Source organism: Panicum virgatum, chromosome 9K (assembly GCF_016808335.1).
Source record: "Panicum virgatum strain AP13 chromosome 9K, P.virgatum_v5, whole genome shotgun sequence".
Classification (NCBI taxonomy): domain Eukaryota; kingdom Viridiplantae; phylum Streptophyta; class Magnoliopsida; order Poales; family Poaceae; genus Panicum; species Panicum virgatum.
The window spans coordinates 53,090,761-53,159,893 of record NC_053144.1 but is presented as its reverse complement, the minus strand read 5'-3'; the positions used below and the strand labels follow the sequence as shown (position 1 = coordinate 53,159,893).

Genomic DNA, 69,133 nt, shown 5'->3' with positions numbered 1-69,133 from the left:
GAAGACGCTGCTTTGGTTGGAATCGGTCCAGATGTTTGAGAGGTCTGTTGTCACTTCTCTAGCGGTGCTTCCAGGGCAGTAGCATATCGATCAAATGACAATTGCACAGAGATGTTGTTTTGACATGATCAAGTATGTGCTTGTATAAAGAATTTGCATTAGCAAAATAACAATGTACAGAGAATTTCATGGGATCACAGTGTACAATGGATCAAGTAAGACATTGTAATATTCAGTTTTCAGTTTGGGCACAGCAGTGTATTCAGTTGTGTTTTGTAGGCCTTCTTGAGTTAGCACTCCTATTGTCATGAATAGGTATTTGCTAATATAGTTTGAGAGAATAGATCAGTGAGAAGAGCACTAGCTGTATGGATGAAACATTTGATCATTGTATCATTGTAAACCACTAAAACATTGCTCGGTCAATTTTATCCGTGCCAGTACATAGGTGTATCATGTATCATAGTCTGTGCAGGGCTCAGCATTGGGGAGCACGGCAGCATGACTGGGTAGATGGAAGCTGGCGCACGGTACGGCAGTGAGGGTTAATGCCAGCAATTATCAGGTTGAGATCGTCGCGGCAAGGCGGCACATGCCGGCTCTGGGTGTTAGGTTTGATGACTTGATGCTAGCGGAGGATGGATCCCTGCGTCATCTCATCTGGAGTCTGGACCTTCAGCAGCCTCATTTTGATCTCCATAAGAACGGAGGGAGGTTGATTTTCGTTTTCCTTGAGAGGTAAGGGATGTCTCGACTTGAGTCGGGGAGCAGCACAAAAAGAAGGCAGAATCATTTTCCTCGATGGATGAAGCAGCGCTGATCCTTGCTGAGTGACGGCGGCGGTGGTAGGGAAACGCGGAGCCGCGTCAGCTGGCTCAACGGAGCCGTGATTTCTAGGCGGTGGAGCCGAGGGGAAGGAGGCGCTCTAGGCCGCCGTCCGATCTTCTAGACGGACAGATGGCTGCCATCGGAGACAGGGCTGCACAGGCCACGCTTTACAGCCCTGCTGCACCGAATTTTTTTTCCCCACCATCGTCGACACGTTGATCGCTGCCAACAAATTAAATGGGTAAACTACTGGAATGCTAGACTGTCTTGGTTGCAGGACGCGTGCCACACGTACGTACAGCAGCACGGGCGTTTGCAATAATGTCGCAGCGCGCAGCATGGCAGCATGTGACGGGGACGAGCATCGATCCGCGGCAGTTCTCTCTCACGTGCGCTCGGATGGACGGCGTCCGGCCGAATCCCCCGATGGCCAATGCTATAGAAGCAGCAGCGAATGCAAAGAAGACAGCCGCGCGCGCGCGGGCTGCAAATCCATCCAGATTCCAGACAGGTCATCGCGCACACGCGCGTTGATTTCCTGCCGGCCGGGAATCTCCGCGCACTGATTGGCGCAGGCAGCCTATCGAGATCGACGACCCATCCCTTGGCTTTGGCTACCTCCAGCCCAGGTCTATGCCGACCAGGGCCCGCCCGGTAACTAACATGCATGCGCGCGCCGCTCGCCCGGCAGATCTCCATCGCCGGCGGCCGCCCGGTAGCTTTCCATCGGATCGATCCGCAGCAGAGAGACGATCGAGCTGCATTATTTCAGCCCGAGATGCATATGCGTCCTGTACTCACGGGTGCGGTGTGGTGGGTCCGATCGAGTCGACCCCGCACCGATTCTACGCGCTCTATATACGGGCGACTGACTCGATCGTCGTCGATCCACGCACGGAATCTTTGTGTTCTCACCGGTGGTTTTATATACGTACACTCCTAGTTCGAGCTGACGTGCAGTTGGAACATACAGTGCGTACATACGTTTGAATCCAAGTGGTGGTAAATTTTAGCGCTAGCTCATCGGAATAGGAGTGCTAATCCTCGCAAAAGAAAACGAAACAAATAGTAGTGCTAATGGGACGGGCAAAACTTTAGAGATATGAGGCTAATAGACTCAGTGTTAGCCCATCCAAATATATGCCGTTAAGCTTGCACGTAGTAGCCGCACCACCGCTCCCTTCTACGCTATGCTAGCTAGCACAACCCCACCTTCCATTTTATTAAGGTCACGAGGTGTCAAGGTCAAAACCACAAGACGCCGAAAATAAAACTTGCGTGAGCTAGTATGACCATATATACCAAATCCTCTGCTCGTCGTCAGTGCACTAGTACGCCACCATTCGGCCAAAAAAAAAAACTACTTGCGCTAGATGAAGTCGTTGTCTCATTGAGTAGCTAGTGATGAAAGCAAGACGGCTTCAACTTTCAACCGCACCATGTACATCGATGCTATTTTTATACTATATATACTAGCACCACTCTAATATATGAAAGCAAAGACCGCCGATGGCAAACCCCCAACCACTCCGCGGTTTTGTCCACACCAACTCGGAGAAATTTACTGCTGCTGCCGCTAGCACGCAGGAGTAGCTCATTGGAGATAGCAGGTCTGATCTCTCTGATCGATAGCTTGATCAATTGACTAAACAATGGAGTAGGCCACTAACCGCCGGCTTAGTTTAGTCGGGCCCCGGGGGGATGGCCACGCCCAGGCCAGATGCTGGTCCTAGCTACACGGTAATTAATTAATTATTAATGCGGTCGGTTAATTAGTCAGAGAGGGCGATGGGTTCGTTGTCGACGATGGATCGTGGCGTGGAGTGGAGCTGGTCTCCCTGTGGGCCCGCCCACCACGACTACTCCTATGTGCACAGCGGCCGATGCGTGCCTGCTGTGTGTTGCTACGTGCACGCAGGCGCCTGCGCCTGGATGTGCATGCCCTGCTGGCGTACTGCCGTGGCACGCTGGCCTGCCTGCGTGTCAAGATCTTTGGGTGTGCTGTCGCCGGTCGCCTCGCCTCACAGCCACAGACATCTGCACCTGTGCATTGACTTTGGGGCTCGGGTTTCACCGTTTCAGACTTCGGACCATGGAGGTCCCCGGCCGTGTTCAGATATTGGGGTTCACTTCTACCGGTAACCATCATCGTGATTGCGAAGGTAAGCATCATATTTTGGTACGTGTGTTCCCCCTTGCTTGAACAATAATTTCTGATATCGTTATGAAAAAATAATTTCTGACATCTATTTGAAAAAAGAATCTGATATACTATAGTTCAACAAAGATTGAAACCAAACTTTGCTGATTTTTTTTAACTTCGTTTAGTCATTTCTTTAGCAAGCTTTCCCTTTTGGAAGCACACAAAAAAATCTACACATTAGAGACCATAATAGCGTGGCTTATTAGATATATATTAAGTGAACGTTTGCAAATTCCTTCTCTTTCTTTTCTCCCCCTTTTCCCTAGCTCCTTTTCTTTCAATTTTGCAGGGATACTAACACCAATTTTTTTTCTATCTTTCCTTATTCAGCCATATATGCAAACACACGGTGTGGATTCCACATGGATGTGTTGGCGACAAGCAGATTCTGCGTTTTGACTCGAGCATGTTCAAAGCTTTTGGTGCTTCATCATTGTCTCATGCGCGTGTTGGGAATTTGTCTTTTGCCTCTCGACGTGTGCTAGGCTGCTAGCTTTCTTTATTGAGCTTGTTCGCATTTTCCATGTAGAAATTACTAGTTTACTACTACCGCATCACCGCCGGATTGTATGATTTCTATGTGAACGCCAAATCAGATTAATTAGTTTAAACAAGTTGCCTAGTGACTCAGTTGACTTGGGGACAAAAAACTAAATTGATCGATCAAAAGTGATGTTGGCAGCAACGATAAGTGGTTTCCAATGCTTAATTTTGTACAAAAAGACGTGTGGACTATGCCCTATGTTTTTTGCTTATTTTCGTGATCTGGGCACATTTAGACAAAAATAAATCTAGCAGACCTAGGTTTGTCTTCGGTTTATGTCCCATAGCCAGTCCAACCGAAATATTATTGGCAGCCCAAAATTTGCAAACGTTATCATGCTTGGTTTGTAGCCATTGCCAATCAGTTCATACTTTCCCTCAAAAAAATCAGTTCAAACACCGGGAAGAGATCGTGTGTGGACTGCAGCTACGATTAAGTTTTGCAAAACTAATGGAATCAAACGAACATACCGCATCAATTTAATCTTTTTTAGGGCAATACACAAGCTGGTCTCAGAAAGGCATTCCCTGAGCTATTCTCTTTTGCTAAACTCAAAAACATTTCCCTTCGGAAATCGGCTGATACTACCTCCTTGAATACTTTGTTTCATTTGCCTCTCTCAGAAAGGGCTTTCCAACAGTTGGTACAACTAGCTTAAGATCTTCAAGATGCTATCTTTAGTGATGAGCATAATGTCTGGTCTTATTTGTGGGGATCATTCCAGTTTTCATTCTCAGAAATCTATCATCATTTGACTGGTAATCGTAATATGAATGTGATCTTTAAAAGAATTAGGAAAACCAACTGTCAGCATAAACATACTGTCTTCTTCTGGTTATTGCTAAAGGACAGACTAAGCACACGAAGCCTGTTGAGAAGGAAAGGAATGGATCTGCCTTCATATAATTGTGTGTTGTGCTCTTCTCAGGTTGAAGAATCTCGGTTTCATCTGTTCTTGGACTGTCTTTTTGCTCAGAGATGCTGGGAGATTTTAGGCTTATAGATTAATGATAATGATCCTCTTAGGATAATTGAAGACTTCAATAATCAACTAAATATTCCCTTTGCTTTGGAGGTTATCATCATCATTACTTGGAGCATTTGGATGTCTAGAAATGATCTGATCTTTAAAAACATTGCAGCATCTCTTATTTCGGTCAGATCTAGATTCAAAGTTGAATTTGCTCTGTTTGTGCTTAGAGCAAAGCACTCTTCTCAACTTGCTATGTCTTGAAGCCTTGCTGTAATTTTTATTATCTTTTTCGTTTCGTTTTTTGTTTCTTGAACCTCCTGTGGCAGGCTCTATCTCTTTTTGTATTTTGTTTCTTTATTAGTAATTAATATATAATCAGTAGGGGCATTGCCCCTCCCGTTCCTTCAAAAAAAACACAAGCTGGTCATAAAAATTGAATATGCGGTTTTGCAACCTGTGAATGTTGATATATATCCGAAAACGTTACAATGAGTGAGAAGCCAATACATCATTGGTGAACGTGGCAGAGTCACGCCAAGGTGCAGACAGCAGATTCAGCGCCTGCAATTTCACCCTCTCTTTAGTAGCGTTGCCAAATTTCTCACTCGCAAAATATTAGCATCATGCATTTAAATGTCAGCCAAATATTTCATGGAACTACTAATTTTGGTTTGGTGCGCTACGTCAGGAATCTGAATTTGTGGCAAATTCTACGGAACTACTAAAATTTAGCTTGGCACGTTAGGGCTGTAGGACAGCTATGCAAACCTGCCCTAAACCACCTTTAGAACAGTGGACACAAACATTTTTCAACGTAATGATACTATCAAGAAATAAATGTTGACCTTCCTAAAAAAAGACAAATGAGGCTTTATTACAATCAAGAATATCCATACGCACACTTGCACAAGTAGGAAGCCAATGCGGTTAGATTCATAGAATGTTAGAAGTTTTTGTATCAAAAGTTTGACTTGTAGACACGATTTTGCAAGTAGCACGCCTATTTAGGAATGTTCACGGAATGAAGCAAAACCTCGGAAGTCCACCCTTCTCCATCTGTCCATCCATATTTGTGGCGATGATCATGATGAAGGCCAGGGCCCAGGGGTCCCCGTTTGGTCATCCGGCTTGCAGCCTGCTCTTTTTCTTTGGTTTGACTCTCACAGCACCACCAAATCCAACGATGCAAGAAAACAATAGGATGGAGACACCAACTTGTCATGCCCCCCCCCCCCCCCCCCCAAAAAAAAAAACACCAACTTGTCGTAGAAAACAAAAGCTGGCAGAGTAGCAAAAATAATAAAATGGAATGAAGAGCCATAGGAGGAAAAAACAAAGGGGAAGAGAGAGAGAGACCTGCCCTCAGTTTGCAAGCAAGCAAAAGTTGGCTCCAAAAGCTTCTCTGACCCCAAAAAGAATCATAAACAAAAAAAGGCTATATGAAATGGACTGGCATTTGAAAGGTTTGTGCACAAATCTAAGTCATTAACCATGAAAATATCGCAAAATATCGATGGCTGTACAGGATCTTGTAGATTTCTAACGAGACTTAAAAGGGAAATTAGCATAAAGAATAAACGAAAAATATGCCTACCCACAAGCATTTTAAATAGTATAAATGAAAAATAGGACTAGGACAAACTGAGCATCAAACGTTGGAAACCACCTAAGCTACTCACATTCAAAGCCCTTTTTTCCTTCATTATCTATTCACACTGAAGAAAACCAAAAACCCAATTCGAGGTGGTGGGAAAACTTGCAAATGAAGAAAGGAAAAACATGGACGCAAAACTCCAATTATGGAAACAAGGAGCGGAAGCAAGCGCCAAGACAGTAGAGGAGGCGGCCGGGGGGGGGGGGGGGGGGGACCAGCAGCGTGCCAAGCCAAGCCGAGCGAGCAAGCAACACGCGCTGCAGCAACCAGCAACCCCCCTCCTTCCCTAGCTTGGCCTGAGGCTAGTGCCGGAGCAGGAGCAAGCACCTGGACCTGCGCGAGGGAAAGCACCAGCATCCCGGCCTCCCCCGTCCGTCTCCACTCCACTCCGCCTCCGGACACAACCACAGCACAGCAAAGGTGGCTCACGCTCACTCCACTTCTGACTTCTCCCTCCCCCCCTTCCCTCACGCAGCGGCAGCGTCCAACAATTCCATTCCCAACTCCGCCCTTTTTCCCCCAGTTCGTTCGCTCGTTCCTCCCACCACCACCAGTCCACCACCCTCCCACCCCATTTGAAATCGCACCAAAACCCCACGACCTGGCTCCGCGGCTGCCCCCACGGCATCCTAGCTTGCGCGCGTAGATCCCCCATTCCTCGATCCGGCCTCGCGGGGGCGGCTCCGGTTCCCCGGTCGCCGGCGGCCAGATTCGGGATCCGCCGGGGGTGCGGAGGCGAGAGGCGCTGCCGGTCTCTGACTCCAATCTCGATTCCTGATCAGTTGTGGGTTGGGAGTTGGGGGTGGTGAGGAGCAGGAAGCGGCGGCGGGTCGTGGCATGCCGCGGCGGGGCATTTCGTCGAGCAGGCGGGGGGCGGCGGCCTAAGATGCGAGGGCGGCTGGCCCGGGGACTGGGGCACCGGGTGGGGGACCGCGTCACGCCGTGCGGCGGCGTCCGCCTGCGCGTGCTGCCGGGCGCCCGGGGCCCTCGGCGACGGGCATTGGGGCGCGCTCTCCCGGCGGGGTGCTGAGGCGCGGGCGACCGTGAGCCGCCGGCCATGGGCAACAGCACGTCCCGGGTCGTCGGCTGCTTCGCGCCGGCCGACAAGGCCGGCGTCGACCTCGACTTCCTCGAGCCGCTCGACGAAGGGCTCGGCCACTCCTTCTGCTACGTCCGCCCGGGCGCGGCAGCCGACTCGCCCGCGATCACGCCCTCCAACTCCGAGCGCTACACGCTCGACTCCAGCGTCATGGACTCAGAGACCCGCAGCGGCTCCTTCCACCACGACGCCGCCGAGGACCTGGCCGCCGCCGCCGCCGCGGCTGCCGGGCTGCAGCGGCCCAGCAGGAGCTTCGGTGAGACCACCTTCCGGACCATATCGGGGGCCTCGGTAAGCGCTAATGCGTCCTCCGCCAGGACGGGCAACCTCAGTGTCTCCCTTGCCGGCGAGGTGCAGGAGCCCGCTGCAGCGTTCGAGAGCACCGCCTCCTTCGCCGCCGTGCCCTTGCAGCCGGTGCCGCGAGGGTCAGGGCCGCTCAACACCTTCTTGTCGGGGCCGCTGGAGAGAGGATTCGCGTCCGGGCCGCTGGACAAAGGTGCCGGGTTCATGTCGGGGCCATTGGACAAGGGAGCCTTCATGTCAGGCCCTATTGATGGTGGCAACAGAAGCAACTTCTCAGCACCTCTTTCGTATGGTCGGAGAAAAGCTGGTCTAGGACATCTTGTACATAGGATTAGCAGACCCATGAAAACCGCATTGTCAAGGACATTTAGCAGGAACTCACAAAATCCAGGCTGGGTTCATAAGTTTCTGTTGCATCCCATGGCTCAGCTGCCCTGGGCAAGGGATGCAAAGTCCAGATCAGAAGGCTCACAGAACGGGTTGGAAGTTGGGCTGCCGGAACCTGAGTATAATGTGACAAGGAACCTGCAGTGGGCTCATGGTAAGGCAGGGGAAGATAGGGTTCATGTTGTTCTATCCGAAGAGCAAGGTTGGCTTTTCATTGGAATTTATGATGGTTTTAGTGGCCCTGATGCACCTGATTTTTTGATGAGCAACCTATACAAGGCAATTGATAAAGAACTGGAGGGACTGCTCTGGGTTTATGAAGAAAACTCTGAAAGGAGTGATCACATATCTACTCATGAAGAGGGTGAACCAGTTGCTGCTTCTGTGGATCCTCCTCATGGTGATGGAAGTCAGTTTCAGTTTGACAATGAGAAACAAGAGCAACTTGGTAATTTTGAAAAACATAATGTATCAGCTGAAAAGGATTGTGATGAAAGTGCCTTGAAAGTTCATCCAAACTGTACCAGCAGTGAGCAGAATGATTTGGCTACACAGGTTTCGAGTAGTCTGGAGTTGGGCGCTGATGAGATAGTAGAGGAAACAGCTGAAGCTGATCTGGCAAATGATATCCAAAGTAGAGAATCTCATAACTTGAACAGAGGCCTATCAAGTGCAGATTTAAACATTAGCTGTAGCTGTACAGCAGAGAATAGTGCCTATTGTGATAAACATGCCAAATTCTTGAAAGAAAACAGAAAGAGCAAGCGTCTTTTTGAGCTACTTGAGATGGAATTGTTAGAAGATCATAACAGAAGAGTATCTAAGGCGTCACCAGAGGGAAGGAAAATGCAGAACTTGCATATTACGCCGGCAGGGACTACAGAAGGAAGCTCCAGAAATGCAGCAGATATCTCCAGGCGTTCATTGGCAGCAACAAGAGAATGTTTTGATGATTCTGAAGATCTTGGAAGTTCAAGACATGCTGATAGTGTACTTGGCGTTGATCCCAAAGAGTGTAGTGGGTGTTCAGTTTCTACATCATCATCATTTCACAAACAAACTACAAGAAGATTTTTATTTGGATCAAAGTTGAGGAAGATGTACAAAAAGCAAAAAATGTTGCAGAAGAAGTTTTTCCCATGGAACTATGATTGGCACAGGGATCAACCTCATGTTGATGAAAGTGTTATCCAACCTTCTGATGTCATTAGAAGATGCAAGTCAGGGCCAGTAGAGCATGATGCTGTATTGAGGGCAATGTCACGGGCACTTGAAACAACGGAGGAAGCATACATGGAAATAGTGGAAAAGGAGCTCGATAGACATCCGGAGCTTGCATTGATGGGTTCATGCGTCCTTGTAATGTTGATGAAGGACCAGGATGTGTATGTCATGAATCTCGGGGATAGCCGAGTTATCTTGGCACAGGACAATGATCAGTACAACAGCTCAAGTTTCTTAAAAGGAGATTTACGACATCGAAACAGGTCAAGGGAGTCACTGGTCCGTGTCGAACTTGATAGGATATCAGAAGAGTCCCCGATGCATAATCCTAACAGTCAGCTAAGCAGCAATACAAAAGCGAAGGAACTCTCAATATGTAGGTTAAAAATGAGAGCAGTGCAATTGTCAAGTGATCATAGCACAAGTATTGAGGAGGTAATGATTCTGTTAAATAAATATGTTGTTGTTTTCACTCTTCATTGGCATCTGCTGTCCTATGCATATTTGATCTTTGAGTTCTTCATCTATCCAGATTTTAGCAGTTCTTTTTATCATCTTTATGTATTTCCTTAAGGATGTGGCAAGATAATATACTAGAAATTTCTAGTTGCGCAGTGTTCCTTAGTTTATACATTCCTGTATAACAGTGATGCCACAATATATAGTCTCCTGATGAGATGACTTTGTGGCAGGGCATTTGATAGCCTACACCTCTTCACAAATCCAAAGATTTAACTTGATACTGCGAAATCATGCTATTTTTTTGTTTTAAATGGTATTGCGAAGTAGTTCTGTTCAGTTAAAAATTAGCAGTCGTGAAAGTTATTTGGAAAATAAACATGATGATGCTCTTATATATGCTTCTGTGGTTTCTAGATACTATTCTTTCAGTTTGTTAACAAGACCCAAACTCACTTTCTACCTTGATCTGTTTCCCTAACTGGTTTGGCCTATCATCGTCATATGTTAAAATGTATTGACTCTAGCTGGCTTCTTGCTCAAAACTTGTGTGTGTAAATAAATGCAAATCACTGTGTACATCAGTACATGTGCCCTGGACTGCATCCAGATAGAGTCTGACTTTCTGAGTTATGCATAGTTGTTGAGTCCTTCGAGCTAGCATAAGCTGATTGATCAAGCTTACTCACTAATTTAGCTATGCTGATGTTGCCAAATAGGTTCCTTGAACAAAAATGTAATGTGACTGAAAATATTTCCAGTCCAATATACCAAATTCAATCAGATAGATCTAAAATAAATAATGGAACATTAGTATACCTAAGTTACGGTTGTTCGCTGCATCCTTCACAAGAGGTCTACAGACCACAAACTAGTTTATTTCCATGGAAGCTTGTAGACCACAAGAGGGCTAGTGTTAACTATTATTCAGTGCCTTCTCTATATTAAATTCAGGGCAAATGATTTGTAAATTTGCACTTGCACTTATCCAAAAAGTAATATTTTGCATACCTTTCACAATTCATTTTTTGAACTGGATGTTGCAGCAGGGAAATGAGCCTTAAGTGTTAGTGTTTTTTTCCCTTTAGCTGCCAGGGACCACATTATTATTGTTTTAGCATCTAGAGAACTTGTTGACTAGTTTGATGTGCGACCTGATATTGTCTGATCGCAAGATTTATAAGTGCATTTTGATGTACTTGAATCCTGTATTTACATCTGCAGTACTTAGTTGGAAGGGTGCCCTATTGGTGCTGTTGATTACAACCTGACGTAAATGACATCAAGCATCTTTCATGTGCTAGAAATGCCTTTAAATGAAGTCAGCTTTGTTTTTTTAGTTAGGTAGTGGAAGAAGATATAAGACTATTTTTTTCAATATTCTCTTCATTCTTTCTATGAACAAATCTTTCAGTGGTTCATCCAGTCTCATTTAACATTTCTTGCTAAATCATTACCTTTAGTTTCAAATTGCATTGTTAATCTGGCTAACATTCAACCTTGAACTTTATTCCACTAGTTACTACTGATTAGAATTTATTTCATCAGTCTCATTTTGTTTCGTGATGATGCTTTTCAGGAAGTCTTGCGGATTAAAGCAGAACATCCTGATGATCCTCAAGCTGTCTTTAATGATAGGGTGAAGGGACAGTTGAAGGTTACTAGAGCATTTGGTGCCGGCTTTCTAAAGAAGGTAACTTCATAGAACCTTGTGTGCCTATGGTTGATAGTTTATACAACCTCACAATGTCAAACAATCATGTCAGTAGCCTTTCACCTTTTCTTATAAGGCGTGATGTGCCTCATGGCAGAACCACATCCATGAATTGTTTCTGTGCTTGTTGTGATAAATGATGGGAAATGAGTATGTATTTGTTTGTGGTTTGATATAATGTAAACAGTAGATGGCTCAACTTCCTTGGTTACTGTACTAGAACCAAAAGGAAAAGAGTGAGCTAAGGTGCAATAGTCATCAATGCATATGATATCCAATAATTGGCAGAATGCAATATCCTGTATTTTGTATTTAGTTATTATGCATTGAAACTGCTACATGCTGGTTCATATGATGTTAGCACATGTGCTCCTGTAGTGCCTAGGTTTCAAGGTGGTGGTTGGGCATTTAGCCTTCCCTTATTGCCTTGATAACCAACCATGTAAAGGGCAGAAAAGGCCAGGTCAGCCGGTCAAATAACTAAAGATGAACACATTTTATATATAATGGTGGTGGTGCTTCTTTCTTTGTTTTAATAATCTCCAGATGGAAATCTTATTGATATAGCATAATCTCAATACTTTCTGGTGGCAAACTATGTTTCGTCTGTTGCAACAGAATGTTCTATTGTTTTAATTTTTTCTTCGTATTGCAGCCAGAATTTAACGAGGCACTACTTCAAATGTTCCGCATCGACTATGTTGGAACTTCACCATATATCAGCTGCGACCCTGCTGTACTTCACCATCGTCTCTGCACAAATGATCGGTTTCTTGTACTGTCCTCAGATGGATTATATCAATATTTCAGCAATGATGAGGTAGTGTCGCATGTTTCCTGGTTTATGGAAAATGTACCAGAAGGAGACCCTGCGCAATACCTTGTAGCTGAACTTCTATGTCGGGCAGCCAAAAAGAATGGTCAGTTCTTCCTTCATACATTTTAACCTGTACCAATTTGATTCAGCTGACATTATTAGGGTTCTATGGTTCAAGTATAATGAACTGTGCTGATTAATAATATACTATATTTCTATCTAGTTGTCAGATATTATATATTTTAACAGCTTACTTTCATCTTGATGTTAGAATGAGTAAAGTTTTCCTGCAGCATTGCTCATAGCATAACTATTCATCATGTGGGCTGCAAATGCTTTGTGAATATCTCGTTGATATTTCTGGATATAATTCATGGGAAACTGTTTGGCACTGAGAAAGTATCCTGATTTTTCTCACATAGTAGAGTCTATAAATAGTAAATATCATATGTTGCACCAGGAGAGTCTATAAATAGTAAATATCATATGTTGCACCAGGAGCCTGTGTCAATGTTAATGGCATTAGAGGTTTTACAGAATCTTTCTGAGTGGTGAATTTTGGATGCAGCCACCTGATCTAGTCATATTCCAAAATTTCTTCTTTTTTCCTATAATGTAGCTGACAACTAAAACTCTAAAAAAATGTAGCTGACAACTGAGTTTTAAAAAACCTTCTGGCTCTTCTGATCTAAATAAATGCTACCTTAGTTATTTCCAAGTTCGGTTGCTTTTTTTCCTTTGAATGCAGGATATATATGTGTCTAGGACTTGACATTTGTAAAATTATGGAAGTACTTTCGAAACTTGAACTGTTGATTGCAAAAAGAAAAAAAAATGTGTTTATTGGAGAACTTCCTCTGGCAACTAAGCCTTTCTTTTTTGGGGTGTTGAATAACACATGCAGGGATGGATTTTCACGAGTTATTGGATATCCCCCAGGGTGATCGCCGGAAATACCATGATGATGTTTCTGTTATGGTAATCTCACTCGAAGGACGTATATGGCGATCTTCAGGATGAGTGCTGAAACATGACCTGGTCTGTTCCTCGCAGCCTCACTTAGCGTAGTAAATTATCAATCAGGGAAGGCACCAATGTGTTGCTGTCTTTATTTTTCAACTATGTTCAAATTTTCGTCTGGCAATCCATGTGCCTTTTCTGTCTTCAACATTTCGGATTTGCGGTGCATGCTTGGCCAGTCCGAATTGATGTATACAGGTTTTCTCTTTTGTTATTAGGAAAAAAGGTTCTTTTGGGGGCAGATTACATCTCCAGTGTCCTTCGAAAGTTTGTTTTTGTGTTGTGGGGTTTACTGCCTTTTGTTTGCCTTTTTTTTATCCTTTGCTAAGAAGTGCCGTTCTTTTCTAAGATGGGGAGTGTCCAAGGGGTTGCAAATTGATGTGAAGCATATATGCACGACATCTGAAACTGTAGGCTTTACAAAACAGTTGGTTTTGTGGCGTGTAGGAGCTGGAGGTTGTATCAAAGAGCAGAGTGCCGGTCCCTTGTGTGGCATCTGTTGTCTTACTTTGCCTATTTGATCTCTAACCATGCTTGTTTGTGCTTGCCAACGTTAGATCCTTTTCGGTGCTGAGTGAAGCATAGAAAATGGGCACTATGAGCAGTTGACGGACTTGTTGGCAGTTTGTCGCCTCAGCACTCAAGGTTGTTCAGCTGATCATACCCTGATCACCTTGCCTTTTATGTTAGATTCTTATCCTCGCTTTTGAGGAGCTGTTGGTGGGTGGCACCGTAGTGGTTATTACTATCAGAAGTTTGACACAGGAACGAAAGGTATCTGAGGAATCTGGTGGTGATTACCCATTTCATGGGGACGGGAGGGGCATCAGGTATCAACATCAACTGTGAGATAGTGATGGTATTGTCCCGAATATGGAATATATGGTGCGGCCGAACTTTCTCCGGCCATTTTTCTCAGGAGCATTTCGCTGCCGGATTCTACATGGAAATATGCTTCAGATATGCTGCAGGTTCACATTCCAGTCATGAGCACATAGAATCACTCACTGGAGTGGCGCTAGTTGGGCAGTTTGTTCATCATGTCCTATATTCAGCAGCACAAAAAAAGGGCGAAACCATGAGAAACAGTAAGTCCTGCAGAATTCTGTTGTGATTTGTGACATGCGGTGTTCATACTTCCAGTTTTATACGACGCCTCGTGCAAGGGTGATCGATTCCGAAACCAGATAGAAATAGGGTAGCAGCTGGCGGTACCTGGACTGAATGAAATCAGCATTGGCTGAGTTCAGAGTTGGCAGCCTGATGTCCAGATTGGTCGCTTGTCTTGGTGCTTTTTGTTAATGGACTCCGAGATTCGTTGGTGACAATTGGCGGCCGATTAATCTATTCGCCACGTTATTGGTTGGGCAACTTGTTTACGGAACTAAACTCGTCTGTCGATCATCATCATTTCTGCAACAAATCCAATCCCAAGTTGAATACTAGTAGATGAACTCAGCGTGGACCGCTTAATGAATCCTTTTGATTTCTTTCGAATGCGACAAGACAAAAAAAAAAAAGTTCAACAAACGAGTTATTATCAGGTAAGTAAAGCTTAATCCGTTTTTTTTTGCGAGGATAATCCGTATGTTTGTATCCTGGCATTATACAATCATACACAGATTCACATTGCCTTTTGATCTTTGAGGATGAACGGAACTATCAAAATTGAAAATGCACGAGTGGCATTGCAACCTCTAGTCCGGTAGCCTGAGATCATCGTCAGAGGATGGCGCAGTCGTTGCCCGGGGGGCGCTCCTCGTAGCACACGACGGCGCCGGGGAAAGGAGCCACCGGGCCCGGAGCTGGTGGCGGGCAGCAGGCGCTGCATCCCGGGCAGCACGGCGGCGGCTTCTTGGGCTCGTCGTCGGCCGGCTTCTTGGCGGCGGCCTCGTCGGGCTTCTTCTCCTCCGCCTTCTCCGGGCCGACGCTGAGGACGCGCGCCTCGAAGCCGGCCTTGCGGAGCGCCTTGGCCACGCGCACCACGTCCACCGCGCCCACCACCGTCAGCGTCCCCTTCTCGCCGTCCACCGCCATCGACTTCACCCCTGCAGCCGCCGCCCACACAATCAGATTTATTACACGCGAGTACACGACGCAACCAACCAACGGAGCGCTGGTCGCGCATTGTGCGTAGACGATACGTTTAGCATGAGCATGGCACGAACATACCGCAGAACTTGGCGACGATGCTCATGGCGCGGGTGGCCCTGCACTCGTCGCCGGCGATGTCCACCTTGAGCACGATCTTCTGCGATCAGAAGAGCCGCATGGATCATTCTTGTTTCATCTGAAGCAATAATGGTGAGTAGCTGATCAATACAAACCTTGGAGTCGTCGGGCATGGCAATCGAGCAGGGAGCGAGGAGTCGATCGGCCACGCCCCCGGGGCGCCAACGACGGGGCGAGGAAGAAGAGAAAGACGGAGACTTTGTTAGTTCGGCAATGGCGCGTGATGACAGCTGGGTTATAGAACAGTTAATTAGGAGCTAGTCGATCAGACATGGCGGATGATATTTTTTGCAGAATGATTTCCCTCCGATATGATCCTCTCGTCTGGTTGCAATGCCACCTGCAGCATGATTGCGCAAATGTCAACGACGAATTAACTCCGCAGGATCCAGGAGGTGCATTTGGCAGATTGATTGGATGACTAGGAGAAATCAAATGAACCTTCGTTATTTAAATTCGTATTGCACGTTTACAAATCACAGATGAATAATGCTGCCGCCCGTATCAAAAAGAATAATGCTGCCGTTGGGACATTCTGATGGCTCCTTCGCAGCTCGTTTGAACATGTGAGTTTTAGGGTCAGCAGCAATTCTGTTCTCATATAGCAGTAGATAAATATTCCTGAGCTAACTAATGTTTGGAGCAATAATATGCTACTGTTCATTGAAAATTTCCTAAAAGAAAAAAAAACTAATGCAAGTATAACCATACAGAGGAAAAAAGATTAGGACATATATGAATAATTATCATGTACCTGACAGCCGCGAAAAAAAATTACCATGTACCCTCTCATTGAAGAACTCCTACGCCCATTTCTTACTAATAATTTGTTTCTCCCTCCGTCCACAAAAGAATGCAACTCTCACATATCGAGAAGTCAAATAATTTCAAGTTTAACCAAATTTATACAACAAATTATGAACATTTATATTTTTAAATAGTTTCAGTATAAAAATATATTCCATGGTTAATCTATTAATACTTATTTTGTACCATAAATGTTAGTATTATTTTATATAAATCTAGTCAAACTTGAAATTGTTTGACTCGCAAGAGTTGCATTCTTTTGTGGACAGAGGGAGTATTTCCTAGTAATATCTGTTTCAACAATATGGTTTGTAAGACCAAGAGTACGATATGAGCATATTGTTTTCTCCTTTTTACCATCAAGAATAATAGACTTTCAACTTTCACATTTCAAACCATCAAGGTAAAGATGCTTTGTCTCTGTTATTTTTGGGATAACATTTTATGCTTTGCTGGCATTTTGCTTAAAAAGAAAGTTTAGTCAGAGGCGTGCTTACAAAACGAAATTGCTGGTAATAACTGTAGGACAGATTGCAGGTGAATCCTAGCCGTCCGTGTCAATCTAGACAGTCCAGATTCACTAAAATATTCTCTCGTTTATAAACCCGCAGCAAAATCTCTTGTCCCCCTCCATAGTCCACAGTCCACACCGCTCTCCAAATCCCAAAACCCTAACCCACCCTCCGCCGCCGCCACCGCCGCCGACGCCATGGGAGGAGGAGGAGGCGGCGGGCGCAAGCCCCGCAACTTCGCTACGTTCCGCCTCTTCCCGCGCGCCGGCGCCGCCGACCCCAACGACCGCGTCTTCGTCCGCGTCGACAACAACGACTACACCGTCCCCGGCTTCACCGACGAGGAGCCCTTCGACCACTCCCTGTCCGATCCCACCGCCGATGCCAACCACCTCCACTCCTCCGCCTCCGGCTCTCTCCTGGAGCACGTCCGCCGCGAGATCCTCGAGCTCGGCCTCCCCGACGACGGCTACAACTACCTCTCCCACCTTCGCGAGCTCCACCCCTCCGCCGCCGCGGCAGCCTCATCCTTTGTCCCCAGCTCCACCTCACGGCCTGAGCCCCTCCCACTCGATGTCAAGGTCGCTCTCTTCCCTCTGAAGCCTCCACGCCCTTTCTGCTAGGGAAGTGCCTAATCTTTGTTTCCTTGTGCAGGCGTACGATGCAAGCAGGGTGCGGGTTGGTCCCAGCGAGGGTGAATTGGACGAGGGGAGGACGATGTGCAAGGTGGCAGCCAAGACGGCGCCGGTGAGGCGGATTGAGAAGGCCGTCGACCCTGATGTTGCGAGATTGCTCGATGAGAGCGATGTGTCACATGCTGGGTCAGAGGATGAGGGGCTGGAGGAGGATTTTGTGATCATGGCTAATCGTGCTGAGGGAGAGGAGTTGGAGGAGGAAGAAGATGAGGAAGATGGGAATGGTGTGTTCAGTGATGTGGAAGAGGAGTTCGATTTTGAAGAGGATGTTCCAAAGCCAAGAGTGAGACGATTGCTGGATGAACAATTCGATCTGGTGAAATTACTTAACTTGATCATCTTTTAACATTTGGTCTGTTATACATGGAAAAGCATATTTGAGAGGCTGTGGGAGAGCATGCACATAATAATTAAGTTATCAGATTCCTATCTTTATACAGAACAAAATTAAAGTCCACACACCACACAGCTTTATTATGTTAATGCAGAGTTAGGAATTCTTTATTGTTTCAAGTGCACCCCTGCTTTTATGGTAGAAATGTTGTGCATTTCATAATGAATTACCATGCCAAATTGTTAATTAGATATATCCACATCTACCCCCTTTCTAGTATTGTATTGGGAGCATGGTTGGAAATAGCTCGCTATAGCCCGCTAATAGATTTTTAGGAGATCTACCGCTACGCTACACAACATTTGTCCGCTATATCCGCTAAAGGAGGTTTTATGAGATTTAGCCATGCTAAATGTCCGCTAAATAGATTTTTATGAGACTTAGCAGCGCTAAATGTCAATTGGGTACTATTGGGTAGTTAAGAGACGTGTTAGACACAAATTTTAGGTGTTAGACCAACGATACTTATAATTTATTAATTTGTATGAGATTATTTATTATTTTATCATTCAGCTAAATGATTTAGCTTTCGCTATAGCCCGCTATAGTTTCGCTATAGGTATTCTATAGCTTTTAGAGAAGGTTACCGCTAAACTTCATAGCCTGCTATTTCCAACCTTGATTGGGAGATATCTGGGTACTGTTCATGGGCTTGCCGTCTTATTCGAGCATTCGGTAAATGCGAGTCTTTAGATAGAAGATTAGGCAGGGTAGAGTTAAGCACCTATCAGTGGTAGAACAGGACCGAGCAAGTCAAAATATAAGTTAACATACATGATGCTGCATGAGCCATTGCTGTTTATTGACATTTATTGTATAATCCATTGTGCAAGGCTTGACTTCTATGTTTCAAATGTTTTGCTAAAAAATTACTTCTCGTGAATAAACTTTCAGCTTGCTTTGGAAGAATACGGAGACAGTGATGATGACGACAAAGGTGTTAAAGATGGGGAATATGAACTGCCAAGTGAGGTTATAGATGAACTCAAATTGTTCCACAATCAGAATGTATGTGTTGATGAAGAATACAGAACTCCAGCAGATTTTGTTCGTAGAAAACTGGACTCAAGCACAGCAGATGAGGTGGATGAATCTGCACATGTGATTAAAAAATGTGCTGAGTATGCCGAAAAATATTTAAATGAAACCGCAGAAGAAGAGGAAGTTGTACTTGTTTCAGAAAGCAGTGATGAATCAGAAGTTTGGGACTGTGAGACCATTGTTTCCACGTTCTCTAACCTTGATAACCATCCTGGAAAGATTGAAACTCCAGGAATCCCTAAAAAGTGGCTCCCTAGAGTTTTCCCTGGAGAAACTGCTACAACAAATGATATCATCAAGCTTCATGGGAAAGAGAAACTGCCAGTAGATTATCTACCACAGAGGAAAAGAGGTGGTGAAAAGGAGAAGAAAGTAAAGCCTGCAGAAGTTGCTGATAAATTTAAAAAAGGAGCCGAGAAGGAAACAAAGGAGGAGAAGAAGGCAAGAAAGGTAAAAACTAAAAAGAAGTAGTTTTGTTTTAGTTTTTTATGAAGTGTTATGACTATATATATTATGTTGATTAACTCATGAAAAATGAAAAGAAGCATGTTAAAATTGTTCAGTTTCTTCTTCGCCAGGCTTTAGTTGTCCAATCATATATGCCTGCTTTAGTTTTATTTTGTAGTCTGCTTCACAGATGAGCATCATGAAGTATTAGTTCATGATTTGTATGTATTGACCTCTGATAAATATGTTTTAGTAGTGTCAACTAAGCAGAAATAATTACATATCAGTTATTATTCCCTTATGTCACAAGGAAGTTTGTTTTGGACATTTTGACATGGTCTTGACTACTTTCCTCTATTACATATTTTCGAGCATGAAAATTATTAATATCATGCATCTACTTGAGCCAATTCTACTCTGCACATGTCTAATATATCAGTAGTCTGGGAAATGTAGATTGTTGATGTTTAAGAAGTTTAACTGCACACGTACCAAAATGACAATTTGGCTATTCGTATTACATTTTGATCTACAAGATGGCTTTGTCAAGTGATTTGTAAAACCTACATGACAGTAGAGATCAATTATCTTTTTTCAAAAAAAAAGAAAAAGAAAAAAGCTGCTGAGATTTATTTTGTTTGTAATTCTTACATTCTTGGCCTCTGGCCTTCTCTACCTATAGGCAGCAGTGAAAGAAGAGAAAAGAGAAGTGCGGAAAGCAAAGAAAGAGCTCAAAGGCTTGTATAAATATGAAACACAGAAGGCACAGAAAGTTGCTGCTGTCACAGGACCATCTTCCATACGGCTAATGTAAGTTGTGATTTTTATTTTTCATTTTGCATCATGTAAACTAAATACCAATTTTGATGGTCATGTTATATCTTGATAATGAATTCACAATCATCCTGTGTCCAGATTGATGTGCATTTAGATATTTTTGATGCAACTAAGTTTTGGGGTATCTCTAGAGCTTTAATTAGCTAGGTGAAATTGTGGAATCACCTGGGACTGATTCAGACCGATATGCAAAATTAACTTGATATACCTATTTATATTTATGGATTCTTTAAATGGCTAACAGGTGATGGTCGATCTGTGGTCTGAAATCCTAAAGATTGCCAGGAGAAAAATAGCAAGCTACAAAGGTTCATTACACCAGGTCATCTTGTGCCACGATTGTGGTTTTTGCTGACGAGATACCCAGTGCATGCCTTTGATTATAAGTATGTTGCATTATAGAGCTTTGCATCTTCTGGAACACGGTGCTTGTTAATTGTTATGCAAAAGAGAAGCATTGTAACACTACTATGAACTTAATTGAATGAGAAGAATAGTTTTGTGAACTTATGGAGGTTTTGCAAGAAATTTATAAAAGAGGCATTGTAGTAATAATATGAAGTTAATTGAATGAGAATAGAATGCCTTTGGCGGAAACAAGAAAGGTTTGGTGCTAATGCACGTTAGGCACCTACTGTGCAACTGTCGCATGCTACTTGTATCGGGTAGCACCCCAAATGTGCATGAAAAGTTCATTTAATAATCGATGGGTAGCAGCACCCAAATTAGCATTTCACATCTAAGTTCATGCAAAGTTTGAGGTTGAACAAATATTTGTGCAAAAAGAAAAAAAATAGTATAGTTGATGGTTGCAGATTCATTTATGAACGTTGTATAACTAACTATCTAATTTTGTACAGTTTTTTATTTAACCTAAATTTTGCGTAATTCGTCCATATCTTTCATCTCTTGCTTTGCTTGTCGTCCGGGCGGCAGGCGGGCGAGGATGTCGGCGACCACGTCGTCCGGCAGCAGGGAGAGCCCGTGCGCCGCCCTGATGGGAATAGAGAATTCAACAGGCGGCGGCGCCCGGGACTTGCTTTGCTTGCGATCGACTTCGATATATTGATTGATCGAATTCATCAGGAGGGCACACGTTCTTGTTCCTTCTACTATATATGGCTTATTATTACGTACGTTTTCGTCTATAAGTAAACGATCTCGAGCTTCTCGTGGTGAGAAATTAGGAAGATGATGCGAGTCCTTGCAGTTCCCGGCCGGGAGGTGATTCCATTTGTTTTTTTTTTCGCAGTTCAAGTTTCTTTCTCTACCCTGCTGTCACAGGACCATCTTCCAAAAGGCTAATGTAGTCATCATTTTGATTCTCATTTGCATCATGTGTAGTGAATAGATATCAAGGGGGTACGGCTGGTACCCTAGAATTGACCTAGATATCATTTCGATGCAAAACAGAGGCATAAGTCAAGAAATTTATACACAATTGTTGGAAACAGTTCAGATCCTCAAAAGAAGTCCCCAATGAAAATCCCATCCTGCATAATCGCCTAAATAACCCTAACCTCGCCGGATCCGAGGACCAAAGCTTGACAAGTAGAGCTTGAAGTGGGCGTCAAATTTCAATCGACGACTTGGTTTTGCTGTTGTGTTTAATCAGCTGTTTCTATGACTTGCATTATGACTTTAGTGCTTTGGCGAATGATCATCGATTTCGTTTCCGAGAGAAGATGCAACTCAGCCGCAATAGAAGAAGAAAGGCAGGCATCGGTAAAGAAACAACTAAGCAGGAGCTCACAGAGAATGAAATATTTAAGTACTACATAGCAAACTCTATGTATCTAGAAAAACTAAGATAATGTATAATTTATAACGGAGGGAGTACTTAGCTAGAGAGTTATATCAGACCACTGCAGTGGGATGTTAGTAGGAGTATAACGACCTTTTCGGCGATTCCAAGAAGTGCGGCATACTGAAGCTCTACCGAGGCGATACCCGCGCAAAGCCTCCCGTCCAAAGCTCATCTCAGGCTGCACGACGCTCTCCCTGTGCATGAGCAGGGCAGCGTAGCGCGGGCCGATGGCCGCCTTGCGCCACGCCTCGCCCCGGACGCCGTACGCGTCGATCCCATGTCCGGATTGGATGAACACCTCCTCGCCCTCCACGACCTCCACGGCGGCGGCCGCGGCGAACCTCGGCGACAGGTCGACGCCGTCGTCCGGCCGGACCATCCCGATCCTCTCCCTGAGCCGCCAGCTCCGGGAGTCGGAATATTCGTCCAGCACCCACACCTCCAGGGCCTTGGGCGGCTGCTGGGTGAGGGCCAGGACGCAGAGCTCGCCGCCGGGCGCCACGCGCAGCCGCGCCGTCGCCGGGTCCAGCCCCCCCGGCCGCTCCTGCGCCGCCATGAACCGGAACTTCTCCCGCGCCGTGCCGAACACGAGCAGCGCCGCCGCCTTCCCGGAGCCCGGCTGCACAAGCCAGTGCAGGTTGCCGTGCGCGCTGACCGAACGATCCCCCTCGCCCCTCATGGAAATCGTCTTGGACTTGGGGAGGGGAACCTCGCGCCAACCAGTGCCGCCGTCACCGACCCCTAGGACCCGGAAGGTGATCGGGGACACCAGGCCGCGGCCGCCGGAGCCGGCCGCGGCCGCCGGAGCCGGGCACGGCCACGTCGGAGGAGTGGAGCAGGTGGAAGCGCCCGGTCGCCGGATGGGCGTAGCCGCCGATGAGCCGGCCTTGAGCGGCGGGGCCCGAGACGACGGCGCAGGCCTTGGTGAGCGGGTTCCAGAGCACGTAGTAGGTGACGGCGTCGGGCTCCGGGTTCAGCGGGAAGACTCGCGTACAGAGGACCCCGTCCCAGGAGCGGAAGTCCTCGGCGGAGATGGTCATGCCGTCGAGGGAGAAGGCCCGGAGGGATGAATCTGTGCTGTGGACGTCGGGGTGCCAGCGGCCGCGGAAGCGGTCGACCCGGACGTCGTCGACGGGCTCGTGCGGGTCCTCGTCATCCTCGATCCATCTGGTGGCGTACTTCATGACCGCGGTGACGGCGGCCGGGCGCTCCGCGAGGACGCGCTCGACGCTCGGGTGGGAGGCGATGGCGTTCCAGGCCCTGCACACGGCGCGGGACCGGGCGATGCAGCGGGGCGGCAGGCGGGCGAGGATCTCGGCGATCTCGTGGTCCGTCAGGGAGTGCCCGTGCGCGGCGGCCATGATGACGGGAGCCGGCGGCAGGGGCAGCTATGCGTCGTTAGGGCTTGTCCGGTTTGGAGGGGATCTGAAAGGTCTTGCTCCAATCCCAATCCTCTTGTCAAGGGATTAACCGTACAAGCCCTTAATTTTTTTTCATTTTTTAATAAAAACGTATTAGGTGCAAACCAATTTCTTCATACAAAATACAAAATATGAAAACTTCAATCTGAATCATTTGATCAGCATCCAAAGAGCATGAGGGATTAGATAATTTTACAATCTAGACCCGTCCTTGAATTGTATAATCACTTCTGTAAATTCTCCCTCCCACCCTGCACCCCTCCCCTTGGATGTGAATCCAATGATCCAGATTGAAGTTTCCATAATTTGCACGAAGAGATTGATTTGCACCTAATATATTTCTTTTTTTAATTACAAACGTTGTGACGAATTGTACTCCTCTTTTTTTGAGATTTGAATTGTACTCCTTGATAACACCACAAAATCACGATGTAAAATTAGGAAGGTGCGAGTCCGTGCAGTTGCCGAGAGATTGAACTCGACGAGTGTTTCCCAAAGCATAATCTCCCGTGAGCGCTTACGAGCTGCACAAGTAAATTATAATTTCAAACACAAAAGTCAATGACGGGTGCATAGGAATTTTCTGGTCAAATTCACCGGAAAAGTTCTCGTTCCAAAAAGAGCGCTGTTCAAAAACTGACTTCAGAAACCAGGTCCAGATAACACCACGGATTTGCAAACAGGCATATGGGGGTACCGTACCCTTATTTAAACTCCAAAGAGAATGTGGCTTTAGAATTACTACTACGGTTTTCAAATTGAACTAGGAAGAGCAAAGCAACCAGCCATAAAGGCAACAAAAGTAACTCACAAATTGCTCGTCCTTAAAATCTAGGGTACATACCACTGCAGCAGACTTTGAGGAACTCAGAGAAACGGTATATTCCAGGCGAAAGATGAAATCGCTGGCTTTGCCATGAACTCGAAAGAAAAAATGGCATCTTTGGCCTTTCCCATAGATAACGCAGCAGCTCATTTATATTGGCCAAAGAGAGCACACCTTTGTCTCTTCCTGTGCCGATGAACATGGAGTTTTTGGCAAGATCCTGGCCAGTTACAGCTCCTATGTCATCAACCACTGCAAGGCCCCCCTCAGACATCCGAGCCTCCGAGCTTGCACGAATTTTTGATAGCCCTCCCCTCAAATCTATTGCCCCAAATCACCTCTGTAATAAGGGTTTACTCTGCTCCGTGCCCTTAGCAGCTGCAAAAGCAGAGTCAACAACCAAGGATGCAACTCTATAGCAAAATTCTCACTAAAATGGACAGGATATATTGAGGCCTCCATGTGATCACAACAACATGTTCGAGCTTCAAAGGCAACGGGTCAATGGCAGCAGTCTAGCAGCCAGTCAGCTCTGGCTACCTTCGCATGACACGGAATTTTTCTCTCTTGCGGAAACGCTCGAGCATGAACTGATCACTAGCAGCTTCTCTCCGTCCTGCAGCGGCACCATCTGGGTTTTTACTATCTGCTACTTTGCCCCCTGCACTTTCATTAGCCCGAGAATCTTTATCTTTGTACAGCCCAGGATTCTCTGCATGATAAGGAAAAAAAAAAGTAAGCACACTTAAAAGAGACAGTTAAAAAAAAGTAAGCACACTTAAAAGACATACATTTTTTTAATGGAGTAAAGCCGCACATGATATGACATACTCAGCAAGTTGTTAATAACACAGCCAAGAAATGGTATCACTATTGTTGTGTATTGCATGAATTTGCGGCAGCACAGAATGGTATACTGGGCATTATCATTCTTTTTATATTCCAACACTCAACATACATATCCCTAATCTTATGTCAACCAGAATACTCTTGCTACTGGTTCATTAAGCATTACAGGGCACCAAATTCTCAATAAAAAAAGGTTGTCTAGTTCTCCATCTTAATGGGTTCCAATTATAACAGACAGATTGATTTTTTTTTCTGTAAATACCCACAGGTACTATCATTTTACAGAAACAGTTGCTCTATAACTTGTCACTAGTATCAAATCAACCATAGACAAAATAAGGCAGGGCATTTTCAGTGCAGTCTGAGGGCAGCAAGAGGAACAATTCTCCAGGGAAGAATCTACATAGTTTAGTGTGCTGAACATGTTTAACTGGATTCCAAAGCTAACTTCTGTGTCATGGTTTTTATGAATTGGGTGCTCAAGAGAGGAAATAAAAAAAGTTATCTGGACATGGTGAACAACTTCAGGGATGCAAAATGGAGCTTTTACTATAATGAAAGGAAACAATCTTGTATAAGAATACTAGTCTAAGATGAACTGTGGCTAAAGACATCTCTAAAGGGATTATGGGCGCGTGTTGCTTGCAGAGTTATAAGCTCTAGATAACACAAAATCACAAATCGAGCAGTTTATTTTCCTTATTAGAGAAAGCTCCCCAACAATTTCTAAACCTGCTGAGTGCTGAGCAGGATATTTGGGGCTTTGAAGAATCTGTTGCTGAAAGAATTATCCATCTTTAGAGGAGATCCTGCTTTCTGAAAAGTTCTCTATTTTTTTCTTAAATTCTGGGACTAGCATGGGATGCCTTTTCTTTTGTTTCAAGAACAACCTCTTTATCAGTGGGTTTGCAGGAATAAATGGATGCAGAAGCATGGAGTATTCTATCAGATTTTTCTAAAAGGTAAAAATCAGGACCTGCTGACATAGGGGATTTTAGTTCAGTGCGTGTTAGTATAATAAGTGTACTCTCTTTGATTTTTATGCCTTTGAAAAACCTTCAGATGGCTCCAAAAAAAAAAACAAGGCACTTGACAGAACATGTGACTTCAAAAGAACAGTTGGATTTCAAAATGATTCCTCCCAAAATAGAGATGGAAGAGACTTTTATTTGCTGACTTAGGGACAGTTTGTGTTTGCTTTGTTATGACTTGCTTATTTTTTAAGCTGTTGTAGCATGTAGTAAAGCAGCTGTGACAAATCACGTAGTTTGCTTTATAAATAAAATTAAGATACATAATGTTATACAAGCTATACAGCTATTGTTCCTCACACAATTGTTGTGCAAGCAAACGCATTAGTGTTTCTGCTTCAAACCTAGATTGAACGAAAAGAAGTTAGCTAAACCCTGAAATTTTCAACAGCAATCCTACCTAACAAGATTGTCATAATACTTAATTACTTATCAATACCAGAAGAGTCGGTCGAGTGGCTCAAAACTAGGGTACCTATGGCCCCTGCTAGCTGCTTATATCTAGTCCAGTTGCATAAATTATTGGCCTTACATTTTTTTTAGTTATTTTCATATAAAAACATGTAACATACAATAGGGCCCCTCCTGTTTTTTATAAAATATATGCTTGAAGCGGGACATGTAACAAACCTCTTCGCAATTTCTCATCATATTCTTTGCCGCGATGGAAATAATCAGCACTGTAACTTGATGGAATATTTGAATCTGATTTTGGTTTACCAGCAAGCCTTTTCTCTTGCAGCATCTTTTTAGCTGCCTCAGTTTCTTCAATGTTTCTTAATTTGTACCTGTGACGATAAAAAGAATAATAATAATATGGAACTGTGGATCAACCTTTAAAAAGAAAGTCTAATACTAGAAAGATTAAACCATAGACCAGAATTTTGAGAGAAAACTGGGAAGAAGATATCTCTAGATTACATTGTTGGCCCCATGATGCTGATAGAACAATGATGCTTAACATATTTTGGTAATAAATGTCCTAACTGAACACATTTTTGAAGCACAGTTCAAATATCAGTCAATTCATGGTGAACAAATCTGTAACCATACTGAAATCAAGTTCTTGCATCTATCAATCAAGCTATAGCCAATAACTAGATCATTAGATGATCTCCTTGCGTGCACAAACTTCTCAAGAAACTGTTGTGTCACAATGTGGATGGATTTCCAGACAAATAATCAAAGACAGTGTAAGTTGGAAATGAAGTTAAAGTGTGGACTGGCATTTTGTCAGAAAAATATGTCAAATAAAAACAAATAGTGCAATGACACAAGATGTTGGGATCCTCAGATGATCTATACCCAATGTAGACTGATAGCAATGTTCATCTATTCTGACCATAAATTAGCATTCATCTCAATCATAGCAATGTTTTATTCTAAACAAGAAGAAAAGACGGAATGATCCAAGAACGCACTCAATAGGCAGCTGAACTTCAGCAATGCCAGTGGTCCACTGTGTCGAGCTCTCCTCCGAGTTCTTCTTTTTCACCTGCAAGGAACAATATGACAGGTTCCGTCATTGCAGTCCAGAGCACTATGAGCATTCTCAGGTAGAGGACTGCAGTTGGGCCAGAAGCAAACCTTGAGGTGGTCTGGCACGGTGTAGAGCTCGTCCACATGGTCCATCTCCTCCTTTTGTCCCACATCAACCATCTTACCCCTCTTCTTCGCCAGCTCGGTCTCCACATACTTCAACCTTCAATTTCAACCAACGAACACATGGCCGTGTCAATTCCTGCACCTAGATGAAGCACCGCACTGGCAGCAAGAAGAATCAGATATGCAGGCACAGCAAAGCAAAGTACATATTGGGATCCTCGATGGTGACGGCGGTCTCCTGCGCGAAGGTGTCCTGGAGGACGAGGTCCTCCTTCTCGGCCTCGCCGACGGCCGCTCCCCCGACACCCACCCGTCCGCGGGCGGAGGACCCGTTGGTGGAGGCGGCCGCGGGGTCGGCGGGGATGCCCAGCTTCCTCTCCCGCAGCTTCTGCATGTACTTGATCTCCTCCAGGGCGACGCTGCGAGGCGGGGGAAGGGAGGGAGGGCGTCAGGGATAAGGCCTGGCAAAGCAAGGGAGAGGAGCGGGGGGGGGGGGGGGGGGGGGGGGGGCAGAGGGGAAGGTACCGGCTGGTGTCCTCGTCGTCGGAGTGGTCGTCGGCGTCCGGCTCGATGGTCCGCTTGCGGTAGTTTTTGCGCGACATGGTCGGGCGGTGTTGGGCTGGCGTGGGGTTTGGGGGTGGAGAAAAGGGGGAGCAGGGAGATCGTCGGAGCAGTGGCCGGCGGCGAGTTCTGCAGGTTGGGAGAAGGTTAACCTAACCGGTGGGAACCGGTCCGGTTTTGACCGGTTACCGGTCAAACCGATCCGGTCCGGTTCCGGTTCCGGCCGGTACCCAACCGGCCAAAATTCAAATTTTAAATTTGAATTCAAAAAATGAAAAATTTCCAAAAAATTCCTAAAAATACTTTAGTTTGTGAGAATTTAAAGTTAAATCAAAAAAGAAAAAGAAAAAAAATGGGTCGGCCCATGAAGGCCCACCGATCAAACCGGTCAAACCGGCCGGTAAACCGGTAAAACCGGCCGGTAAACCGGTAAAACCGGCCGGTAAACCGGTTGCACGGGAGCGTTTGAATTTCAAACCGGTCAAACCGACCGGTAAACCGGTCAAACCGGCCGGTAAACCGGTCGGAACCGGTTGCACGGGAAAATTTGAATTTATTTGAATTTGGATTTGAATTCAACCGGTTTCCACCGGTTACCGGCCTAACCGGTCCGGTAAACCGGTACCGGAGGGCGGCGGTAACCGGTTTCCGGTTGGGAAATAAAACCCTGGTTGGGAGAGCAGATTTGGATTGGAGGGTTCGAAACGAGCTTTTCCGGAGGTCTGCGCTCCGGCGGCCTGGTGAGCCCGGAGCCCGTGTTCGGGTTGCGCTTGCGCAGATCATGGGCCGGCGCCGGATGGAATAACCTGCCATGCGGGCCCGTTCAGTTCCTGACACATGGGCCCGTCCGTCCCTCGCGGAATTTTTGTTTGTCAAAAAAAAGGTTTATTACGCCGGCGGGGTCTATATATCGCATTCTACGATTTGGAGCGATTCCATCGCAGAAAGCTGAGGTCCTTCTTCTTCCTCTAATCCACCCTCTGCTCCGGCGCTACGCTGATCGAGCTCGCTGTCGTGGCCGCGTGGCTTTCTCCTCGCTCCCACCGCTGGCCACCGCCCACCAGTGGTCCGATGGCCATGGAACCCCTCCCCCCAAACCCCCAACCCCTAGCAACCCAGAATTATAAGCTCCGCCGCCTCCCGCTACTACCCCGGCCGCCGGCGGCCACCCTACTCACCTCTCGCCGGCCACCTCCGCCCCCACCCCTCCCCCTCATCTGGCTCGCCAGATGCCACTCCACCCTCCCCTGGCTCGGGGAAGAAGATGAACAGGAGCAAGGGCGCTTCTGCGACACCTCGGCTGGTAGCCGCACGAGCGATGAATAGCCTCGCCGTTATTAGGCCGCCATAAATTGTCTCCACCGCAGGACTATAGCCTCCCTGCCTTTTTTTCTAAAGCTCCAAATGTTGAAATCTAATCCATAACCCTAACGGTGTGCGGTTGTGCCTGAATCCTAATAAAATTAATAAATCGCCCGACCTCTATATCGGAGAGGCATGAACTCGCAGTACATGAAAGAGGAATAGGCAGATCTCACTAGGTTTGAGATGATGGTAAATATTTGAGTGAAAAAAAAATAGTATGCTGAAGCCAACACAGTTCGGAGCAGGAAAGCTCCAAACAGACGCGCTGCACATACCCGCGAAAATACCGCGTTTTACAACTCAAAAAATCCCTCCACCCTTCCCAAAGTCAAAACGCCAATTGTCAAATTCTCGACCACATGGTCAGGCGTGATGACTTTCTCGGAAGAAACTAACCAGAGGCTTGACAACACGGAGATGAAGTCAAATACAGCAGCCGCTTGGAAAAGATTGCCACAGAACTTTCTATTCTACCCATCTAGAACCGAACAAATTCTCAGATGTTCCATTCAACACGAGGTTTGACCAGTCACGAGACATGGCCGCCGATTGATTACTTGCTTCCCTCTGAAGCTAGCTAACCCACCAGCGAACACACAGCTACCCATGCGGCAACAAACTTTCTAGATGATCAACTAGTACTCCTTGCTGTTGCCTTGTGACCGGCTGCCCCCGACGGGCCCACGCGTCAGCCTCCGGCGGCTGGCCAGCTTTGGGATCCACGCGTCGCCTCCTCGGCTGCTCTGGGCCTCGCCCTCGCACGCGACACCCGACGACGAGTCGGATCCAGGGTTCACATTACCGACGGTAAAGCAATTTTCGCTAACTAGCGGTATCAGTAAATCGGCAGTAAATCACCGGAAACTGTTAGAAACCGCTCGAAATGACAATTCAAATTCAAAAAACCGGTAACCGTTGTTTACCGACTGGTAATCGATGTTTACCGACCGGTAACCGTCGTTTTTAATCGGTAAACACCGTATGACTTTGGAAAATTAAAAATTTTGGCAGCATTTCACCGTAATTTTGTAAATATCATTACTGATGGTATATATCAAACAATTATATAACATTTACACATACATAGAATAGAAGTTCATATCCATAAAAATAGAAATTCACATCCATAGTCCATATAGATCATCACAACAATAGTCCATGCAAATCATCACAACTATAGTCCTCACAAACCATCATCGTCAATATATATAATACATAGTAGTGGTTTCCGGTCCAAATGAACAAATGAACAAATGAAAATATCTGTACATATTTGAAATATGAACACACATATATACATATAGCTAAAATGAACAAATTAACATCCAACTACCATGAACAAATGGATCCATATAGCTAATATGAACACATGTTTTTGAATATAGCTACACAACAAACATCTAAAAATCAATGTAAAATCAAGAAATACTCACAATGCAGTGGTTTCCGGTCCAAACGCGCCGATTTCCGCTCGGAAAACGCCGAATACCGCTCGGGATTAGAGGATACCGCTCGGGATTACCGGTGCGAAAGTTTTTTTTATTTTTTTGAGTGCCCAAACAGTCAAATATTTGAACATGTTCTATATTAGAATGATGTATGTCATTTCTACTTTCTTATCATATTTTTTTCTTTTTTATTTCAAATATTTTTGAAAATTTTATATTCGGACGAAATTTTTCGAAATTTACCGCCGATATGAGTTGCCGCCTAGTAGCGATATCGGTAAAAATCGGCGGTCAGGTTGGAAAACACTGGTCGGATCCCACGACCCCGGCCGAGCAGAGAGCAAAAGCGGCGGCCACCGAGACCTCCGCCACGCGCGGGCCCCGCGCGTCAGGGACGCTCCCTCGCCGGCGAATATTCCCATCCGCCGCGTCCGCGGGCAGGGGCAGTTCCGTCCGGTTCCTCACGGGAAGGAAAAGCCCCGAGCTGCCATCAAGGCGGGGGGCATTCCGGTCATTCCCTCCCCCCCTCTACGCGCCGCGGCGTCCTTGGCCTCCCCTTTTTGGTTTTCGTGTGCGCTCGCTTTTGCTTTTGTTCTTCCTCCGTCCTCTCTCCCTCCACCCTCTGCTCTGCAAAAGCTTCCAGAAACGAGGGGGAGGAGCTCCGAATGCTTTGATCTCCGCTCGGTGGGCTCTCCTCCCTCCCCTCCTCCATGGCGCGCGTCCTCCCGCTCAGCATCGAGCCGGGGGAGGTGCCCAGGTACGCGCGCGGGGCTGCGGCAGCTTCTCCCTTCGTCAGCTTCAAACTACCTCTTTCCCTACCTTTTTTTTCCTTCCCTGGAGAATTTGCTTGGGCGGTAGGCTTGGGACATTCTTGTATTTCTGTTGTTTTGGAGTTGGGGGTTTAGGTGTAGCCGCGCCCCACCCGGGCGACCTCGGAATTTAGCTTGGGATTCTCCTTTTAGAACTCACTTCGAAAGGTATAAATCCGTACCCAAGCTCGCTGGTGTGTCTACGCGATGCTTCATAGTTAGCATCACCAGCCACGGATTGCGTTGGGGAAGAAGGAAGACGACCTCGTTGCTTCCGCGGTCGGCAATGTCCCGAGGGCTCCACCGTTCGCCTGGGTCGTTCCCGTAAACAAGGATGGTGGTAGGTGGTGGCAACGGCTGCGGCCGCCGACCAGCCCAGCACCCGACCCGCCGAGCGGTTGTGGCACGCGGTCACCCGCGCACGTGGCACGCGGGGATCTTGTTTAAAAAAAGGTGGTCGAATTTGGGGAACATGATTATGACTACTACTACTTGATGTTGCAACCATATCCGGTTTTTTGGTAACTCTTGCCGGGAATATCTCGACTCAACCACTGACTGTTGCACTGCACCAAGCCACCAACCTGGGTTTGAGATCCTCTGCAGTCACGATTGCTGTGGATGAACTGCTGAAAACGAACAGCTGGATGCGTTCACTATATGCTAGATGCAAAATGTTTGCGATGATGTAGTACACAGAGCTGGTAACTTTTACATGGCTGTTTCACTATTTCCACTAGGGTTGTTAAATGCGAGTTCAAAAATAAAGTGGACACGAAATGCAGATATATGGTAATAAGTACTCCCTCCTTCCCCGTTTATAAGGCATGGTGGAATATGACACGGTCTACTAAACAACACTTTGACTATTTATTTATCATATATTATATCACTTTTGATTATAAATTTATAATCATTGTAAACTATGTTTGATTATGAATCCAATCATATGAAATTTGCATTATAAAAATAAAAATTTAATAGTCAAATTATTGGTCAAAGATGAGAATGTTTGAATTTTGATATACGTGTATGCCTTATAAACGGGGAAGGAGGGAGTATTAGTTTTTCTCAGATTACCAGGCTCCTTAGTTTCGCTTCTTGGGTAGATGCTCTTCTTGGGTAGATGCTAGTATGCTACATTCTAGGCTGGCAGCACCATTTATTTGCCACATCCTTTCTTTGACATGTTAATAATCTTCATAATGTTGCCTTTGGTTCATAAACAGAGGCAAAGAGACGGTGACAGACACACCAAGTTCTTCAGCTGGGTCGTCATGCGCGGCAGTTGATCATTCTGAGCAAAACACAAAGGATGATGAGTATGTGAGGCTAGTTACACGAGCTCAACATGCAACCTCTGATGTCAGTGCCACAATTTTATCTGAGCAACCAAAGTCAAGATCTTTCATTTGGTGGATGAAAGTTCTGCTTGGCTGTTTCCTTCTTATATTAGTGGGTTACATATTTGTGAAATGGGGAGTCCCCTTTGCCTTTGAGAAGGTGAATAGTGATACTCTTTCTCACCAATATTGCATTCATTCTTTATCTCTAACATGAAGTATCCTGTCATCTGGGTAGATGATCAGAGCCATCAGATGTGAACTATGGATCTCTTGATCGAGAGGGAGATCGCTGCCGCATCATCCGCTAGAGCGATCGAGGAGAGAGAGATAGCTCGAGAGAGCAGCGCGAGAAGGAGAGAGAGAGAGAGAGATGTCTGAGTCTTCATCTCGCTATATCTACCTCTTCTCTAAGATCTCTCCATATCTCTCTCTCTCTCTCTCTCTCTCTCTCTCTCTCTCTCTCTCTCTCTCTCTCTCTCTCTCTCTCTCTCTCTCTCTCTCTCTCTCTCTCTAATTCTAGGAAAATAACAATGAGGTGTCTGAGATAAATTGAAATATGTTTGTTGGCAACTTGGCAAGCTCTTAAAGAATACTTACAAATCCATGATGGCTCCATCAATCAATCTGGTCCCTAGGGTTCATATATACATGGAATATGTTTCAAATGCTTGCTAGACACTCCAAATGATCATGATAAACAAGATACAAAATGTCCGAAATATCTTCCATACTATTTTGAATAAAAATGACATTTTAGATGTATATACTCCAAATGATCATGATTCCATCATGATAAACAAGATGCAAAATGTCTGAAATATTTTCCATACTGTTTTGAATAAACACAAGGAGATTTAATATATGCCCTAAAGCTTGTAATAACAAAATTGTCACTCCGTGACAAACACTTGCTCCCATGGCCCATGGTCATAGTATCATATAGAATTCATGGTTTACGTCCTAAGAAACTGCTGACATGTTGTACTATAGTGACAAACATCCTAGTGCCGTCTTAGCAATTTTTAAGCTACATACTCAGATGATATGTTGTACTTCAAGTGAAATATAATTTATGGTTTATGTCTTTATGAAATTATCGATCGTGCCACTCTTCTATGCTATTTGTGTCTGTTTCATGCTTTGTCTGCACACTTCTCCAATGTTGACACAGACTGTAATAATTTGTTTGTATATTTGTTGTAGGTTCTCTTGCCAATCATGCAGTGGGAAGCAAGTGCTTTTGGGCGTCCAGTATTGGCTGTTGTTCTAGTTGCATCTTTGGCCCTCTTTCCAGTTATTCTAGTGCCTTCTGGACCTTCTATGTGGTTAGCAGGAATGATCTTTGGTTACGGTTGGGGTTTCTTAATTATAATGGTCGGAACTACTATTGGCATGGTGGTACCATATTGGATTGGCTCATTGTTCCGTGAACGTCTACATGTAAAATTTCTCAGCTATATGTTATGATTTGTAATTTAGGAGTTATATTTCCCTGTTATATGACTATCTTAATGTGTCTTTTTCTCTGTTTCCTTTTTAACAAAATGCAGGTATGGTTAACAAAATGGCCTCACCAGATAGCACTAATAAAACTTGCTGGTGAAGGGAATTGGTTCCAGCAGTTTCGAGTTGTTGCGCTTTTCAGGATCTCACCATTCCCATATACAATTTTTAATTATGCCGTCACTGTGACCGAAATTAAGTTCAACCCTTATCTATGTGGTTCAATTGCTGGAATGATACCAGAGGCATTCATCTACATCTACAGGTTAGACATGATAATACTACTACATTGCAGACTATTATTCCAGTAAACATCTAAATTGGTGTAACCTCACCCATTTACTCAATTGCTTTGCATGTAATTTATGTTCTCCACAAGTAGTAGGTAGAGTTTTTGACCATGAATCTAACCAATTGTATTTTTTTTTTCTCTGAAACGACCTCACCAATTAAGAAGTAATATGTGATTTGCTTATCTCGCTACATTTGGGTGCAGTGGACGGTTAATCCGTACATTTGGTGACATGAAGTATGGCAACTATAAAATGACGCCATTGGAGATAACATACAACGTCATCTCCTTCATCATCGCCATTGTCCTCACAGTCGCCTTCACGGTGTATGCCAAGAGAGCTCTGAATGAAATGAAAAGTTCAGAAGGTATCCGTAAAGAAGTCGTCTCCAGCCCTGCCCGCCCAGGTGCAGGAATGAAATACCATCAGGAGCTGGATGTTGTATGACGGTGTATTTCACCGGGAGAACAGGATCGACTGAGAGGAGGCAGCTAGGCGTAGGTTTTTACACCAGTAGAGCTAGGTAGGCTACAACAGCAGGTTAAACTGAATAACACGTACCCAGCTCCAGCTGACGGTCTGACGTTGTTTACACGAATCATTTCGTGTGCTTGGTCTGCACGGGGCGGCCATACCTAAATCGAAGGTGCAGTGGTGCTGAGTAATTACTCAGCGAGGGTGTGGTGTAATCAGGATGTTGTTGGGAGTGTTGGTGGCGTGCTGGCATGTAGAGTGTAGCGTAGATGCCACGGCCTTGCAACGAGCCTACCACTGCGGACATTGGGAACGTTGTGCACTTGTAACTTCTGATGATACAACTACCTTATGATCCGTTTTTTTTAAACAGAGAACCATTTGGTTCATTCAACGATATGCTTGTATTCGGGAACTTGAATCCATGTTAGGAGTTCGAACCATCGTTTTTTTTTTTGAAATAAAGATCGCTTGAATATTTCGCTGGTGAGCGGCTGGCCAAGCCGCGGCATGCCTACAAGCAGCACTCAGGAAGCCCACAGCGTCAGATAGATTTCTCTGACAGAGCATGCTGCACCAGCCCACTAAGCGCTCCCCAGCATCGCGCGCGCCTGAGCTTCGTTGCATCTGGGCCGCTGCTAGGCCTCTCCAGTTCGCGGTCAGCCCAACAGTGGGAAGCGCCGCAGGACGGCGGCGCGCTCTGGTTAGTCCCACACCGCTCGCGGAAGCGAGTGGCAGCCGTGGGCGCTGCTATTTAGGAGGGTCAGGAGCGGCGGGGATTGAGCAAGCAGCTGCGCAGTGGCCACAGAGCGAACTATTCTTTCGCCTTTTACTAAAGAATACCGTGTGCTTGCTGCAACAAGCAGCATACTCCAATTTTTGGAGGGCTCCCTCGGAGAAGGGTCTCAACAATTCAATGGAAAAGCTTGTGGTTTCTCTTCGTCTCCAAAGTTGTTTATTAATTCTGAAAGCATCTCTTTAAAAAGAGGAAATGCGACCTGGGAGGCCATTCTCTTCATCTCCAAATCTTTATAAAGAGTAATAATGCAACCTTTTGGGGGTGGGCCATTCTCTTCTTGCGAATTTGATTTTAAACTTCATTCCCAATTTTTCCATTTCTACTTCAGCTGTCGTTGAATGGGTCGCATGATAGAACTTGTATAAACTGCCTTTTGCTGTTATCATGTTAAACAATAAACATGCTCTGATATGGTCCTTTATTTCCCTGCTACGCACATCTGCATTCACAGAATAGTTTGAGCAAAATGTTCAAGAAAAAAAAATCCAATTGCAACTTCAACCTTCAGTAGTTTGATTAGGTTGATCTGATTCAAGCTGCTTTGAGACATTTGTTTTCAAACTTTTCTGATTGTTAATGTGAAATAATCTGCTACAAAAATGCCACGAAATACATGTCAAACCATGCTTTCTTCACTACTGGCTTTTTATATGCATGTAAAGAATGAAAGAATTTTGTATAAACCGTCTGTGGTTAACTACTAGTATCACATCCTTCGATGAACAATGTGTATATGTATGTATACTACTGCCTTTCCTAAGACATCTGCACGAGCAGTATGTCTGTTCAAAAAAAATTTCTGCTAGCCCCTACTATACACATCTTCATCCATCGAGTTCGCCTGCGTCTGAGTCGTCTTGACGAAATTTTCAACGTGCAACTGCTTGCATCAGTCCGCTGCCGCTGCCACAGCAAGCGCCCCGTGCTGCAGAGGCGACCGAGACGCCTCCCTCGGCTTGGACGCGTCGCAGCTCCTCGCCGCCGCTGGCTGGTTGAAGCTTCGCCTCAGCGGCGAGGAGAACCGGGACGCGGCGGCGGCGGCGGCGGTGGTGCTGCCCCTCGGCGAGAGGTTCACCTGCTCCAGCGCCTGCAGCTGGAGCTCCGACGGGTAGTCGCGCACGCACCCGATGCGGGGCCCCGCACCCGTCGTCCACTTGAAGGACAGCTGCTTGCCCAGCTGGTAGGACTTCATCTCCTTCTTGGAGTTGATCCGCTCAAAGATCTTCTCCCGCGGCACGGGCGCCTCCTGATCACCTTCTGATGAATCTGGCCGTGCCGCTGCAGCTTCTTCTTCGCATTTCTCGGTCTCTGAGCTGACAGTGTTGGCAGCTTCAGGTGGCGTCTGGCAAAGAACGGTTTCTTCAGGTGCAGCAGCCGTTTTGTCTTCAGTTTTTTCGCTCTCGGAAGCGACTCTTCTGAGACTGCCCCAGAACTCCTCATCCTCCTCTGCTGGGCTCATCTGCAGAGTTTGCAAAGAAATTTGAGACTGCAGTTCCGTGGAGACATTGAGATTTTTTTCTTCTGTGTTTCTGAATGAACACGATGCGCATACCTTAACGTTGGTTAGATCGACCATGTTGTCCTTGAGGAAGCTCTGGAACTCCTGGAAGTTCTCCTCCGTCGGGCGGTAGTGACCGCTGTGCGGCCAAATAGCCTGTCACACAAACATAGCAGATTGGATCAATGTGCCATCTAATGAACTGGACAGATGCATGACTCTTTTTGAAAAAGAAAAGTAGATCCACTTGTACTGAATATAAAGAAAGATTGTAGATTGCTAGGAGCAGTACCTTCAAGGTTCCATTCTCAACGACCAATCGCCCAGCAGCAGAAGTAGCACCTCCAGCAAGGAAGCTAGAATGTTGAAATGTACCCTTTCTCTTCTGCACATGACATTGCAGGGTAATGTTACACGGGGAACTGAAAAATCTAAGACTGAGTGGACTTTTCTTTTTCCAATATGAGGGCATATGAATATTTACCTGGCCAACATACAAGCTCTTAGATGTGCTAAGAACAAAGATCCACTTTGCATCCCGTGGTCCGCAAGATGTGTCAAGGATTTGGCCGCTCTTCTTGTATAAGAACTTGCCATCCTCGATCACGACTTCATAGTCCTCTCTTTCTTTCTGCGCAAAGTATATCATATCATGGTATATTAGCAACCACCGTTTGTTGTACACTAATTTTTTCTTTGCTCTGTGTTCTGCGAATACTTACTGGACCAAGGTATTTGATGCATTGGCTCTGAAGCTTTGATCTTGAGCACTTGCCTTCAAGGTTGATCTCTCTGCCTTCTCCGATATCAAGCCTGTATAGGCAAACCAGATTCGTTAGCTCAAATTCCATTTTAAGTGGTTAAATTTGTGAAACCTGAATCACTATCACACTGATTACTAACCAGTAGAAGAAAGGCTGCTTGCTTTCACATTGGAGCCAGCAATCGTAGTAGTAGTGAAGGTTATGACCGTAGCGGTGCCGCGGGTCAATCTGTTTGTAACCAATTTCAGTATGAAACTAACATTAGCTTTATCGCTTGATCTGAAAATATGTGATGCCTTGGAAAAAAAAGGTCAGAAGGATGTTCAATCAACACTCACCGCTTCGAGCCAGTGCTGCAATGCGAGCTTTTGAGCCTTGTCATCCTTGAGCAATCCCTTTCCAACCTGAAACGGGCGAATCAATTTTAGTCCGGTCCTCCCATCTCAGAACGATTAGCTGACAAATCCAGCAAGAAAGAGAGGCAAAAAAGAAGCTAAATTCGTACCTTGGCAGCTCGAGTTCTTGCTCTTGACCACTTGGACATGGCGGTCTCCTGCTTCTCGATGTCGAAGAAGGAGACGGAGCTGCGCTTGAGCAGCGCGAAATCGAGCAGCTTCCACCTGTCCAGGTCCAACCACGGCAAACAGAAAACAAATCAGCACGACGCGACGCGCAATGCCGTTGCGAACCGACGAAGGCGTCCCAATCGCAAGCATCATCAGAGTGAGCAGCAGCGCACGCACCAGCTCTGCTCGACGAGGACGGCGCAGTCGGCGAGCTGCCGGCGCGTGCGGAAGCTCTTGTACACCTTCTGCAGCCGGAGCGCGGCGGCCTCGTGCTTGGGGCTCTCGGCGGGCGTCGGCTCGGCGAACCGGGCCCTAGCGGCCCGGATGGAGATCTCGGTCTCGACCTGCAGGGAGCCCAGGGCGGCCTGCGCGCGCTTGAAGCTTAGCGAGCCCTCGATGAGCAGCTTGCCGGAGCCGAGCGCCTTGAGGATGGGCGGCTCCCCGGCGGGCGGCGCCTCCTCCAGGTCGAGCGGGTCGTGGTCGTCGGCGGGGCACGAGAAGAGGACGCCCATCGCGACGGTGCCCTCCGGATCTTCCCTTCCTCGAACGAAACCTGATGCTGTGATGCAAAGCGACCAGACAAGCCAGTTCAGAAGTCCCGCGAGAGGACAAGAAGCGCAACCGCGACGCAAGAGCATTGGATGGGATGCGGGGGCGCGCCGGAGGAGGAAGAAGAGAGGAAAATGGCAGCGGCAGGAACCGACCGACCGGCGTCCGGGCCTCCTCACCTGCTGCCAAGCCGCGAGCTAGCTGCCTGTGTGGCTGTGTCCCCCTCCCGCTCCTCTCAACCGATCGATTCGGCTGCTGGGTTTGCTGCTGGATGGTGTCGGGTTCCTCCGCCCGCTCTCCCTTCCGTCTCGTGGGGCGCTGCCGCTGATGGTGGCTGGTTCTGTGGGGAGGCCAGTGTGAGACAAGGCCAATATATAGAGGGGGAGCAGCTGACCAGCTGAGCTGGGCTCTTTGGCGGTGTGGACTTTCCGGCCGGGCGGGGCGGGGCGGGGCGGGGCGGGGCGGGCGGGCTGAGAGAGAGAGAGAGAGAGAGAGAGAGAGAGAGAGAGAGAGAGACAGGCGATGGGATTAGCTTTGTGGCGGCTCCACGTGTTCCGGGGGGACGCGACGCGCGCGAGTCAGATGTGAGATGTCAGTCGGGGCGCTAGGCTGGCCGGCGACCGTGTATCAAAACCAGCGACGGCGGCCGCAGCTGGTGTTGGTGGTGGCGCGGCGCTGTCTGTCCCCCGTCTTCCCCGCGTGCGCGTCTTCTCCCTTCTCCCGAGGGGGGCATGGGCGCTGGCATCTTGATGACTGGAATCTGCTGTCCGTGGACGACGGTGATTTTCCTAGGAACCGTCTCTTTCCATTGATTTTTTTTCCAACCACCCCCTCTATCGATTTCTCCCCAATTTACCAAAGCCTAGGATGCAAGTTAAGGGATTTATCGTTTACCCGACGACGACTGCACGCGCATTGCAGTTTTTATTCGAGCTGCTGCTCGGTTACTGAAAGTCCTTCACGACGTCGACGACGAGGAGGGAGAGGGAATTAGCGAGCGAGGACACGCCGACGTGCGAGAAGGGGGCGACAGCCCAGTTTAGTTTTGAATGGTCGGTTTGACGGTGCTGCAAATTCTGTGCCACCACCTCGTTCGGAGTTCGGGCGTTTGTCCCCACGTACATGTACCTGTCCGCCGGAGAGGTTCTATAAGTGAAAATAATAATCGTACTAAACATCATGTTTATTTTCATTTATTTCGTTTCTTTGGCAAGCCGTTTCAGATATTTCATATTCAAACTACGAGAAGCGAATAGCGATAAGCAAAAAAAGTTTTACTTAGCTTATAATCTAAGCGTGACTGATTGAAGTAGAGACCAATAGAGTCTAGCCTACTGTGAGACCGAGCAACCGTTTGTCCCATTTTTACTGCTCCATATAAATTGTACAGTTCGAGCGCGCGGTCGGCGCAGATGCCTAATTAAATTTTTACATAATTTTCTGGTGCTCCTAGATATTTTTGAAAAAAACACAAGAAAAAGATAAATTGTACAGCGCTCTCTTATTCGGTTGCATTACACCTTAGTTACTTCGCAAAACCCTGGATGTGCGGTGTGTTTATCCACCGACCAAACACGCCTACGGTATTTCGTGCCACGCCACCGCTTATTTTGCTACGCTTTATTGGACACGTCATCGTATTTGACCCAGAAAAAATATATTATATAGGGTGAAAATAAAACGCACGTCAGCGTCAGCGACTCGTCCGTCCACGACATTCCGTTCCGTCTCGTACGTCCATTTTTTTTGTTTTCTGCCGGAAGACTTATTACTTGGCCTGATAGTTACGGGCGCTCTTTTGTTTTTGGCTGGAACTCTGACCTCGACCGGTCGGTCCGTTGCGTCCACTGCGCCGTGTCAAAACGGCATTGGGGCCACGAATCTCTCGGGGAATTTGGACGGTGAGATCGCTTGCGTGGAACATTTCATCAGCATCATAAAGACTGAAGTTTTGTGTGGGGAAAAAGCAAACCCCGCACGTAATGGACGGTCTCCTGTCCTTAGGGCATCCCCAGTGGTCGACGATTTGGCCGGCGATTTCATTCTCTTAATCGATGAACAGCGTCGCTAGCTCGCACGCTCGCCGAGAGAGCTTGCTCTCACGCGCGCACTTCCCAAGCGCTGCTGCTGCCCTCCTCTTTCTCCTCCAAATCGCTGGCTTCAAATCGCCAGACCGATGCGGGTGGCCTTAGATTTTCGTTCGCAAGAATTAAATTGAGGCATTGAGCTGTGGTAGATACGCGTGCAGCTTTCTATGCACGAACAAGTACACAGCCCCCAAAAGAAACCACCTTTGCCTTCGCTAAAGTCCAATTTTTAGCCATCAAACTATCGACTGCGTTTAGATTTGGCAATGCAACTCTAAAACCGGACATCCGCAGCCATCCAACTCTCAAAACCGTTCACGTTTGGCCATCGAGCTGTTTTGCACGATGGTTTTGCTGAACTGGACGCCACATGGCGGTGAGGCCCACCTGTCAGCCCTCCTCTTCCTCCTCTCTCCTCTTTCTCTCTCCCTCTACCTCTCTTCTCTCCTACCCAACTCTGCTGACCCTACGTCGGCCGCCTCCCTTCTCGCGCACGCCTTTCCAGCCCACCCCGCCAGCAATGCGGGCCCGCTGTGGAGCTCGAGCTCGCTCGGTCGGCGGCGTGGGCCCTCAGCGGAGCTCCAGCTCGCCCGGCCGACGGCTCTGGCTCATGGCGGAGCTCGCCCGGCGTGTTCCCCCCGGCGGCGAGCCGTGCGGCGGCGGGTAGTTGCACCTACAGCATCTACGCAGCGAGGCGAGTTCAACGGTGGGAGATGTGCGTCAAAAGCAACTACAGAACATGGCCGGCGGCGAGGAGGGGGTTCCGGCCGGCGGCGAGCTCCATAGATGAGCGCGGAAACCGGTGGAACATTGTGGAACGTGGAGGGCATGAGCTTTTGGAGGTCGCCTACATTCGATTTGAGCTATTGGACAAGGAAAATGGGAGCCGGAGGTGGGAGTTTGCCTACGGGCAGATCTCGGTCCCGCCGGCTCCAATGGCGGACGGAGAACTTCGATTCCCAGCTGTGAATGCGTCAGAGCTCGTCGGGAGCAGGCTTGGGAGGTAGCAGGGAGGGTGGAGGATGGTTGGGAGAGGGGGATTTGAGTTTGGTGGCGCGGCGGTGGCGACACAGTCCGGTGGTGGCTCGACTCTGTTCGTGCTCGTGGTGAGAGGTAGAAGAAAGGAGGGGGCGAGTGGGGAGAATGGAGGGGCCGGGGCCTTATGGCGCTGGCCTGTGGCGGAGCTCTGGCTCGCCCAGCCAGTAGCAGTGGCCCGCGGCGAAGCTGGCGCATGGGAGGAGGGCGGCGGCCGGCGCAAGTTAGAGGAGAGGGATAGGAGAGAAGAGAGAGGGAGAGGATAGAAGAAAGAGAGGGAAGGAAGAGAGGAGGGCTGACAGGTGGGGCCACCGCCACGTGGTGTCTAACTCAGCAAAACCACTTTGCAAAATAGCTCTATGGCCAAACGTGAACGGTTTTGAGAGTAGGATGGCTGCTAATGTCCGGTTTTAGAGTTACATTGCCAAATCCGGATGCAGTCGATAGTTTGATGGCCAAAAACTCCTTTTCACGTAGTGTCCTGCCTGGTAAATCTGGCTAGCTGCTGGGAGCTAGCGACGCCCGAAATTGTCATGGCTCGAGATGGAGTAGTCCTCAAGTTAGCTAAAGTAGCTCCCAACTTATCTACGGTCCCAAGTTTTCTACGGGGAGTTGGGGGGGGGGGGGGGGTCCTTAATTTTTTCAACCTCAAGTTTAACTACTCGCCTTATTCAAAAATTTGTGCAAAATAATATTTCCTTTACTGTGACTTGTTTTATAAATACAAGTTCTTCAAAAATGACTTAAAATTGACTATATTTGTATAAATTTTTTGAATAAGACGAGTGATCAAACTTCGCGTCAAAAAAGTCAAAAGACCTATAATTTGAAATGGAGGGAGTACATTACTACCATTCAAAATGGCTTCTTGTGAGGAAGTAAGAATATGTGTGTACTATGCATTTTCCGGATATGCTTTTTTTATATTTTTTGAGACTTATTTCTTCTCAAAATTTTCGCATTATTGAAGTTTATGGTTATTACTATTAAGTTCTGGTTTGTATGGGGGTATGATATCTTCGTAGTCAGGCGGACCACTTCGCCTAGCACGGTTGAAGTATAGTACTTGACTGCCAAGAGTGTACTTTAGCAATTGCAAGGCTGCAACCGAGTTCAACTTGAAACACGTGAGCTTGTCATCAAAACTCTGGCGGAAGAAGGATGAATTGGTGCCCGATTATTCGAAGGAACGGGTATCAATAGTTATATACAGTGGCGGAGCGTGATCGAAGAGGGGGGCACCCCTTGTTAATTAACGTGCTACAGTAATGAACAGTGTTAAAATCGCTATTTAATTAATGCAGTGTTTGCATGCAAGGGGGGCGGAGCCCAGTTTCGCCTCTACTAGGCTCCGCCCCTGGTTATATATATATATATATATATATATATATATATATATATATCATAAATCAGCTATATTCTCCAATAGTTTAAAGCCATAATGATGAGTCGTCCTAACATTTTTTTTGTGTGTCTTGAAGGAAAAGGGACCGTATCTCAATTATATATATGTATGTATGCTCCATGCTCCTTAAATGTAAACAAGCACAAGACAGAAAGAATTGGAATATTATTTTGGACACACCCTTTAATAACAAAACTGATTATACGTTGACCCCTCAACGAGATTGCTGGGCAGAGCGTAGCCACACAACACAAGCGCAAGGAGCCGAGTACCCCATCGCCAAAACCACGGACATGCTCCCTCACACACTGCTCAGATGCATGCATATATAATAATGCTACAGCAAGATGCCATGCGAGCGAGGAACCCTAAAACAAGAGGACCCTCCCTAGCTAATTAATTAGTATAATGATGGAATCCACTATTAAGCGCTACTAGCTCTCATCAGGGGCACACGCATGATCCATACCCTAATCCGCAATTATTATACATCAAACCGGCCGGGAACGCCAGGGTGTTTCTGAAGCTAACCGCACGTACAGTCGTACACCACCCGCGTCATAAAATTCAGTAGCTGCAGAGCGGGTCGAACCGCGATGGGTCACGGCTGACGTAGCTGCTGGCCACTGGCGAAACCGCTGCGTGCGCGCACTCGATTGCACAGCTTAGCTACAGCAGGACGAGACGACGAGACGACCGGTGGCCGGTCGAGTCCAACAAGGAGATCGAGGAGATGGAGAGAACGAACCTGCTGGCTGTGTGACCTGACGCTTTTCGCTCTGCTTCTGCTCCCATGCCTGAGAACCTTCCGTGGAAGCTTCATCGATCAGCACCCTGCCTGGCCCGGCGAACTATCGGTTAGTACAGAAGGTTGGTGAGATTATTATTGTTAATCTCTCCAACGCCTGGACCGAGCCGAGCTACGCAGTGATCAGTACACGTCGGTGCGACGCACATGCGTGAGGGACAGCGAGCGAGGTGGCGAAATCTCTCGTCCGATCCGGATGGATCACGGCACGGCCTCATTTGTGCGTGGGCTCCGACATGGGCTCCGACATGTCTGTACCCCGGCCGGGGGCCCGTACGGCCGGCGGTGCACGCTTTCCGGTGGTGGCGGCGACGGCGGCCACTTCCAGTAGCTAGCTAGCTCATCGATCGGGCTCGGAATCCGGGACGCGGGAACCACGCAGGAAAGATCCCGTTCGCGGCCGATGATTCTGGTGGATTTTTATCTGCACACACCTTTTGCTTTCTTTAATCTCGTTCTGTCCGGCCGTTTTTCTTAAAAGTTATGCATGCATGCGATGGTTGTCATGACATGGAACACAAGCAGGCACTTTTGAAGACGAGCTCCATGCAAGCAGCGCATTCAGAGACCACTTCAAACCAATATAGGAGTATTCACTAGAAACTGGGGCGCACCATTGGTGCGCCAGCTTGGGCTGGTCCAGTGGATACTGTGTGATAGTATTAGTGCATGTTATGTTTGGAGGTGGACACAGTATACAACGGACGTGGAGAGGGGGATTAAGTGAATCAAGATTGCGGTTTGCGAATTTTATAAATAGAATTTAGTTTGTAACTATTGGGAGTACAAGAGGTAGGAAGACTTTGTAAGACGTGGAGATATTAGTTATATGTTTGCGAATTTTGTAAATTGTATTGTAAATGGAATATAGGTTGTAACCATAGAGAGAGAGAATATGTTGTACTCCCTCCATTCTCTATTGATAGTCCTACTTTACATTGACACAATGATCAAGAAAAAACAATCTTACTTATCATCTAATTAATGTAACATAAAGTTTTTTGCTACTCCTCCAATGCCTTTGCTAGAAACTTCTCGTTACTAGTGCTATTTATTGTCATGATTCTTATCAAGAGCAAATAAGACTATCATTTGTGAATATTTTAATTTTAGAAATGAGACTATCAAAAGAGAATGGAGGAGTATTGAATGAGAAGATGGTATTTAGAGCAATGGTGAATATATCGCGTATGGTATATTACTTATGATTCAATGGGTATTGGTAACTGTTGTACATTTTATTTGTAGAAATAGCTAAGGTAAACAAATTATAATAATTGATTGTACATTTTTATTAAGGAATGAAGGTAGTGCAATTGTCAGTTTTTTAGGGTAATCTATTTTTTCTGTTATTTTATCTTAGATGCGTATAGAAGTGTCTCGAATTTAAAATTTTGATCTATAGAAATATTATATTTTTAAATTATGAAGAACTCTTGTGGATGACAGTTTTGATTTGAACGTGTTTTGGTCATTGAATTATAGGTGCAAAGAGTATAAGTAACCCTTGTAATGGGCTGCATGGTGGTGGGCTGGATTTTGTTAAAATCCGAGGGTTATTTTAAAAGATTTCATGAGAGGAGGGATGGACGGCGGGGTTATATTTCACTGAAATCTGAGGGTTTTTTTGAAAGTTCGCCGGTCTGAGAGGAGGGAGGGACGGCGGGCACGATTTCTATAAAATCTGAGGGGCTTTTGCAAATTTGTCGGCCACCAGCCCAATCTGGGTCGTAGTCGTGCGATCCGACGGCTGAGAATTTCTGCCAACGTGGCTCGATCTGGAAGCAAAAATTGCCCCCCTTTTAGGTCTTTTAAAGATCAGTGTGTAGCTCAGCAATTTTGGCAACATCATCTATGCAAGCCAATATATAGTGTCAGGTTTCTGAGACTAAAAACAATATTGATCAAAGTTTCTCCCCTCTTATCATTCAGCTACTTTTGAATACAGATCCACACAAAATCTGCATGATGTTAGAGTAATCGCACCGAGTATAAAGACTAAAGAAAAAAGGGGCACGAACCGAATAGATCAGACCAATATTGAGTCAACAAAGTAACTGCACGTATACGTTTCTTAGATGTATAGTACATAGCATGAATGAAACTTTAGACCGTATGCAATCTCAAAAAAAAAAAGGACGACCGGACCTGATAACGGACGGAGATGAGGATCTGCTAAATTAAAGGTGCGCTTTAATCACAAACAATGATTGTATCAACCAGGGTGGGTATGTAGCAATATGCATGCCAGGCTGGATTATATTATACTATATTAAGGACTGAGAAAAGCTTTATGATATATTTAGTCCGTCTGACTGTATACGTTGGCTTTCTACGTCGATACGTAGGATTTCTGGGCTAGCTACTTTATGGATGCATGCATAAGAATATACAGTAGTGTTTCTGGTGCGCTATTGATTAATTATATTATTTGGATCAAATTCACTATTTGAAGTTACATATACAGTCGATCGGTAGTTCTTTTCCCAAATCTGAGCGAGTTTCATTCGATCGTCCAGCGCAGTGCCCTGCCCATGCATGGCGCGCGGCGACGACGCGGTCAGCCGGGGAGGGAGCCACCAGGGATGCATGCTGGCTAGCAGCAGGGACGACGGGCGCGGTGGTCAAAGCTTTTGCTGCACCGGCGGATCCATGCGATGTGGCGACGTACGTGCGTGCGTGTGGCCAGGACGGCGACGTATTTTCGTTGTTATTTAACAATTAATATCTAATTATAGATTAATTAGGCTTAAAAGATTCATCTCATGCTAATCAGTTAGACTATGTAATTAGTTATTTTTTTCAACTACATTTAATGCTCCATGCATGTGTCCGATTCCATGCTGCGTTGCTAGCTGTTACACCGCCACTCTCCTCGATCGGTGCACTGACCAACTAGCAGATCTACACGAGGTTTAGCTGCATCCCAAAATATATAGTATGTACAATAACTAATAATATAACATGCGTCCCAAAATATAAGAGCAATCTCAATAGTGTATTGATGATAGTTTCTATCCTCATTAAATGACTTGCCACCTAAGCAAAATATTGACATGGCAACATAATTAATGAAAGAGATGAAAAATTCTAGAAATGGTTTCTTGAGGAAGAAACCAAGTCTTCACTTCACCCAATGCACCAAAAATGCATAAAATCACCATTGGGGAGAAACCACTAGTTTCTATGGGGTTCATGCTGGCTTGCTATTGGAGGAACAAGATAGAGTTAGAGGAGAGAAAGAGAAAATATTTATTACTTGTAGACACCCTCATTGTGGAAGATAGTTTCTATAAATAATTTCTTGTGCTATAGAAATTGTGTCAGTTTCTTCCATCAGACTGCCCTAAGTATATAGTATACTAGGGCGCAAACCCAATCCAGTCTGGCCCGATCGATTCATCGAGCGGCCGTACGTATACGCGGCGGCAACACGCGCACGTACGCACGCTATGACGCTAGCTGGATAGTATGCCGCCCTTCTGCATTTTGATCCGATCCGCCGCCCAAGCTATCTATCTATCGTGGCAGCCGCTGGCCGGCCCACGCGTACAGCCTTATATAGCAGCGCGGCGCGTGCGTGTTGTTTCCCGTCGGCATGGACAAGAAATTAAGGCGATGGATTATATTACTATTGTACACACAGAGACCGACCGGGCCTGGGAAAGCGATGGATGATGGATCGGGGTGCGAGGCTGCGAACGAGGCCTGGCGAGTAGAGACACGAGCTTGAGCTCGTCGTCCTCGTCGCTAGCTGCACAGTACGTGTGGTGTGGCCCGCGGTCGGCGAAAGTGGAGTGAACGCGCACGGATTCGGTTCTTCAGATGAAATCTCGCGCGCTCTGCACCAACTGCGTGCGCTGCTTCCGATTTTATTTGGTTTGACGACTTGACTAGTGCGGCGCCGCGCCCATGCATAGTACGTTAGTATATACTAGAAAGGACGTATAGTTACACCTTTTTCGCGACGAGCACCAGATATATAGTTACACCTGGAGACATGATTGCGATTACAAGAAAATTAAAGAAAAGGGCACCCTATGTATATTTATAATTCTTTATTTATAGCTTTTTTTATGTGGCACTCTAATTATTGAAGAGAGAAGGGAAAAAAACAAGACTTGGTTTCTAAATAAGACTTTAAGTCTATGCGCCCTTCAATGCCCAAAAAACTAAGGAGACTTGCATTGTGGAGGGAAAAACATTAAATAATTTTATGTATAGAAACTACTATTACACATTTTGTATTGGGAAGTATAGTTTCTTGTAATGTAATCTTTGAGGCTTAAGACTCTATGAGTGGAGCCTGCATTGGGACTGCCCTTGGCTAGCTAGGTCCCGTGTTCAACTTGTAGCTAGGTAGTAACGTACCAATGCAACCGCAAGCAGCAGCGTTTAGCCGTTTACCATTGACCTTCATATGAGACCTGCACGCCCCCGAAGCAGACCGGCGCCATTCACCGTGTTCAGCAGGCTGGAGCTGGAGGCTGGAGCTGGAGTGGTGTGAGAGAAAAATACTGTTCGGCAGGCTGGAGCTGGAGGCTGGAGCTGGAGGAATGTGAGAAAGAAATCCTGTAGCTAGCAAGGTCTCGACTGAGCTTTGGCCAGGGACGCGGTGGGGCGGTCCCTGCGTGGATTCCTGCGCGCCGATAGGCGTGTGCCGCGTGCGCACGACGACCCGTCACGCGGACCCGCCAACAAGGACCTGCACGCACGCACTCTGCTGTTGGATCTGTCATGCGTTGCTGGCTTGCTCCTGCATGCTCCTCAATGATCTAGTCTCCGCCTCTGACCTACTGTTTACAGCAGAGCAGCTGGTCAATCGCAGGGACAGGGTGTCCACACGCAGATTTTCGGCGTGCGGCGTGGCGTGGCCCGATCCCTTCCCATCCGACAGGCCGTACCCCTACGTACGGGTACGCGCCGCCGGGATCAGTGGATCACCGGACGACGGATGGCTTCGCGGAAGTTGCGTACCCACCCTGCGAGCCAGGCAGCTAGCTGCTACGGCCCACCGCCCCACCTGCCGATGAAGCCGGCGGCGGCGGCGGCGGATCTCCGCATTCCGAGACCCCACGCACGGCCGGAGGGCCGGAAAGTGAAATGAACGCCAACAACAGGAACAGAGTTGGTGAGGTCGAGGCAGAGATGCTGCTCTGCATATATGGCCATTCGATTCAAACGGCTAGCACGTATTAGCAGTGACACGATGGTCGTGCCGTGGCGTCCGGGATTACGCACGCTGACGCCGTGGCCATCCAGCCAACGCGCGCAACTCTACCGTTTTCCAAGCATCGAAGCACGCATGGAATGGAATAGCCAAATTGGGTGGCAGTTGGGACTCAGCTCATCGAATTGACCCGCCTCACACTAGTAGCAGTACCAGGTCGATCGGTCCTGGGCGCTCGCACAGTAACTTGCGCGTCACGTTGAAGCAACTTGGACCGAGTCATCCGGCGAATCCAACTGCTGCTGCCGGCACCCCGCCAGTCTGGCAGTAGTATTAGCTTTTAGTACGGTTTTATTTACCTTTTACCAGAATGATGACTCTGGGCGTATCCGGGAGCAGATCGAGCTCTGGAACTAAACATGACTGATGATGCCCCAGCTAGTAACCGGTAACCACAAGGATCGGATCGGAGGGAACATGGAAGGTAATCATGTCACCCAATTCCCATGAGTCTACACGCTTCTTGCAGGCAGTCCGGCCGCACAGCTTTGCTTTCTACTCGATCCCTACTCGCAGGCAGGAAGGAACATGTGACAGAACCGCCAAGTTAAACGGCTTAAATAAGCGTAATGACCATCATTTGAACGCATCAGGCGCATTAGCTTAATTAAGTGTAACCTGATAGCCTGTTTCCAACCCATAGGCCGATCGAAACACACCAGAAGTCTCGCGCGACGGCGAGCACAGATGGTACCAGCATAATATAATTTCACAAAATAGATAATGACATAAATATTTACAAAACAGCTTTAAATTTAGAATTTACATAAAATAAATGACAGCAGCGGAAAAGAATATGACCCGAGGAAGATTTTCATTAGAAACCAACTGAAATAACTTGATATAAAACGATAACTACGGAGACGTGAGGACGTCACATCAAGCCCACGGATGTTAATCCTGGTTAGCTTTTATACCTGAAACAGGGTAAACAACAAACCCTGAGTATACTAATACTCAGCAAGACTTACCCGACTATGGGTATACATAGCCCACTATCTAGACATGCACGGCTTTCTGGCTGTGGATTAATTGCAGAAAAGCGTCTAAAGATGGATCCTTACTTTCAATATTTTAGCTCACATATTCTATGTAGAGAGGCTCTCATCTAATGTTGGCCTAACTAAAACAATCATGTTGGAGCATTACAATAATGATTCGAAATAGTTCCATCATGTATTCCTAATATTTCTAATACATTTCTACGTGGCGACAAAGAGATCAAGGCCCTCATAACCGCGAGACACGGTGAATCGATTCGATTTAACCTTGCAAGGTGGACCTAACCAACACGGCACGTATTTGCCCCGTCGGACTATACAGGCCAACCATTCCCCTCCCCGTCTCGAACTACAGAACCGCCCCACCTGCATATAGTCAACCGAGCCCTACGAGAGACCACCAAAAGTAAACATATGCATCCCAATTCTCCGCGGCCACTCGACTGCCCTAAGGGGTGGGTAGAAGTTCTGTACTTTCGAAACAAGGCAGTACTCGGCTTACCGGTTTCGACTACCTCCTACTCCCGGCATGCGGTTAGTACAGTTCAATCCCCAATCAGCACTGCCACAACGACCGGTCCTTGATCGACACAGGCGGGGCTAAGACAACCAGGAACCCTGTCCTGCTGCCATACCTAAACATCACCACTCCCCGCCCGGTCTCACAATTCCATATCACTTTCAATAACTCAGATACTGTAACATAACTATACATATAACTTATATCTCGCGAGTAACTGGAAATTACTCGTCTTCTAAACATCCTATATCTCGCGAGTGACAAACAGTCACTCGACTTCTATCGATACTTATTAAGCATAGCGTTGCTATCGCCCTATACATACTAGTACAACTCAAGGAACTACGGATCATGTAACTAGGTTTCAAATCAACTCCTAAAACGTAATGCATAAGTAATAGCAACATATATGGATGTCATAATTTTAAAATACTAGGACATGCACCGGGGCTTGCCTGGAATTAACACTAGGTCAGTGTTTGTTAGATGACACTCGCTTGGCGAGTATTCCGGTCCAAGCATGTACTCCTGGTTCTTTGCCTCTTCTGGATATGTCCACCAAACTTCGTCTTCGTGTTCGGTTCCAATATCACGTCCTTGATATGGTTCATCTATCGTACCTAAATGAGATGTATCAATACGGATGTCTGAATGCAGGGTAGTATAGTAGATGATACAAAAAAAGAACAAGCGAGGATGGCACAAAGTCACGATTGCATGGACACGAGCATAATGCTATGTAATGCGATACGATTACAAGAAAGACATGACTGGACAATCGTTTATAGAGTAGTAACTCAACATATCTAACTACACAAGACATCATGATCAACAGCACAAGAAAGCTATACTAACTTCCTAAACAAGGGAGAGTAGTTTCCTATAGCAATTAAATCATGGTTGGTTAATAAATCAACAACTCAGCACACATATAGTAGTAAATTCAATAAAAATTACATCAAACAGAAGGTAAACAGAACTATCTATCCTGCAAAATTCATCCCAAAACTTGTAGCCAATTATCCAGAACAATTTATGCAATCAGACAACTCCTAGAACAAGATTGAATTATACAGGTTAGACCAGAGTATAAAAGAAGCTAAAACTTTAACAGTAGGTCTAAAAAGGAATGAATTAGCTACTGTGAATTTTTCATGATTTTATCTAGATATAATTAATTCTGAGAAAATAAACAAGACAGACATCATATTTACAAGACTCATTTTTAGCTCCTGTTCTATTCATGAATTGGGACTCAAACTTCATGGACAAGCTAAACTATTTAAGAATAACACTTAGAAATATTTTCATGATTTAAAAACAACATAACTTATTTATCATAATTAAAGTATACTAAACAAATATTAAATAAAAGAAATATCTACACAAATCTATAACTAATGAAATTTGGAAAGTGGTGTTAATTTAGTATTGGAAATACACAGAAAAAGTTTCATACATAAATCTAAGTCAGAACATCCAGAAATAAAATAATATACTATTCTACTAGATCTAGCCAAGACTAGGGTTTCATCTAGTTAAAAGTATTAAATGGTGCTCAAATTTTTACACAACGCTAAGCATGTCATGAAGTAGCTACCCACAAAAAATAACCCATAGATAGTGAGTAGAACTCCTAGAATAATTATAACCTATGTAATCTAATCTTTTTCCTAGATTAAAATACAGACAGAAAATAAATATGTGCATATAATGAAAGTTGTAGATCTTGTTGCAAGGATTCCAGAACATTTGGATTTTTATTTTTCTGATTTTTATACGATTTTATATGGAATTTACAAGTTTGCTGTTTTTGAAAACAAAAGGAAAAGAAAACAAACTTTTGCATCTAGGCCCCTGGATTTCTATTTCTTCTCACCGTGGGTCCTTGGCGGGGTTGGGAAACAGAGGAGGGGTGGGTGGCCGGATTCCGGCGCCTAGGGCCGACGGAGGCGAGGGGGATCAAGGGGATGAGCAAGAGAAGGATGATAGGAACCTAGGGGTGTCCTCGGTTGGAGCTAGGATGGCCGGAGCGGGCGGCTCCGCGGAGAGCAGCGGCCGGCGGCGGCGGTTGGCGGTGGCGGCGGCGGTCTGGTGGCCGTGGGCGATGGTGAACGGGTCGAGGAGCACCAATGGGAGGCAAGGAAGCTAGCTGCGGGTGATGTTGGGCACGAGGAAGGCCGGAGGGGTGAGCTCCGCGGTGACCTAGGGGCGGCGGCGCTAATGGCGGGCAGCGGGCGGCTCTGGACACCGCGGGGAGCTCGGTCCGGCGCGTGGAGCAGGAAGGGGAGTAGAGGGGAGGTAGAGGGCTTGTTTGCGAAGCAAAAGGAAGGAAGGAGAGCACGGCAGAGGGCGCAAGCGAGCGGGGAATTGGCGCACGGCACGGCTCGACGCGTTCGTCGCCGTGGCGCATCGACGGCCGTTCTCGGCGTGCGTGCAGGGAGATGGTGCCGCGTGGAGGGGCCGAGAGGCTTCGGGAGAATCAAGGATGGGGAAGGGCTGGGGCGCGGCGAGGCTCGGCGCGTGGCCGGCGAGCTCTGTTCGGCACAGAGCAGGGAAGAGTGAGGGAGAGAAGAGAGAGTGACATGTGGGGGGCACGTGTAAGGTTTGAATTTAGCTAAACTTCATTCAAACTTTGGTGAATTCGTATTTCCATTTGAATTCCAAATTTTAGATTGTTACAGAACCCACCAAATTAAACGACGCAGCGAGACCTCAAGTCAAGGCCAATTTAGTCTTCCATCTTCGTGGGTGGTACGTACTAGCTAATTCACGGGCTGACCAGGTCAGACACCAAGTTCAGTTTGGGGGGTCCGGACGGGACGGCCCCTCTGTCTCAAGTTCGTGGGCACGGTCGCAGGGCGGCGAGCCAACTTCAGCCGTGTTTGGTTGCAGGTTGTAAAATTTTTGAAAAGACATATTTTTATATTTAAAGTATTAAATATAGACTAATCATAAAAATAATTACAGAACTCGTCTGTAAATCGCGAGACGAATCTAATGAGCCTAATTAATTTGACATTAGATGTTATTTATTGTAGCATTACTGTAGCAATTTAACATCTAATTACAGCCTAATTAAGTTCATTAGATTCGTCTCGTCATTTACAGACAGCAGTCGCAATGCGTTTTTTATTTCGTCTAGATTTAAGTCTCCATACAGGTGCCGAAAAAAAATTTGAAATTTTGATTTTGGGAACCAAACACGGCCTCAGTTAAAATTCACCCGGTCCAGTCCAGCGCCGCGTCATTTACTCATAAAGTCTAGTCGCCGGAGCAGTTAGTTGTTAGAGGTTTCGTGGCCACGCGCGACTCGGTGCGGACATGCTGCTCCTCCTGCTGCTGCTGCTTTCGGCACTCCGCAGGCGGCTCGCGTTTCACTCAAGCCGTGTCAGTCGTGGAGCGCGTCGATACAGTAGACGAGACGATAGCCTCGTCTCCTCCCTGCTCTGCCTCCTTCGCCGCGTGCGGCGTGCCTGGTGCTCCGATCCCTTGACTGCTGCAATGCAGAAACAGGCGCATGTAATAAATAAACATACTACTACTCCCTCCGTTCCAAATTATAAATCATTTCAAAAAATTTGGAAAGTCAAACCATCTCAAAGTTTGACTAAAATTATAGAGAGAAATATAAAGATTTATGACATCAAATAGGTGCATTATGAAAATATAGCTAACAAAGAATCTAATAATATTTAATTGGAATAATAAATATTATTATTTTGTCATATAAATTTGATCAAATTTGAAAAATTTTGATTCTTCAAGATTTTTAGAATGATTTAGAATTTGGAATGGAGGGAGTAGTAAATAAAGTTTTACAATACAAATGAAGAGATATAAACAGCAAGGAACATAATAAAACTGAGTAATGGCAGCTCTTACATGGGCTCGGCCCGTCAACCCAAGTACGTAGCAGGGGCCGTCACTTCAGCTCCAGGTAACTCTCTGTTTTCCTCGCAAAAAAAAAGGGTAACTCTCAGTTTGTCTGGCTGATTGGAATGATGAGTTTTCAACGGAACTAGAACATTCGGCGCACGATGCGCGTCCTACAGTTTGAACAATCAAATGCGTGTACGAAAATAAAAGACAATCAGCACATCCGAGCAGCTTATAATCGAAGGTGTTTGTTTGGCATTTAGATGATTAACATTACAACACATCCATCCACCTTGCCTAGGTGTTTGTTCGGCACTTAAATGATGAATATTACAGCACATCCATCCACCCTGGCTACCGTACTCATAAGATCCGAGGTGTTTGTCCGGCAATTTCAAACATGAAATTACAGCATATCCGATCACCTAACCATCCTACCAATTTTTTGGTGTTTGTCCGGCATCTAGAACATCATAATTACAGCACATCCGATCACCATAAATGGCATAACCAGTACCAATAGCTACCAAGCAGCATACATGGTAGCTTTTGATACTAACCTGAATCGCCATTGGAAGAGAAACATAATCAAAATGCTACACACGTTGCAGGCACAGGCTGATGAAGATGATGCGTCGACGCAGACGAAAGACACTTAATTGTGGACTGCAACGCGGAGCGGCAAAATGAGCATGAGCTTGTCTGCTCATGCCTCCTTGCTGGGGCTGCAAAATGACAGAAGTTCAATTTCCAACATGTATCTACCATGGTGATGACAAAAGAAGTATGCAGTGATGGACCTGATTTCAGGGAATGCATCAAAACAACTCTGAAAGGCCAAATCACTAATATTTATTCACATCGCTGAGCAACATGACTCTTTATCCTGAATAAACAACACATGTTATGTACCAAAACAATTTATCATCTATCACAATTACCATGAAAGCCCCAAGACCCTAACAGTCTTATAGTAGTATAGCAAGTACAGCCACCTAGGCTACAATTTTCAAATTTACATTTAACCTGACATATCTAATTCACTTGAACATTCACATACCAACCAAGTATTCTAAGAAATTAGGCGGCAGCTAATTTGATAGGGAAGGAGCAGAGAAACCACCTGTTTCATAAACTCAGCAAGAAAAAAAAATGTAGGATGCATATGTCTATATCCATCTTTTGGTCTATAAATCAGGAAGGCTCATGGAAGCTTCGCAGATCAGCTTTCAGTTTGTTCATGAGCAAAGGTATGTGAGCAGATATATAAGACTGGACTACATGACTGGTTTGAAAGGAACATTAGCATATTTGCCAGGGTGTAGAGGCTAAGCCTTTGACTTAAAGGAGAGACATAGAAAGGGCACCTTTGCTGATCCGTAGAGGGTGCACCCCCGCTGCTGCCACCGTCGTCTTCTTCGGCCTTATCATCAATCAGGAGCTTCTTGGCCACGTTTCCTTTGCTCGTTGGACAGGACCTATAAGCAGCATCATAAGCATTTGTAGAGAGGCGTGTGTCTATGTGAGAATTTGTAAGGATGGCTAACCTTTTCCTAGCGAAGGGTTTCTGTGGCACCAGAGCACTCTTAGAAGGCTTCATAGCAGGATTTTCAGACTTGTCCTAGGACAACAGATGCAAAGGCGGTTAGCAGTGTGTTCTGTAAGCAGCAGCACGTAGTTTATAACAAATTGAGTAGCGTGTACCTTGTAATTAGCCGTGCTCTTCACACTTTGTGGAGTCTGCGGTGCATCAGAGGCAGGTAAGGCAGGCCTGACCGGGGAGGCGTTGGAGGCATGGCTAGCATCAGAGCAGGCAGCAATTGGTGACATAGGAAGAGCCTGGCTCTATTGAGAAGCGCCTTGGTGAGAAGTTCCATGCATGCTGGCGGTGGCACCTTCTGACAGCATGAGCGAAGATGTCTGGGATGTTGCTGGCATCGCTGGAATGATAGAGCCTTCTTGACCGACTTCTCCGACCACTGTGTTGACCTGAAGTGTAATGGTGCCAGAATCTGTTGTACTATCAGAAAAGCTTACTATCCATGTGAACGTCTTCTCAAGCAGCTTTGTAAGCTCATCTGGAATGAAGTCAGCTAGGTTTTCAGCCACAAGGGTCTCAGCTGATTTCCTTGTCAGTCGCTGAGCTTGCCTCCCAAACAGAATGAACTCGACATTAGCTGTGTTGTCACCAGCTAGTATGGATAGCTTGAACCTATCGTTGATAAGATCGGAATAAGCAACAGAAAGTATCTGGTCAAGAAGCATGATAAGTTGCTATGCAGATAACAAACCTTTGATTGGGCATCCCAATGTAGTTGCACTTAGGACCTGTGCACTTGTAGGAATCGCCGTGGCGCTTTGTTGTCTTCATGCATTTCTTGCATGTATTGTACCACCAGTTGCTGCCGATCTTCCTTGCGGTCACAGTGACTATAAACTCAGTTTTCTGCATATAGCAACATGAGTCAGAAGAGAATTAAGCTTACAATAAATTCCTGAATGAGAGTACACCTAAAAGCTTCTAATAAAACCCTGATAGCAGAAGGACAGTATGGAAGTAGCATGGAATGCGTGAAAGGTTTGAAGTTTGTACATGATACTCAAATGGATTGAGATCCAAAATCTCAGAGATTTTTTTTCCTGAGCAGGTTCTTTTTGGACAGCAGCACTTGAGCCCTCAGACCAAACAATTGGCTTATACCCTGGCTTCGCGCTGTCAGGAAAGAGGAGGTAAGATGTTATTAGAAGCTGTTGAATAAATACTGGGAATCTAAAAATGTGACTGTGTATATGAGCATAGCAGCTAGCTAGAAGCTTCCTTGTGTCAGGAATGTCAGGATTGATGTACCACTTGCAAGGCGAACTCCCGGATAGGGACATACCTCCAAAGCTTTTGACAAGAGTACCAACGAACAGCACTACTTGTGGCGAAGTCTGGCCATCTTTGTGGACTTCATCCGCTGGGAAAGCTGTGGCACGCTCGGACCAAAGCACGACATCTAAGAGGATGTTGCTACAGCATCGATGAAAGGCTTAGTTAGAGATAGCCATCTAAACGTGTTCCTATAACTATTGGTGTGACAGGATCTCTAGGCTATGATAGAGTAGCAAAATTAGGCTGAAATGGCAGAATGTGAATAATTATATATTGAGCAATAAAATCACCTTGGTGTCTGTATAGTGACGGTCCTCTTGGTGCTGTTGCCCTGCCTTAGCTTTGTTTGTGTTGTCCCAATACTTGAAATGGCAGTTATGACTCCAATAACATCTATGTGGAGAAACATCTATCGATTAAACAGGGCATGTGTAACACCCCGGGTGTTTGCACAGTAATTAAATAAGTGTCTGCACAGTAATGGTGTAGGTTGGTTTTGCATCATGTGCTTGAAATGCGTAAAAAGGATCTTTTTGTAATTGTGAAAGGTTATATGTGTAATTATAATTTTATGCAAGGTCCTTTTTGCAGTTGTGTTGAATGGATCGTGTATTTATAGTTTTAGTGGAGGGTGTTTGTGCAAAATTTCAGTGCATTTAATGCATGGTGGTCAGTTTTGCTTAAAGGTCTACATTTGAAGTGAAATTGCTTTGAAAAAGACAAAATTCCTGGAATTCAAAAATCCTTCAACGATTTTAATTTTAACTCTTGAATCTTTGGTCAAATAAATTTTTGCACAACATAAAAGTTGTAGATCTTGAAAAGTTGAACAACTTTCATGTTGGGCACTTTTTCATTTGAGCTTTAGTTCAAAAGTTATTGCTTGTTTACAGAAAGGTCCCTGGAATTTTTGGAAATTGCAAAACTACCCTTGTCTTCCACCTCCACCCCCTGCTCTGTTTTGCGCCGCCGGCCACCGACAGCGCCGCCCGCCGACGATTTCCCGGCCTTCCCGGCCATCAATTCGCCGTGCGCTGGCGCCCACGCGTCGCGGACGAGCTCCTCCCCCGCCTGTTGCCTCGCGCTGGCGCCTCCACCCCTCGCCACGCCGCCCCGCCGCGCCCAGAACCTCCCCGCCGGCCGCCACCGCGACGCCGCCGTGGAGAGCCCAAACCCGAGGCCCAGCTCTCGATCTTTCGCGCGCCTGAGCACTACAAGAAGCCCCGCGCTCTATTCCCCTCCTCTTTTAGCCAGTTCCCTAACCCCACGCCCCAGAACGCCGCCGCCGCTCACCCCGAATGCCGGCGAGCTTCACCCCGCCGCGGAGCCGCCACCCCAGACCCGCTCTACCCCTACAGCCCCCACCTTTAGCACCGCCTCGACCTCGCGCAGCTCCCAGGCCACTTCCCCTCGCCTGAACCTCACCGGAGCACCCTCGCCGTCGCTTGCCTCTGCCGCCGACCCGCCCTACTCCGCCGAGCCGCCGATTCCGAGCCCCTCCGCGCAACCCTAGGCCACCCAGAGGTGCGCCTTGCACCCGTGAAGCTCACGCACCCCTCCCCTCTCGCCGCCGGTGAGCCCCTCGCCGGGAAACGGCCGGTCAACCGCCGCCTCCCCTCTCTGACCCGGCCCAGGGACCTCGGGTTGAAAGGAAAGAAAACCCAGGGGGTTATTTGCATAGGCCTAGACTCAGATGAATAGTGCCAGTAGGGGCTGCTTTGTAATATTTTCAGTGAACTTTGAAATTCTAGATCAATTCATAGAAAATTCGTAAAATAGCAAATCTTGATGTTTTGGAATCCTTTTGAAGAGCTCTATGCATTAGAACCATAATATGTTAGGCTTTAGTTGCAAGTTTTTGCTGTATAAATGGTTTTGTGTCACTAGATAAAGAAATACTAGATGTTTAATCTTTTTCTTATCTGGTGCTTGAAAGCTTATATTGCTATGAAATTTTGGTGGTAGTTTACTTATGTAACACTAGCTTTTCTATAAAAATTTCATGGTCAGTTCTCTTGTGTAGCTATTTATTTGTTTTAATCTTTGTTTAGTACACTTTATTTATGGTAAATAGTTTCTGTTTGTAATAAATCATGATTTTATTTTGACATGTTCTTTTTGAGTAGTTTAGTTTGTCCAGGAAGTTTAAGCTTCAGTTCATGGCTAGATCAGTAGTTAAAATTGATTTTTGTTAAACTGATGTCTGTTTTGTTTATTTTCTCAGAATAAATTCTATGTAGATAAAATCATGAAAAATTCACAGTAGCTAGATCATCCCTGTGTAGATCTCATGTTAAATTTTGAGCTTCTGATCTTCTTTATTTTGACCTGTGTAATTCTTGCTTGTTCTAGATGTTATCGTAGTAAATGATTTTTTTTTGTGTTTAAATGGTTAAATGTCTTGGCATGATTTTTACAGGGTAGATTACTTTGTTCACGTTCTGTTTAGGGTAATTTTGGTAGATTTTAGTACTATTTATACTCTGATTTGTTAATTTATTTACAAACCATGACTTACTTGTATAGGAAAATCACCACCACTCATTTTGTGAAGTTAGTTAACTTCTTTTGTGCTGTTGATCATAATGCCTTGTGTAGTTAAATTTGTTATTTAACTACTCTATAAACGATTACCCATGTTTGTTTTTAATGTTGTTCTTGCATTGCATATAGACACGACTGCCTTATCGGACGGGACGTACGAGCTGATCCCGGAATCTGACGGAGGTGATCTCGAAACTCAAGTGAACACTGCGGAACTAACTGAAGCCCCGAACCAAAGTTCGGAAGAGCCTAGCGCTGAAATAGTTAGCAATTACCGAGAAGGCAAGCCCCGGACATAACCTATATTTCAAATTATTATCATTTACTGTTGTTACTTACTTGTGCATTTACAGTTCTTAGGATTTGAATTGAAAACCCTAGATGCATGATCCTAGGAACCTATGTACTGAACACTAGACCTGAGTTCGACTATTTGCTAAGCTTATAGGAACGGTAAAAGTCGAGTGATTGCCTGTCACTCGCGAGCTTTATAGGAATTGCTTGTTTACTTTCTGTTATCAATATAAGGACGACGGACGGGGTTGTGTTCGATATTATGTCCTATGTGAGACCCCGTCTGTGTTGATGAACTTGCTAAGGTCGCGGTGTGTGGTAGTGCTGGTTAAGTTTTTGAAAGTACTAGTCACATGCCGTAAATATGGTACGCGGCAAGCCTAGTAGCCGATTGGACCGGGGAGTGGATATACCTCCCACTCTCTCAGTAGGGATAGGTTTTATTTTATGTTGCGCAACACTATGACTTCTAGGGACAAGGTTCGGCCTTGGAGCCCTGTAGTCGGGGAGAGTGGCACTATCCACAAGCCGGAAAGAAAGGTTAACGGTTGTTTGGGAATGACCCGACGGTATTCCAGACGTGTGGCTAGGTTACCCTTGCAAGGTTGAATTTCGATTCAGAATCGTCCGCCTCTCACGATGAAATGAGACTGCTTGATCTCTTTGCCACACAGAGTAATAAGAGCAACAATATTCTTATTAATCTTGATGCTTGCTTAGAAGTTCCACCATGTTTGGTTAGTAGTTGCTTACATAGAATGGTTAATCAACTAGAATCTTGAAGCTAAAACTTGAAAGTAAGGACCTACTCTTTATTGCTTTTCAGCAAAGGAAAAACCAGAGCCTTACAACGCCTTGCATAGTCTAGCTAAGGTGGGCTACTTATACCCGTTGCCGGTTAAGTCTTGCTGAGTATTAGAATACTCAGCCTTGCTGTTGAAACCCTTTTTCAGGTATGAGTTTTGAGGATCAGATCGCTAGCTTGACCTATCCTTGCGCTTTGCCTCCTGGCTGGTCCGTAGAATGGGATACGTCTTCGGCCGGCAATGACTATGACGAGTGATACCATGCATGGGCTAGCCTGGTATCCTTCTTGCGACGTGTTGTAGCCGTCGTGTTTTATCTTCCGCTGTTTTAAACTCTGATTCTACACTTATGTTTTGTATAACTGTTTTACTTAAGTTGGTTTTGTAATAATGGTTTGAACTATTTTGTAATCACTACTGAACTTGCCTGTGTTGTAAAATTTGTGGTTGTAATATCTCTGGACTCGCCTTCGTGCGAGGTATGCTTGTTCGATCCGAGAATCGGTGGTTGTATCGGGACGTTACCCGACAGACCAAAAATTGTTCCGTTTGAAGTGCGTTTAAGCTAATGTTGCCTTTATGGTGATGGTTTACGCACTTGAGCCGGGATAATTTAGGCGGTTCTGCCACAGCTGGCATCAGAGCTACAAGCATATACCAGAGGTGTTGGAACCTTAAAAATCGTTTTCCATATAAAATTGGAACCATAAAGAATTTCGGAAAACTACGTTGGATTCGTTAAGAGTTGTGTTTAGAACGTAAAGTCCTAGGGAATTTATGGGAATTACTAGGTGGTTATTTTTTGTATGGTTTATGTTATCTGACTTCCAGCACTTTACATTTTGTCAAACCATACTCACAAGCAACTCTTAATTCTTGTAACGACGCACCTACGTGAGGTAAGATGGTAAGGATCCTCAGTCAGCTGAGGGAGTCTGACCTTCCCGTCGGTGATGCGAGCCGAACGCTGCCCTCAAGCAGTGGCTTACTTGAGGTGCTTCCAATATACCGACTATTAGTTGACTATATTGGGAGTAAAGTGTACTCAGTCAGCTGAGGGAGTCTGACCTTCCCGTCGGTGATGCGAACCGAACGCTGCGCTCAAGCAGTGACTTACTTGAGCTGCTGCCAATATACCGATCTCGGTCGACTATATTGGGAGTAAAGGAACAAGTGAATACGCCACTAAGTAGCGTATGTTAACGTTGGCCATACGGCGGAAATTGTATGGCTGCCGCTTCTATAGTGAGCGGTAATGTCTGGGAACGCTTTCATGAGTGCTGGCATGAAAGGTTCATTGGGGATATATATTTATGTTCTGTCAATCTTCTGCAGGAACACTAACCGCGATTTGTTAAGATAAGAACGGTTAGAATGTATCGACTAGCTATATAGGGAGAGCCGTATTTATGTATACCACCGTGCTAACCCCGTAAGCCCAACCATAGTTGGCAATTGTCTATCTTGTGAGGACGGTTAGGAAGTGCATACATATTTGGTTGATGTTTAATTGGTTCATAATATTTGCAGTTGCTACATGAGCTTGTTAAGGAATTTCTAGTATGAATCCTTATAAGATAAGTGTTAGTGTGCTTAAACCATGAGTGAGTGAAACTCTGATTTTAGAAGCATACTTGTAAAATGCATAGGTTTCCTTGGATGAAAAATATGGTTTCGAGTCATGCCTTCCTCCTAAGCCCCATCTTGTTGTTATAAGGATCTTTTCATTCCTTAGAATCTCAAATGATGAACCAGTACCAATTGTGGTTTATTATTCTTTGAGTTGGAATCATATCATCTTGTGAATTAGAATCACATTTGTTTTACCGCAGTCTTCTTAAAGCTTTATTTGAGAAGTCTTGAGATAATTGCATTACTCACATTTGAATCCTTTTTGATTCAGATGGCGACTTGTTCCCAGATCTTTTGGGATGAGGAGGGAAATGCTCATACCGATTGTCTGTACTGGGAGGGTTTTCCGAGGATTCTTTGGGATTCACTTCGTACCTTCCACTACCCAGATCCACCCCAGTACACGGGACGCCAGTTTTCGGAGGATGGAATTAAGAAGAACAGAGTTAAGATGATCATTCCTCAGCACCCCACCTTGGAGTGGCCACCGATTGAGATTGAGGTGATTGGGTATCGTCTTGTGGATGCGTTTGAGAAAGCAGCTCTCAACGCTATCACCACTTTTTGTGAGCACCACCCCGAGGAGGTAGCAGCATATCCTATTGGTTTGTTTCCAGCAGTCCGTACTGGCGATGCAGAGTGGCTGTTCAGGGTCACACACTTTGGGCACTTGATTGGAGATGTAGCGGATGAGACTATCGAGGCAGTAGTCAGATATATGAATGCCCAGTCTCACTACCAGATACTTCAGCAGCGACACATGGACCAGGTGATAGACTTGGCCCAGAGTTTTCAGCGAGGTCTTCGTCTGAAGGATATTCAGATTGGGGGACTTCAGGATGCCGTTGCTGGGAGGGACACTGCTATTGCACAGTTTGAGCATCAGGCTATGGAGTATGGTGCTGAGATAGAGCAGCGCAACACAGTTATCGGATTTCTTCAGGCACAGGTGAATGAGCTGCAAGCAGATTGGGCTGATGCTTTAGCACATGTTGGTATGCTCCAGGAGCAACTAGATGCCCCAGCTGAGCCGGCAGCAGCAGAGGAGGACCCAGAGGAGATTGAGGGAGTATCTGACTTAGATTCAGAGCACGCACTTGCTGAGCCTAACCCTCAGCCGGACGACTCTTCTTCCGGCAGCGCCTCTTCTGTGGGCAACCTCGACGACTTCTAGGCGACTTAGACTTGTCCTAGCTAGTTGTGTTCTCTTGTTGTAACATATGTATATAGGGAAGATGTTATTGTAAAATAGCCTTAGGGAGGAGTACCACTTGTTGTATTATATGTGGTAAGGTTAAGCGATGTTAGGTTGTAAGAACAAGGCTGCTTTGGATGTAATATAAGTAGCGACTACCAGTTTGGAAATAATAATCTTCTACTTAGCAAATCTCTTTATTTGTGCATTTTTCACGCCCTTTGATGAATACAAGAGGTTGCAAATTTTTGTGGCATATGTGTTCATCAAATGTTAGCATGTTGAATCTGTGAGACTAAATTTTAGTCCAACCCCTTCTATAATCTCTGTTGTTTAGCAACATAGCACATAGCAAGGAAGAGCGAATTGATAGATTATTTCCTTTACCCTTTGCTCTCAGCATTGAGTCTTTATACGATGGAGCATGAAGCTATCTAGCAGCTGACCAGTTCTAATTTTTGTGGGTTGCACATTTATGTATTGTGCACATTGTGCTACACCGCATCTAGTTACATTTTTGCTGATGTTGTTTTATCCAAATGTATGATCATTGCATGTACCATTGATTTTGGAAGCGAGAAATATGTATCTAATGGATGTCTTCCATGATTACAGATGGTTGGTCATACACGCGGAACGCCTGATGGCTTTGGTTGTGAAACTGGCAGTGGATCTCAGCAACCACCGCCACCCCCGTCAAATCTGGCCGAGTTAATGGCCATGCAAACAGAGCTGCTTCGCCAGCTAGTCCATGGGCAACAAAATCAGCCACGCCAACAGTATGGAGGAAGGGAGGCGCAACCAGCGGGTTACCAGGAATTCTTTGGTACCCAACCTCCACTTTTCAGCAAAGCTGATGACCCATTGGATGCCGATGCTTGGCTTCGTACAATCAATTCCAAGTTTGCTTTGTTAGCGGTACCATGTATTGATGCAAACAAGGCCCCCTTTGCCGCCCAACAGCTTCGCGGTCCTGCCCGTATATGGTGGGATAATTATTGTGAAATGCAGCCTGCTGAACATATCATATCTTGGGAGGAATTCAGAACTGCATTCAGATCACATCATATTCCGGAAGGACTAATTGAAAGAAAGTTGAATGAATTCTTGGCTCTAGATCAGGGAACCCGCACTGTTCTTCAATATGCACAGACCTTCAATCATCTGTGCCAATATGCGGGCCATCATGCTGATACTGATGCCAAGAAACGTGATCGTTTCCGTCGTGGCCTCAATACTAAGCTCAAAGAACGTTTAAACTTGGTTCAGCCCAATACCTATAATGAGCTGGTTAATATGGCCATTACACAGGAAGATTGTATTGCTGCACATCGTGCTGAGAAAAAGCGGAAGGCACCAACGGGACCCTCGAGTGCCCAGCCTCCGAGGTATCGCCTGGTGCAAAATACTCCACCTAGGCCTCCACAAAGAAATGCCCCAGTGGGTAGGTTTGTCTTTAGGCCGCCTCAGCAACAAGGAGGATTCAGACCTCCAGTGCCTCAGCAACAGCAACAACAGCAGTTTAGCCCAAGGCCGAATGCCCCACAGTTCAATAGTGGGAATAGTAATAATCGATGTTTCAACTGTGGCAGTGCTTCTCATTTTGCCAAGAATTGTCCACAACCCAGAAGAAACAATCCAGGGCAAAACTCTAATCAGAACAACAACAACAACAACAACAAGGGCAAGGGCAAGAGGCAAATAGTGCAAGTCCGGCAAGGGCGAGTTAATTTCACTACTCTTGCAGACCTTCCAGCAGGAGCACCAGTAATGACGGGTACTTTCTCTATCCACAATAAACCCGCAGTCATATTATTTGATTCTGGTGCAACGCATAGTTTTATAAGTGCCAAATTTGGAGCAAGATTAGGATTGGATTTTTGTCATACTAAGGGATCGTTTATGATAACAACCCCTGGTGGGAAGATAGCTTCCAATCAAATCACTAGATGTGTGCCAATTAAGCTGGGTAGCAAATTGATAAAGACAGACTTGATCTTGCTAAATTTAGAAGGCATGGATGTTATTCTAGGCGTGAATTGGATGACTACACATAAAGTGCTATTAGATATCTCTTCCCGGGCTGTCGAGATAGATTCACCACATCAAGGAGCCACCATACTCTATCTACCCCAACGAGAGTATATTAACTCTTGTGCTTATGCCGCAAAAGGAATTAAACTTGAAGATATCCCTATTGTGTGGGAGTATGCGGATGTATTTCCAGATGATTTACCTGGAATGCCTCCTGATAGAGACATCGAGTTTGTTATCGAACTTCAACCCGGTACCGCCCCTATTTCTAAGAGGTCGTACCGAATGCCTCCAAATGAATTAGCAGAATTGAAAGTCCAACTCCAAGACCTTCTTGACAAAGGTTTTATACGTCCCAGTTCTTCACCCTGGGGATGTCCAGCCCTGTTTGTGAAGAAGAAAGACAATAGTTTGAGGCTATGTGTTGATTATCGACCACTCAATGCGGTCACTATTAAAAACAAGTATCCTCTTCCCCGCATTGATATTCTGTTTGATCAGTTAGCTGGAGCTAAGGTTTTCTCTAAGATTGATCTTCGTTCTGGCTACCATCAAATAAAGATCAAGCCTTGTGATATTCCAAAGACTGCTTTCTCTACCAGATATGGACTATATGAATATTTGGTTATGTCTTTTGGTCTTACCAACGCCCCAGCATATTTTATGTACTTGATGAATTCAGTCTTCATGCCGGAGCTGGATAAATTCGTCGTGGTTTTCATTGACGATATCTTGATCTACTCCAAGAATGAAGAAGATCATGCTGAACATTTGCGTATCGTTCTCCAACGATTACGAGATCATCATCTTTATGCCAAATTCTCCAAGTGTGAATTTTGGTTGGACAGTGTGAAATTCTTAGGTCACACTATCTCCAGTGATGGTATATCTGTTGATCCAACTAAAGTACAAGAAGTGATGGATTGGGAATCTCCTATTTCAGTTCATCAAATTCGCAGTTTTCTTGGTTTAGCTGGATATTATCGTCGGTTTATTACTGATTTCTCCAGAATAGCCAAGCCTATGACGGAGTTATTAAAGAAGGGAGTGAAGTTCGTTTGGAATGATAAGTGTGAAGAAGCTTTCCAAACTCTTAAAGCAAGATTGACTACCGCTCCAGTATTGTCTACACCGGACAGTACTAAACCTTTTGATGTCTATTGTGATGCGTCAGGTACGGGACTTGGTTGTGTGCTTATGCAGGACAACCGGGTTATTTCTTATGCATCAAGAGCTCTCCGGGATCATGAGAAGAATTATCCGACCCATGATCTGGAATTAGCAGCGGTTATTCACGCTCTTAAGATGTGGAGACATCATCTTATGGGAACTCACTGTAATATTTACACTGACCATAAGAGTCTCAAATATATCTTCACTCAAGCGGATCTCAACATGAGACAGAGACGCTGGCTGGAGTTGATAAAGGATTATGATCTAGAAGTGCATTATCATCCAGGAAAGGCTAATGTGGTTGCGGATGCACTCAGCCGCAAGTCACAATGCCATTGTCTATCTGTAGAACCATTCAATGAAACTCTATGCCAGGAAATGATGAAGTTAAACCTAGAAATGGTACCTCAAGGAAGTTTGAACCATATATCCCTTGAGCCTACACTTCATGATAGCATCATCATGGGACAATTACATGATGAGGGTATCAAGGTTATCAAGGAAAAGTTATCACAGGGAGAAGCAAAGTATAAATGTTTCAGAGTGGATCATAGGGGAGTTCTATGGTTCGAATCCCGACTGGTGGTACCTAAGGATCATCAGCTTAGAAAGCAAATCCTTGATGAAGCACATCTATCAAAGTTTTCGATTCATCCCGGTGGTATCAAGATGTACCATGATCTCAAACAAAATTTCTGGTGGACTCGAATGAAAAGAGAGATCGCCAGATATGTTTCTGAGTGTGATGTCTGTCAAAGAGTTAAAGCTAGTCATTTGAAAGTAGCTGGTACTCTCCAACCTTTATCTATTCCATCCTGGAAATGGGAGGACATCAGTATGGATTTTATCGTTGGTTTACCCATTACTCCTCATAGGCATGATTCTGTTTGGGTAATCGTTGATAGACTCAC

At 45.7% G+C, this 69,133-nt stretch overlaps 7 protein-coding genes, 2 long non-coding RNA genes and 1 other non-coding gene across 10 annotated transcripts; 4 read left to right on the top strand and 6 right to left on the bottom strand.

Moving 5' to 3' along the window:
• Positions 1-6,469: 6,469 nt before the first annotated feature.
• LOC120652236 (protein phosphatase 2C 32-like) lies at positions 6,470-13,517 on the top strand. Its single transcript, XM_039930002.1, has 4 exons — positions 6,470-9,650; positions 11,254-11,367; positions 12,044-12,308; positions 13,110-13,517. The coding sequence occupies exons 1-4, from the start codon at positions 7,260-7,262 to the stop codon at positions 13,223-13,225; spliced, it is 2,886 nt and encodes a 961-aa protein (XP_039785936.1). The 5' UTR covers positions 6,470-7,259; the 3' UTR covers positions 13,226-13,517.
• Positions 13,518-14,704: 1,187 nt separating this feature from the next.
• Positions 14,705-15,570, bottom strand: LOC120648119 (heavy metal-associated isoprenylated plant protein 2-like). The gene is made up of 3 exons (XM_039924874.1): positions 15,553-15,570; positions 15,398-15,476; positions 14,705-15,273 (listed from the first exon to the last, which is right to left on the bottom strand). Exons 1-3 carry the CDS (start codon positions 15,568-15,570, stop codon positions 14,948-14,950), a joined length of 423 nt encoding a protein of 140 aa, XP_039780808.1. The 3' UTR covers positions 14,705-14,947.
• Positions 15,571-16,900: 1,330 nt separating this feature from the next.
• Positions 16,901-20,742, top strand: LOC120652231 (protein LTV1 homolog). Its single transcript, XM_039929997.1, has 5 exons — positions 16,901-17,357; positions 17,431-17,787; positions 18,760-19,356; positions 20,036-20,163; positions 20,435-20,742. The coding sequence occupies exons 1-5, from the start codon at positions 16,974-16,976 to the stop codon at positions 20,436-20,438; spliced, it is 1,470 nt and encodes a 489-aa protein (XP_039785931.1). The 5' UTR covers positions 16,901-16,973; the 3' UTR covers positions 20,439-20,742.
• On the bottom strand, positions 20,061-23,551 carry LOC120652235. The gene has a single exon (XM_039930001.1). The coding sequence runs from the start codon at positions 23,356-23,358 to the stop codon at positions 22,729-22,731; it is 630 nt and encodes a 209-aa protein (XP_039785935.1). The 5' UTR covers positions 23,359-23,551; the 3' UTR covers positions 20,061-22,728.
• Positions 23,552-24,021: 470 nt separating this feature from the next.
• LOC120652234 (protein COP1 SUPPRESSOR 2-like) lies at positions 24,022-29,069 on the bottom strand. Its single transcript, XM_039930000.1, has 7 exons — positions 28,970-29,069; positions 28,255-28,434; positions 27,936-28,148; positions 27,712-27,826; positions 27,546-27,619; positions 26,755-26,912; positions 24,022-24,956 (listed from the first exon to the last, which is right to left on the bottom strand). Exons 2-7 carry the CDS (start codon positions 28,329-28,331, stop codon positions 24,781-24,783), a joined length of 813 nt encoding a protein of 270 aa, XP_039785934.1. The 5' UTR covers positions 28,332-28,434; positions 28,970-29,069; the 3' UTR covers positions 24,022-24,780.
• A 2,580-nt stretch (positions 29,070-31,649) lies between these two features.
• Positions 31,650-35,898, top strand: LOC120652233. The gene is made up of 5 exons (XM_039929999.1): positions 31,650-31,860; positions 33,142-33,415; positions 34,462-34,698; positions 34,809-35,026; positions 35,258-35,898. The coding sequence occupies exons 1-5, from the start codon at positions 31,814-31,816 to the stop codon at positions 35,499-35,501; spliced, it is 1,020 nt and encodes a 339-aa protein (XP_039785933.1). The 5' UTR covers positions 31,650-31,813; the 3' UTR covers positions 35,502-35,898.
• A 419-nt stretch (positions 35,899-36,317) lies between these two features.
• Positions 36,318-36,434, top strand: LOC120653064. The gene has a single exon (XR_005666754.1). It is a non-coding gene; the product is annotated as a U5 spliceosomal RNA (small nuclear RNA).
• Positions 36,435-36,937: 503 nt separating this feature from the next.
• On the bottom strand, positions 36,938-40,056 carry LOC120652232 (IQ domain-containing protein IQM2-like). The gene is made up of 10 exons (XM_039929998.1): positions 39,884-40,056; positions 39,333-39,714; positions 39,095-39,209; positions 38,928-38,993; positions 38,729-38,817; positions 38,548-38,638; positions 38,310-38,456; positions 38,118-38,210; positions 37,880-37,981; positions 36,938-37,786 (listed from the first exon to the last, which is right to left on the bottom strand). The coding sequence occupies exons 2-10, from the start codon at positions 39,665-39,667 to the stop codon at positions 37,217-37,219; spliced, it is 1,608 nt and encodes a 535-aa protein (XP_039785932.1). The 5' UTR covers positions 39,668-39,714; positions 39,884-40,056; the 3' UTR covers positions 36,938-37,216.
• An 11,874-nt stretch (positions 40,057-51,930) lies between these two features.
• On the bottom strand, positions 51,931-54,472 carry LOC120652230. The gene is made up of 2 exons (XR_005666496.1): positions 53,632-54,472; positions 51,931-52,410 (listed from the first exon to the last, which is right to left on the bottom strand). It is a non-coding gene; the product is annotated as an uncharacterized LOC120652230 (long non-coding RNA).
• A 2,742-nt stretch (positions 54,473-57,214) lies between these two features.
• On the bottom strand, positions 57,215-58,109 carry LOC120648795. Its single transcript, XR_005665087.1, has 3 exons — positions 57,961-58,109; positions 57,374-57,881; positions 57,215-57,290 (listed from the first exon to the last, which is right to left on the bottom strand). It is a non-coding gene; the product is annotated as an uncharacterized LOC120648795 (long non-coding RNA).
• Between the last annotated feature and the right edge of the window lie 11,024 nt (positions 58,110-69,133).

Coding starts and splice junctions, on each gene's coding strand:
- LOC120652236 (XM_039930002.1), top strand. CDS start 7,260: ATGGGCAACAGCACGTCCCGGGTCGTCGGCTGCTTCGCGCCGGCCGAC. Junction 9,651..11,253: donor ATAGCACAAGTATTGAGGAG/GTAATGATTCTG, acceptor GATGCTTTTCAG/GAAGTCTTGCGGATTAAAGC. Junction 11,368..12,043: donor GTGCCGGCTTTCTAAAGAAG/GTAACTTCATAG, acceptor TTCGTATTGCAG/CCAGAATTTAACGAGGCACT.
- LOC120648119 (XM_039924874.1), bottom strand. Junction 15,274..15,397: donor CATCGTCGCCAAGTTCTGCG/GTATGTTCGTGC, acceptor CGGCGGCTGCAG/GGGTGAAGTCGATGGCGGTG.
- LOC120652231 (XM_039929997.1), top strand. CDS start 16,974: ATGGGAGGAGGAGGAGGCGGCGGGCGCAAGCCCCGCAACTTCGCTACG. Junction 17,788..18,759: donor TGGATGAACAATTCGATCTG/GTGAAATTACTT, acceptor ATAAACTTTCAG/CTTGCTTTGGAAGAATACGG. Junction 19,357..20,035: donor AGGAGAAGAAGGCAAGAAAG/GTAAAAACTAAA, acceptor CTCTACCTATAG/GCAGCAGTGAAAGAAGAGAA.
- LOC120652235 (XM_039930001.1), bottom strand. CDS start 23,358: ATGGCCGCCGCGCACGGGCACTCCCTGACGGACCACGAGATCGCCGAG.
- LOC120652234 (XM_039930000.1), bottom strand. CDS start 28,331: ATGTCGCGCAAAAACTACCGCAAGCGGACCATCGAGCCGGACGCCGAC. Junction 27,827..27,935: donor ACCATCGAGGATCCCAATAT/GTACTTTGCTTT, acceptor TTGAAATTGAAG/GTTGAAGTATGTGGAGACCG. Junction 24,957..26,754: donor TGATGAGAAATTGCGAAGAG/GTTTGTTACATG, acceptor CTTATCATGCAG/AGAATCCTGGGCTGTACAAA.
- LOC120652233 (XM_039929999.1), top strand. CDS start 31,814: ATGGCGCGCGTCCTCCCGCTCAGCATCGAGCCGGGGGAGGTGCCCAG. Junction 34,699..34,808: donor TGTTCCGTGAACGTCTACAT/GTAAAATTTCTC, acceptor AACAAAATGCAG/GTATGGTTAACAAAATGGCC. Junction 35,027..35,257: donor GCATTCATCTACATCTACAG/GTTAGACATGAT, acceptor ATTTGGGTGCAG/TGGACGGTTAATCCGTACAT.
- LOC120652232 (XM_039929998.1), bottom strand. CDS start 39,667: ATGGGCGTCCTCTTCTCGTGCCCCGCCGACGACCACGACCCGCTCGAC. Junction 38,994..39,094: donor CAAGAACTCGAGCTGCCAAG/GTACGAATTTAG, acceptor CGCCCGTTTCAG/GTTGGAAAGGGATTGCTCAA. Junction 38,818..38,927: donor TGCAGCACTGGCTCGAAGCG/GTGAGTGTTGAT, acceptor GGTTACAAACAG/ATTGACCCGCGGCACCGCTA.